At 38.6% G+C, this 72,089-nt stretch overlaps 4 protein-coding genes across 6 annotated transcripts in view; 2 read left to right on the top strand and 2 right to left on the bottom strand.

The window, feature by feature from the left end:
- Positions 1–14,179: 14,179 nt before the first annotated feature.
- On the bottom strand, positions 14,180–39,025 carry LOC106876790 (uncharacterized). 2 transcript variants are annotated; one of them, XM_014925499.3, is made up of 25 exons: positions 38,250–39,025; positions 36,891–36,946; positions 35,820–35,928; positions 35,063–35,125; positions 34,903–34,965; positions 33,464–33,511; positions 32,712–32,765; positions 30,177–30,233; positions 28,616–28,996; positions 27,492–27,573; positions 26,982–27,082; positions 26,244–26,299; positions 24,890–24,943; positions 24,599–24,663; positions 23,359–23,469; positions 22,242–22,383; positions 21,547–21,647; positions 20,825–20,912; positions 19,402–19,461; positions 18,667–18,737; positions 17,896–17,961; positions 16,769–16,876; positions 15,362–15,436; positions 15,037–15,124; positions 14,180–14,361 (listed from the first exon to the last, which is right to left on the bottom strand). In XM_014925499.3, exons 1-25 carry the CDS (start codon positions 38,305–38,307, stop codon positions 14,257–14,259), a joined length of 2,262 nt encoding a protein of 753 aa, XP_014780985.1. In that variant the 5' UTR covers positions 38,308–39,025; the 3' UTR covers positions 14,180–14,256. The 2 variants fall into 2 exon arrangements, with proteins under 2 accessions (XP_014780985.1, XP_014780986.1); XM_014925500.3 differs by lacking the exon at positions 33,464–33,511.
- Positions 39,026–43,960: 4,935 nt separating this feature from the next.
- On the top strand, positions 43,961–56,502 carry LOC106876789 (uncharacterized). Of its 2 annotated transcripts, XM_014925498.3 has the most exons (5): positions 43,981–45,010; positions 48,048–48,398; positions 50,182–50,395; positions 51,184–51,262; positions 52,582–55,859. In XM_014925498.3, exons 1-4 carry the CDS (start codon positions 44,923–44,925, stop codon positions 51,227–51,229), a joined length of 699 nt encoding a protein of 232 aa, XP_014780984.1. In that variant the 5' UTR covers positions 43,981–44,922; the 3' UTR covers positions 51,230–51,262; positions 52,582–55,859. The 2 variants fall into 2 exon arrangements, with proteins under 2 accessions (XP_014780983.1, XP_014780984.1); XM_014925497.3 differs by lacking the exon at positions 51,184–51,262 and having other exon boundaries at positions 43,961–45,010; positions 52,582–56,502.
- A 2,073-nt stretch (positions 56,503–58,575) lies between these two features.
- Positions 58,576–69,264, bottom strand: LOC106876791 (V-type proton ATPase 21 kDa proteolipid subunit c''). The gene is made up of 7 exons (XM_014925501.3): positions 69,003–69,264; positions 64,152–64,200; positions 62,980–63,063; positions 62,217–62,364; positions 61,928–61,982; positions 59,805–59,995; positions 58,576–58,886 (listed from the first exon to the last, which is right to left on the bottom strand). The coding sequence occupies exons 1-7, from the start codon at positions 69,094–69,096 to the stop codon at positions 58,857–58,859; spliced, it is 651 nt and encodes a 216-aa protein (XP_014780987.1). The 5' UTR covers positions 69,097–69,264; the 3' UTR covers positions 58,576–58,856.
- Positions 69,265–70,273: 1,009 nt separating this feature from the next.
- LOC106876785 (eukaryotic translation elongation factor 1 epsilon-1) overlaps positions 70,274–72,089 on the top strand; it is a 4,161-nt gene continuing 2,345 nt past the window's right edge. The window contains exons 1-2 of the mRNA XM_014925495.3: positions 70,274–70,431; positions 71,787–71,880. Of these exons, the coding sequence (XP_014780981.1) occupies positions 70,354–70,431; positions 71,787–71,880 (172 nt within the window). The 5' untranslated portion in view covers positions 70,274–70,353. The remainder of the gene's footprint in view (positions 70,432–71,786; positions 71,881–72,089) is intronic.

Raw genomic sequence — 72,089 nt, 5'->3', positions numbered from 1 at the left:
GAACAAAAGAACGAACGAACGAACCTACGTACGTACGTACGAATAAACGAACGAGCGAACAAACGAACGAACGAACTAACGTACGTTCAAACGAACGATCCAACGAAAGAATGAACGAACGAACTAACGAACTAAAGAACGAAATAACGAACGAACGATCGAAAGAACCTACGTGCGTACGTGCGAACGAACGAACAAACCAAAGAACGAACGAACGAACCAAAGAACGAATAAAAGAACGAACGAACGAACTTACATACGGAGGAACGAACGAAAGAACGAACGAATCAACAAACGAACGTACGTAAGTACGTAAGAATAAACGAACGAACGTACGAACTAACGTGCGTACGAACGAACGATACAATGAACGATCGAACGATAGAAAGAAAGAACGAACGAACGAACGAACGAGCGAACGAACGAATGAACGAACGAACGTACGTACGTACGAACGAACGTGCGTAAGTACGAACGAACGTACGTACTACGAACGAACGTACGTACGTAGTACGAATAAACGAATGAACGAACGAACGAATGAACGAACGAACGTACGATCTAACGAACGATCGAACGGAAGAATGAACGAACGAACGTACGAAAGAACGAACCAAAGAACCAAATAACGAACGTGAATAATTACGTGAATTATTACGTACGAACGAATGAACAAAAGAACGAAAGTACGAACGTACGTACGTACGAACGAAAGAACGAACGGACGTACGTGCGAATGAACGAACGAACGAACTAACGTACGTAACTACGTACGTAGGAACGTACGAACGAACGAAAGTACATACGAACGAAAGTACGAACGAACGAACATTCGAACGAGCCAAAGAACCCGACGAACGAACGAAGAACGAACAAATGAACGAACGAACGAAATTACGTACGAACGAACGAACGAACGAATGAACGAACGAACGTACGTACGTAGGAATAAACGAACTAACGAACGAACTAACGTACGTACAAACGAACAATCCAACGAACGATCGAACGAAAGAACGAATGTTCGTACGTAAGAACTAATGAACGAACAAACGTGCGAAGGAACGAATGAACGAACGAACGTACGTACGTGAAAACGAACGTACGTACGTACGAACGAACGTACGAATAAACGAACGAACGAACGATCCAATGACAGATCGAACGAACGAACGAACGAACGAACGAACGTACGTACGTACGTGCGAATGAACGAACGAACGAACGAACTAACTAACGTACGTAACTACGTACGTAGGAACGTACGAACGAACGAACGTCCATACGTAAGTACATACGAACGAAAGAACGAACGAACGTACGTACGAACGTGCGAACGAACGAACATTCGAACGAGCCAAAGAACCCGACGAACGAACGAAAAACGAACAAATGAACGAACGAACGAACGAACGAACGAATGAACGAACGAACGTACGTACGTAAGTACGTACGTAGGAATAAACGAACTAACGAACGAACTAACGTACGTACGAACGAACAATCCAACGAACGATCGAACGAAAGAACGAACGAACGAATGTTCGTACGTAAGAACTAATGAACGAACAAACGTGTGAAGGAACGAATGAACGAACGAACGTACGTACGAACGAACGAAAGAAAGAAAGAACGAACGAACGAACGAAGGTTCGTACGTAAGAACGAACGAACGAGCGAACGAAAGAATGAACGAAAGAACGTACGTACGAACGAACGTACGTACGAATGAACGAACGAACGAACGAACTAACGTGTGTACAAACGAATGATCCAACGACCGATCGAACGAATGAACGAACGAACGTAAGTACGTACGTATGTAAGAATAAACGAACGAACGATCGAACTAGCGTACGTACGAACGAACGATCCAACGAAAAAATGAACGACAGAACGTACGTACGAACGAACATACGTACGTATGAATAAACGAACGAACGAATGAAAGAACGAGCGAAACGGAAGAACGAACGTACAAACGAAAGAACGAACGAACGTACGTACGTCCGAACGAACTAACGTACGTACGTAAGTAAGAACGAGCAAGCGAACGAACGAACAATCCAAAGAGCCAAAGAACGAACGCACGAACGAAAAACGAACAAATGAATGAACGAACGAACGAACGAACGAATGAACGAAGGAACGTACGTACGTACGAACGTACGAATAAACGAACGAGCGAACGAACGAAAGACGAACAAAGCGACGAACGAACGAACATACGTACGAACGAATGAACAAACGAACCAATGAACGAACGAACTAACGAACTACGAACGAACGAAAGAATGAATGAACGAACGTACGAACGAACGAAACAAAGAACAAAATAACAAACGAACTAAAGAACGAAATAACGAAAGAAAGATCGAAGAAACGAACGAAAGAACGTACGTACGTACGTGCAAACGAACGTACAATCGAACGAACCAAAGAACGGACGAAAAACGAACGAACGTACGAACGAATGAACAAACGAACGTACGTACGTACTTACGAATAAACGAACGAACGATCTAACGTACGTACGAACGATCCAACGAACGATCGAACGAACGAATGAACGAACGAACAATCGAACTAACGTACGTACGAACGAACGATCCAACGAAATAACGAACGAAAGAAAGAACGAACGAACGTATGTACGAATAAACGAACGAACGACCGAACTAACGTACGTACGAACGAACGATCTAACGAACGATCGAACGAAAGAATGAACGAACGAACGTACGTACGAACGTGCGAACGAACGAACATACGAACGTGCGAACGAACGAACAATCGAACGAGCCGTAGAACGAACGAACGATCGAACGAAAACCTAACAAATAAACGAACGAACAAACTTACGTACAAACGAACGAACGAACGAATGAACGAACGAACGTACGTACGTACTAATAAACGAACGAACGAACAAACGTACGTACGAACGAACGATCTAACGAACGATCGAACGAAAGAATGAACGAACGAACGTACGTACGAACGTGCGAACGAACGAACGAACAATCGAACGAGCCGAAAAACGAACGAACGATCGAACGAAAACCTAACAAATAAACGAACGAACAAACTTACGTACAAACGAACGAACGAACGAATGAACGAACGAACGTACGTACGTACTAATAAACGAACGAACGAACAAACGTACGTACGAATGAACGATTGAACGAACGATCGAACGAAAGAATGAACGAACGAACGAACGAACGAAAGAACGAACGTTCGTACGTAAGAACGAACGAACGAACAAACGAGCGAACGAACGAACGTACGAATAAACAAACGAACAAAATAACGAATGAAAGAACGAACGAACGAAGAAACGAAAGAACGAATAAATGAACGAATGAACGAACAAACGAATTAAAGTACGAACGTACGTACGTACGTACGTACGAATAAACAAACGAACTAACAAACATACGTACGAACGAACGATCCAACGAACGATGGAACGAAAGAATGAACGATCGAACGTACGAACGAACGAACGAACCAAAGAACGAAATAAAAACGAAAGAACGAACGAATGAACGTTCGTACGTACGTGCGAACGAACGAACAATCGAACGAACCAAAGAACGAACGAACCAACCAAAGACGAACAAAAGAACGAACGAACCTACGTACGTACGTACGAATAAACGAACGAACGAACAAACTAACAGACGTACGAACGAACGATCCAACGAACGATGGAACGAAATAATGAATGAACGAACGTACGAACGAACCAACCAAAAAACGAATCAGCGAACGAAAGACAGAACGAACGATCGAGAGAATGAACGAACGTTCGTAGGTAAGAACGAACGTTCGTATGTAAGAACGAACGAGCGAACGAACGAATGAACGAACGAACGAATGAACGATCGAACGTACGAACGAACGAACGAACCAAAGAACGAAATAAAAACGAAAGAACGAACGAATGAACGTTCGTACGTACGTGCGAACGAACGAACAATCGAACGAACCAAAGAGCGAACGAACGAACGAAAGACGAACAAAAGAAAGAAACGAACGAACCTACGTACGTACGTACGAATAATCGAACGAGCGAACAAACGAACGAACGAACTAACGTACGTTCAAACGAACGATCCAACGAAAGAATGAACGAACGAACTAAAGAACGAAATAACGAACGAACGATCGAAAGAACCTACGTGCGTACGTGCGAACGAACGAACAAACCAAAGAACGAACGAACCAACCAAAGAACGAATAAAAGAACGAACGAACGAACTTACATACGGAGGAACGAACGAAAGAACGAACGAATCAACAAACGAACGTACGTAAGTACGTAAGAATAAACGAACGAACGTACGAACTAACGTGCGTACGAACGAACGATACAATGAACGATCGAACGATAGAAAGAAAGAACGAACGAACGAACGAACGAACGAGCGAACGAACGAATGAACGAACGAACGTACGTACGTACGAACGAACGTGCGTAAGTACGAACGAACGTACGTACTACGAACGAACGTACGTACGTAGTACGAATAAACGAATGAACGAACGAACGAATGAACGAACGAACGTACGATCTAACGAACGATCGAACGGAAGAATGAACGAACGAACGTACGAAAGAACGAACCAAAGAACCAAATAACGAACGTGAATAATTACGTGAATTATTACGTACGAACGAATGAACGAAAGAACGAAAGTACGAACGTACGTACGTACGAACGAAAGAACGAACGGACGTACGTGCGAATGAACGAACGAACGAACTAACGTACGTAACTACGTACGTAGGAACGTACGAACGAACGAAAGTACATACGAACGAAAGTACGAACGAACGAACATTCGAACGAGCCAAAGAACCCGACGAACGAACGAAGAACGAACAAATGAACGAACGAACGAAATTACGTACGAACGAACGAACGAACGAATGAACGAACGAACGTACGTACGTAGGAATAAACGAACTAACGAACGAACTAACGTACGTACGAACGAACAATCCAACGAACGATCGAACGAAAGAACGAATGTTCGTACGTAAGAACTAATGAACGAACAAACGTGCGAAGGAACGAATGAACGAACGAACGTACGTACGTGAAAACGAACGTACGTACGTACGAACGAACGTACGAATAAACGAACGAACGAACGATCCAATGACAGATCGAACGAACGAACGAACGAACGAACGAATGAACGAACGAACGTACGTACGTACGAATGAATGTACGTACTTACGTACGAATGAACGAACGTATGTACGAACGAAAGATCTAACGAACGGTCGAACGAAAGAATGAACGAACGAACTATCGTGTGTACGAACGAACGATCCAACGACCGATCGAACGAACGATCGAACGAACGAATGAACGAACGAATAAACGAACGATCCAACGAAATAACGAACGAAAGAAAGAAAGAACGAACGAACGTATGTATGAATAAACGAACGAACGACCGAACTAACGTACGTACGAACGAACGATCTAACGAACGATCGAACGAAAGAATGAACGAACGAACGTACGTACGAACGTGCGAACGAACGAACAACGAACGAACGATCGAACGAAAACCTAACAAATAAACGAACGAACAAACTTACGTACAAACGAACGAACGAACGAATGAACGAACGAACGTACGTACGTACTAATAAACGAACGAACGAACAAACGTACGTACGAATGAACGATTGAACGAACGATCGAACGAAAGAATGAACGAACGAACGAACGAAAGAACGAACGAACGAACAAACGAGCGAACGAACGAACGTACGAATAAACAAACGAACAAAATAACGAACGAAAGAACGAACGAACGAACGAAACGAAAGAACGAATAAATGAACGAATGAACGAACAAACGAATTAAAGTACGAACGTACGTACGTACGAACGTACGTACGTACGAATAAACAAACGAACTAACAAACATACGTACGAACGAACGATCCAACGAACGATGGAACGAAAGAATGAACGATCGAACGTACGAACGAACGAACGAACCAAAGAACGAAATAAAAACGAAAGAACGAACGAATGAACGTTCGTACGTACATGCAAACGAACGAACAATCGAACGAACCAAAGAACGAACGAACCAACCAAAGACGAACAAAAGAACGAACGAACCTACGTACGTACGTACGAATAAACGAACGAACGAACAAACTAACAGACGTACGAACGAACGATCCAACGAACGATGGAACGAAATAATGAATGAACGAACGTACGAACGAACCAACCAAAAAACGAATCAGCGAACGAAAGAAAGAACGAACGATCGAGAGAATGAACGAACGTTCGTAGGTAAGAACGAACGTTCGTATGTAAGAACGAACGAGCGAACGAACGAATGAACGAACGAACGAATGAACGATCGAACGTACGAACGAACGAACGAACCAAAGAACGAAATAAAAACGAAAGAACGAACGAATGAACGTTCGTACGTACGTGCGAACGAACGAACAATCGAACGAACCAAAGAGCGAACGAACGAACGAAAGACGAACAAAAGAACGAACGAACGAACCTACGTACGTACGTACGAATAAACGAACGAGCGAACAAACGAACGAACGAACTAACGTACGTTCAAACGAACGATCCAACGAAAGAACGAACTAACGAACTAAAGAACGAAATAACGAACGAACGATCGAAAGAACCTACGTGCGTACGTGCGAACGAACGAACAAACCAAAGAACGAACGAACGAACCAAAGAACGAATAAAAGAACGAACGAACGAACTTACATACGGAGGAACGAACGAAAGAACGAACGAATCAACAAACGAACGTACGTAAGTACGTAAGAATAAACGAACGAACGTACGAACTAACGTGCGTACGAACGAACGATACAATGAACGATCGAACGATAGAAAGAAAGAACGAACGAACGAACGAACGAGCGAACGAACGAACGAACGAACGTACGTACGTACGAACGAACGTGCGTAAGTACGAACGAACGTACGTACTACGAACGAACGTACGTACGTAGTACGAATAAACGAACGAACGAATGAACGAACGAACGTACGATCTAACGAACGATCGAACGGAAGAATGAACGAACGAACGTACGAAAGAACGAACCAAAGAACCAAATAACGAACGTGAATAATTACGTGAATTATTACGTACGAACGAATGAACGAAAGAACGAAGGTACGAACGTACGTACGGACGAACGAAAGAACGTACGGACGTACGTGCGAATGAACGAACGAACGAACTAACGTACGTAACTACGTACGTAGGAACGTACGAACGAACGAAAGTACATACGAACGAACGAACATTCGAACGAGCCAAAGAACCCGACGAACGAACGAAGAACGAACAAATGAACGAACGAACGAAAGAACGAATGAACGAACGAACGTACGTACGTAGGAATAAACGAACTAACGAACGAACTAACGTACGTACGAACGAACAATTCAACGAACGATCGAACGAAAGAACGAATGTTCGTACGTAAGAACTAATGAACGAACAAACGTGCGAAGGAACGAATGAACGAACGAACGTACGTACGTGAAAACGAACGTACGTACGTACGAACGAACGTACGAATAAACGAACGAACGAACGATCCAATGACAGATCGAACGAACGAACGAACGAACGAACGAACGAACGTACGTACGTACGAATGAATGTACGTACTTACGTACGAATGAACGAACGAAAGATCTAACGAACGGTCGAACGAAAGAATGAACGAACGAACTATCGTGTGTACGAACGAACGATCCAACGAACGAATGAACGAACGAACAATCGAACTAACGTACGTACGAACGAACGATCCAACGAAATAACGAACGAAAGAAAGAAAGAACGAACGAACGTATGTACGAATAAACGAACGAACGACCGAACTAACGTACGTACGAACGAACGATCTAACGAACGATCGAACGAAAGAATGAACGAACGAACGTACGTACGAACGTGCGAACGAACGAACAACGAACGAACGATCGAACGAAAACCTAACAAATAAACGAACGAACAAACTTACGTACAAACGAACGAACGAACGAATGAACGAACGAACGAACGAATGAACGAACGAACGTACGTACGTACTAATAAACGAACGAACGAACAAACGTACGTACGAAAGAATGAACGATTGAACGATAGAACGAACGAACAAACGAGCGAACGAACGAACGTACGAATAAACAAACGAACAAAATAACGAACGAAAGAACGAACGAACGAACGAAACGAAAGAACGAATAAATGAACGAATGAACAAACAAACGAATTAAAGTACGAACGTACGTACGTACGAACGTACGTACGTACGAATAAACAAACGAACTAACAAACATACGTACGAACGAACGATCCAACGAAAGAATGAACGATCGAACGTACGAACGAACGAACGAACCAAAGAACGAAATAAAAACGAAAGAACGAACGAATGAACGTTCGTACGTACATGCAAACGAACGAACAATCGAACGAACCAACCAAAGACGAACAAAAGAACGAACGAACCTACGTACGTACGTACGAATAAACGAACGAACGAACAAACTAACAGACGTACGAACGAACGATCCAACGAACGATGGAACGAAATAATGAATGAACGAACGTACGAACGAACCAACCAAAAAACGAATCAGCGAACGAAAGAAAGAACGAACGATCGAGAGAATGAACGAACGTTCGTAGGTAAGAACGAACGTTCGTATGTAAGAACGAACGAGCGAACGAACGAATGAACGAACGAACGAATGAACGATCGAACGTACGAACGAACGAACGAACCAAAGAACGAAATAAAAACGAAAGAACGAACGAATGAACGTTCGTACGTACGTGCGAACGAACGAACAATCGAACGAACCAAAGAGCGAACGAACGAACGAAAGACGAACAAAAGAACGAACGAACGAACCTACGTACGTACGTACGAATAAACGAACGAGCGAACAAACGAACGAACGAACTAACGTACGTTCAAACGAACGATCCAACGAAAGAATGAACGAACGAACTAACGAACTAAAGAACGAAATAACGAACGAACGATCGAAAGAACCTACGTGCGTACGTGCGAACGAACGAACAAACCAAAGAACGAACGAACGAACCAAAGAACGAACGAACGAACTTACATACGGAGGAACGAACGAAAGAACGAACGTACGTAAGTACGTAAGAATAAACGAACGAACGTACGAACTAACGTGCGTACGAACGAACGATACAATGAACGATCGAACGATAGAAAGAAAGAACGAACGAACGAACGAGCGAACGTACGTACGTACGAACGAACGTGCGTAAGTACGAACGAACGTACGTACTACGAACGAACGTACGTACGTAGTACGAATAAACGAATGAACGAACGAACGTACGATCTAACGAACGATCGAACGGAAGAATGAACGAACGAACGTACGAAAGAACGAACCAAATAACGAACGTGAATTATTACGTACGAACGAATGAACGAAAGTACGAACGTACGTACGTACGAACGAAAGAACGAACGGACGTACGTGCGAATGAACGAACTAACGTACGTAGGAACGAACGAAAGTACGAACGAACGAACATTCGAACGAGCCAAAGAACGAACGAAGAACGAACAAATGAACGAACGAACGAAATTACGTACGAACGAACGAACGAATGAACGAACGAACGTACGTACGTAGGAATAAACGAACTAACGAACGAACTAACGTACGTACGAACGAACAATCCAACGAACGATCGAACGAAAGAACGAATGTTCGTACGTAAGAACTAATGAACGAACAAACGTGCGAAGGAACGAATGAACGAACGAACGTACGTGAAAACGAACGAACGAACGAACCAAAGAACGAAATAAAAACGAAAGAACGAACGAATGAACGTTCGTACGTACATGCAAACGAACGAACAATCGAACGAACCAAAGAACGAACGAACCAACCAAAGACGAACAAAAGAACGAACGAACCTACGTACGTACGTACGAATAAACGAACGAACGAACAAACTAACAGACGTACGAACGAACGATCCAACGAACGATGGAACGAAATAATGAATGAACGAACGTACGAACGAACCAACCAAAAAACGAATCAGCGAACGAAAGAAAGAACGAACGATCGAGAGAATGAACGAACGTTCGTAGGTAAGAACGAACGTTCGTATGTAAGAACGTACGAACGTGCGAACGAACGAACGAACGAACGAATGAACGATCGAACGTACGAACGAACGAACGAACCAAAGAACGAAATAAAAACGAAAGAACGAACGAATGAACGTTCGTACGTACGTGCGAACGAACGAACAATCGAACGAACCAAAGAGCGAACGAACGAACGAAAGACGAACAAAAGAACGAACGAACGAACAACGAACGAACGATCGAACGAAAACCTAACAAATAAACGAACGAACAAACTTACGTACAAACGAACGAACGAACGAATGAACGAACGAACGAACGAATGAACGAACGAACGTACGTACGTACTAATAAACGAACGAACGAACAAACGTACGTACGAAAGAATGAACGATTGAACGATAGAACGAACGAACAAACGAGCGAACGAACGAACGTACGAATAAACAAACGAACAAAATAACGAACGAAAGAACGAACGAACGAACGAAACGAAAGAACGAATAAATGAACGAATGAACAAACAAACGAATTAAAGTACGAACGTACGTACGTACGAACGTACGTACGTACGAATAAACAAACGAACTAACAAACATACGTACGAACGAACGATCCAACGAAAGAATGAACGATCGAACGTACGAACGAACGAACGAACCAAAGAACGAAATAAAAACGAAAGAACGAACGAATGAACGTTCGTACGTACATGCAAACGAACGAACAATCGAACGAACCAACCAAAGACGAACAAAAGAACGAACGAACCTACGTACGTACGTACGAATAAACGAACGAACGAACAAACTAACAGACGTACGAACGAACGATCCAACGAACGATGGAACGAAATAATGAATGAACGAACGTACGAACGAACCAACCAAAAAACGAATCAGCGAACGAAAGAAAGAACGAACGATCGAGAGAATGAACGAACGTTCGTAGGTAAGAACGAACGTTCGTATGTAAGAACGAACGAGCGAACGAACGAATGAACGAACGAACGAATGAACGATCGAACGTACGAACGAACGAACGAACCAAAGAACGAAATAAAAACGAAAGAACGAACGAATGAACGTTCGTACGTACGTGCGAACGAACGAACAATCGAACGAACCAAAGAGCGAACGAACGAACGAAAGACGAACAAAAGAACGAACGAACGAACCTACGTACGTACGTACGAATAAACGAACGAGCGAACAAACGAACGAACGAACTAACGTACGTTCAAACGAACGATCCAACGAAAGAATGAACGAACGAACTAACGAACTAAAGAACGAAATAACGAACGAACGATCGAAAGAACCTACGTGCGTACGTGCGAACGAACGAACAAACCAAAGAACGAACGAACGAACCAAAGAACGAACGAACGAACTTACATACGGAGGAACGAACGAAAGAACGAACGTACGTAAGTACGTAAGAATAAACGAACGAACGTACGAACTAACGTGCGTACGAACGAACGATACAATGAACGATCGAACGATAGAAAGAAAGAACGAACGAACGAACGAGCGAACGTACGTACGTACGAACGAACGTGCGTAAGTACGAACGAACGTACGTACTACGAACGAACGTACGTACGTAGTACGAATAAACGAATGAACGAACGAACGTACGATCTAACGAACGATCGAACGGAAGAATGAACGAACGAACGTACGAAAGAACGAACCAAATAACGAACGTGAATTATTACGTACGAACGAATGAACGAAAGTACGAACGTACGTACGTACGAACGAAAGAACGAACGGACGTACGTGCGAATGAACGAACTAACGTACGTAGGAACGAACGAAAGTACGAACGAACGAACATTCGAACGAGCCAAAGAACGAACGAAGAACGAACAAATGAACGAACGAACGAAATTACGTACGAACGAACGAACGAATGAACGAACGAACGTACGTACGTAGGAATAAACGAACTAACGAACGAACTAACGTACGTACGAACGAACAATCCAACGAACGATCGAACGAAAGAACGAATGTTCGTACGTAAGAACTAATGAACGAACAAACGTGCGAAGGAACGAATGAACGAACGAACGTACGTGAAAACGAACGTACGTACGTACGAATAAACGAACGAACGAACGATCCAATGACAGATCGAACGAACGAACGTACGAATGAATGTACGTACTTATGTACGAATGAACGAACGTATGTACGAACGAAAGATCTAACGAACGGTCGAACGAAAGAATGAACGAACGAACTATCGTGTGTACGAACGAACGATCCAACGACCGAACGAACGAACGAACGTAAGTACGTACGTATGTAAGAATAAACGAACGAACGATCGAACTAATGTACGTACGAACGAACGATCCAACGAAAAAATGAACGACAGAACGTACGTACGAACGAACATACGTACGTATGAATAAACGAACGAACGAGTGAAAGAACGAACGAACGTACGTATGTACGAATAAACGAACGAACGACCGAACTAACGTACGTACGAACGAACCAAAGAACCAAATAACGAACGAAAGAACGAACTACGTATGAGCGAAAGAACGTACGTTCGTAAGTAAGAACGAACGAATGAACGAACGAGCGAAACGGAAGAACGAACGTACAAACGAAAGAACGAACGAACGTACGTCCGAATGAACGTACGTAAGTAAGAACGAAAGAACGAACGAACAATCCAAAAATGTTCTCGAAGACGCAAAAACGTTCCCGAAGTCGAAAGAACGTTCTCGAAGACGCAAAAACGTTCCCGAAGAAGCAAGAACGTTCCCGAAGATACAAAAACATACCCGAGAACGAAAAAACGGGAACGTTTTAGCATCTTCGGTTACGTATTTTTGTCTTTGGCTACGTTTTTGCATCTTCCGGAAAGTTCTTGCGTCTTGCGGAACGTTTTTGCATCTTCGGGAACATTCTTGCGTCTTTGCTTCTTCGGGAACCTGTTTTCCTCTCCGGGAACGTTTTTGCGACTTCGGTAACGTTCTTGCGTATTCGGAAAAGTTTTTGCATCTTCGGGAACGTTTCTGCCTCTTCCAGAACGTGCTTTCGTCTTTGGCTACGTTTTTGCATCTTCGGGAACATTCTTGCGTCTTTCTTTCTTGGGGAACGTTTTTGCGTCTTCTGGAACGTTCCCGCAGACGCAAAAACGTTCCCGAAGTCGCAAGAGCTGACCCGAAGAGACAAAAACCTTCCCGAAGACACAAAAACGTACCCGCCGTACGAAAAAACGGTAACGCTTTTGCGTTTTCGGGAACGGTGTTGCGTCCTCGGAAACTTCTTTGCGTCTTTGGTTACGTTTGTGCTTCTTCGGTAACGTATTTGCGCAAGAACGTTCCCGAAGGCGCAAAAATGTTCCTGTAATTGAAAGAACGTTCCCGAAGACGCAACATTCCCCAAGACAAAAAAAAAAAAAAAAACGCTCCCGAAGGCGCGCAAGAACTTCTTCCTTTTTTGGACCCTCTCCTTCTAGCTCATATAAGCTAGTTATGTTTATTTATCATCCACTCTATCCTGAATTGTGGCACAATATGGACAGATTTCGGAATACCGATGAACCTTTATGTAAATGTATCAACTTGAAGGATGAACATATCACAATGGATAATACCAAGTGGACTCCCCCTCTTCTGCTTTTTTCTTGGTGACTTCTTTGTGATATAATGGTTGGGAAAGAATATATTTGCGGCTGAAGATAGCTTTTTACCATCCTGTCTATCAATTAAATTATAATTACCATCCTGCTATAAAAGGCCAGCTGTTCTAGAGTCTCTTACAATACCAGAGATCTCTGCTATTTCATTTCCCAAACAATGTTATTTAGCACCAATGTCATCTACTATCATAGTCCTACAGTTTAAATCTGGGTAACTGAAAACCTTGACCAGAGACTGGCCTTATAGTTAGCAACCAATCATAAGGAGCCACATTCAATAAACAACAATAAACACCAACATTAATAAATGCATATTTATAGATTTATATACATTAAAAAAGAAAGTTCATGTTGACAGCTTGGGGACAACAATCTTGTCAATTCCGTCCATAACGATTCCTGAATTTCCCTCTCCAGCCTCGATTCTGTTGTTGGTACCGAGCATTGCGTTCGGCCAAACTGTACAGTTCATCAGGAATCACCTGAAACAATGGAAAACAGAATATAAAATTGTGACATCATTTAGTCAAGCTACGATTCAAAGACTCTACACTTGTGACCATACAGTGTGTGTGTGTGTGTGTGTATGACTTTATTATCCACTTTTATCCTGTCTTTTTAAAGATAGAAATAGCAGTCAAATGGCTCTATACTAACAAAATGAGTGACTACACACAAGTTCCCATGATTGGTACCAGTAGATGTTGCATAAGTTTCTCTTTTTTTTTTTACTGCTTTTAGTCACTGAACTGTGGCCCAATTGGGACACCATCTTAAAGGATCTCAGTACATATTTTATCAGTCTTAATTTTGATGAATTGCTGAGGTGGATTAGATTGACTAAGTTACAGAAACATATGAATACAAACATATAAATAAAACCCTGTGGACATAGAGGCAAAGCTCCAGAATAGCTGGCGACTGACTTGACCAAAATAAAAATCACACACAACAGGGTCCTGCAGCTTTTGGCCACCAAATTCACTTACAATGAATTGCTCAGCTGACCTGTACTCTAACAGAAGCTATCTCCCCAAGATTTTGCACAACTGGTCAAAGCCAAAAGTTTGTGGTTTCCAAGAGAACCTCTTAATTATGTCTGCAGCCGTTTCATGAAAAAGACTTGAACGAAGATCAATATGAAAAGGGCAACAAACCTGATTAGCTTCCAGCAAGATGTTGATGAGAGGTTGAGCTGATCCTCCATCGCTGTATGTCATTAAAGACAGAGCAATTCCAGTTTTACTAGAAAAATTCCAAAGAGAAATATATTTTAATTCACAAAAGATCAATTTAAAAATAAACATATCAAATAAAATAGTTTTACCATTATACTAATTAGTCACTCAACTTTTATCAATATTCCAAATCGTTAAAACCATAATTGCATCTAATTATCGAATGTCTAACCCACCTTCCCATCTGGCACAACTCACGCTATGTTTGCAGACAACAGAGGTAGCAGTAGCAATGGTCACTTACCCAGCTCGGCCAGTTCGTCCAATACGATGGACATATTCCTCTATATTCCTGGGAAAGTCATAGTTGAAGACATAACTGAAAAAGAATGAGGAGCAATGGTCGATCAGAGCACCAAACATCTGATGAGGTGGACAAGGTTCAGCAGCAGAAGGTAGAGATGGAGAATGAGAGGAAGTAGAAGGAAGGAGATGTCAGTAAGAGTAGAATTGTTAGAAAAATAGGGTTTAATTAGGAGGGATGGTGATAGTTGACTAATTAAAATCTTTGCCTCAGCGGTTTACAAGTTTGCTTCCCAAGAAGATAGTTCCCGGTTCAATCTCACTCTGTACTTTGAGAAATGGACTTCTACCCTAATCTCAAGTCTTACGGGAGACAGAAGATGCATGGAAGCAGGTTAGATCAGCAAATGGAAATACCTTTTGGTATTGCAATCCATCTCTTGATTCCTCTTTATTCCCAGCTGACTCGGTCTTTTGTCCTCCTCTGGAGTTCCTTAAAAATAAGTATCATACCAGACAGAGCATTGTAGTCGATATAATCAACACTAAAACCTCTATAAGATGTGCTCCAGCATGGTCAAAGTTCATCTACTGAAACCAGTAACAAACACTATCCAAAATGTCTTGATAATCGACAGAGTTCTTGGACTTGTGGAGATTTCCAGGGTCCGACTGCTTCCAGTCAAAATTGAATTCAAAACTGCAACATAAGAAAATGATTGCTCAATCGTCCTTTATTTGCAGTCTTCTGTGAAAACATGTCCAGCGAGTGGTGAGAGTTGATGGCAAGGATCTTTGGCTGTCAATCTGACTCATGGAAAAAATGGATGTCAAAAGCAGCTCGCCACCGACAATACGTTGTCGGCTGCAGGTGGTGACACTGTCAGGCCTCTCATGCATTACTGCCAGACACTCAACAGTTACCAACTTCATCTGCAGGACATAGTCACTCAATGAGGAAGTCTGTAGTGACTCCTCCACCCTAGAAATAGCAATCAAATCTCCCTCAAATGACTTATTTTTGAAGGTGATCAGTGGATCCTATCAGTCCTGATATACTGACAGAGTGCCTTAGTGAGGAGGTTCAGGGTTCTGTCCCAGTGAGTGACCTGTTGAGCAAGTATCTTCACCACAGCCTCAAGTAGAGCCAAAGTTTGGAAAAGATACTGTATGGAAGGCTACCCAATAGAATTTGAAAAGGTTCAACTGTGAATGCTGATCATGGATAGGAAATTTGTTGACAGCACATGTCTTTGGAATACTCAGTCACTTCAGGTGATCAAACATTAATGAATGTAAAAGAAGGAATCCATTAATTCTTCCTTGGTGAGAGAGAGAGAGATAGAAAGAGAGAGAGGGAGAGAGAGAGAGAGAAAGCAATAGAACAAAGAATAAAACCAAAACGTACGTAATGTCTTTGACATCAAGTCCTCTCGATGCCACATCCGTAGCAATGAGTATTCTACATTCCCCAGACTTCATCTCTTTCATACACTGCTCCCGGTCAGCCTGCTCCCTGCACGACAAATACAATCATCATCATCATCATCACCACAATAACAAACAATTCAACACACATCAATAACAATGTTACACCATGGGCCCTCAACTCTTCACAAAGTCTGTGTGATGGTCATATGTGGCTGGTCTTGGACCCACCTCAATCCTTCTCCAGTTTCTTTCAGAAAGAGACAACTGACTGACAGGTGGTAAGCAAAGAGATGAACTGACCCCCCAATACATGACTGGTACATGACTTTTTAACCCTAAAAAGATGAAAGGTAAAGTTGATTTTGGCAACATTTGAACTAAGTGCAGAAAGTTGCATCAAATACCACAAGGCATTGAATCTAACACCAGTTTCATACCTGACTAAGAGACAGGTGTTAAATAGCAGCAAAATCCATAATTGCGACCCTAATCACCAAAAGACTTCTACGGAGAGAGAAAACAAGAAAGGATTCAACAGAAGCCAGGACCAGATCCCCACAAGGAAAAGGACAGCCAAAGGTGGCCATCCCTCCGCAGAATAATAATAATAATCCTTTCTACTAAAAGCACAAGGCCTGGAAATTTTTTTGTGAAGGGGATTACATCACCCCCTGTCTCACTGGTATTTATCAACACTGAAAGGATGAAAGACAAAGTTGACCTCAGCAGAATTTGAACTCAAAACGTAAAGATGGATGAAATGTTGTTGTGAAGCATTTTGCCCAGAATGCTAATGTTTCTGCCAGCTCCCTGTCTTAACAATAATAATAATAATAATTCCTTCCCGGCCGCTTTTAATGCTTGTTTTGATTTCCATTGTAATCCAGTCAATTGAGATGATGTCCCCACAAAAAGTACAAAAGGCAAACCTGACCCCAGAACATTAACACCAAAGGACATTTTGTCCAACATTAACAGCAAAAAAAAAAAAAAAAAAAAAAAACACAGGTTAATAATAAAATAATCACAAGAATACAAAAAAGTTTTAGAAAATTCTGCAAGAAAACAGAACAGAATTGCACACACACACACAAAATTACATACCGATCTCCATGGATACAGCGACAATTTATTCCTTCAATAGCCAAATCACTGGCAATATCATCAGCCCTAGAAAGAAAGTTGAACATTAATTACTAATCAATGAGAAATATTCATTGGAAATCAATAACATTTGATAAATTTTATTTTAATCTTTACTCAGTAACTCAGATTATACGAGGTATATGTGTGTTTTTTAGGTTTCTTTAGTAGATGTCAACATTTATACACACACACACAATGTACCCCTCCCAGAATTCACTCTGGTCCCAAAGATTTCAACCAGATCCCCACCCGCAACTCGTTTTCTCTCTTCACTCTTTCAGCCTTCCCAGATGTTGAGGCCAAGGATCATCAGGATTAACTGAAATGTCAATGAGCTAACTAGGGAGTCTCTACACAAAAGGCCTTGGGTGCTGGAAGTAGCAGCTAAATCTCCCTCCAATTATGTAGTTCTTGATACACGGAGGATAACAGTTGAAATAGTTATAACACGATAACAAAACCAAGTAGTGACAACCTGCTAGAAATAGCTACTAAATCTCTCTAAAATCACACCATCTTTAAAAAAGAAAAAAGGGGATACTCCGGATAAGGTAGTCACAGATACACTTAGGCCTAAACGAAGGCAGATATGATGATGGCAGGAACATCTGAAACCATATGTTCGCTGCATCAGGACTAACCTGAGGCCAAACAACACTTGTGTTCCAACGAAACCAAAAACATACACATAATACAGATTCCAGAAGAAATAACAAACCCAGTACTTACGTCACTTTCCTGCCAACAAACACAATCACTTTGTCGTCCATGGTTATTTCTTCAAAAATAAAGTTAAAAAGCTAAAAAGAAAAAAACATTAAAATTCGAATAAATAAGGAATTTGGCTGATGTGTTTCAGTGACATTCAATCTGTTAGGAAGGCATGGAGGAAGTAGGTCTTATGCCTTTCTCACTCTGCTGTTAGTAGCAGCAAATTTTTAAAAGAGGGGAAAAGTACACCAGCCCCAGTGTGCAGCTGGTATGTTATTTGATTGACTTCAACAGCATTTTGATTAAGAATAACATCAGCTCCTCAAATTAAGACAAAACAACTAATTAGTAATATAATTATCTGAATTGATTAGTGGTACAAGAATGGGACATATTTAAACCCTCAAAAGAGAGAAAAACTGTTGTAAATAGAGCAAATGAAGTGGTGTCAATGAGGGAACCCCTATGTGGTTGTTTGGACTGGTAAAAATAGAAACCAAATTCCTCACATCACAGCCTTTTCTCTTTAAAATTTATAAAGGACAAGTGAAAGTATTTCTGAACAAACAGGATGGTCATGGATGGAATACTTGACCAGGGCAGCCTTGAGGATCTGTATACAAGCCACATGACCTAATGACAGCTTTTAGCTGTTCAGGCTTATCCAGACCAAAAGTTAAATGAAAAGCTTAATTAAAACGACAAAAAAAAAAAAAAAAGGTAATTATAATTTCAATTCGCTTCACCACTTACCCTGTCTTTCTTGTTGTATTCTTCAATAATCTCCACCCTTTGTTCCACTGTATGAACAGCCTGTGTAAAGACAGATGGCATTTAGAAAGGAGTAGATATTATATGCATTAATTAACCCATTCGATACTAACTCAGCCGTAGCTGGCAGAGAGCACCCTTTGTTATCTAAATGTGAATTGAAGCACAAATCTCGTTAGTACATTTATGAAAATATGTGATTTCACTTTGTAAATAGTTGAGTTATGGTATCCGACATTGCTTGATGTGATATCTGAACTTGGTGAATTTTGGGAGATTTTTCTTCCAACTTTGGAAATGGATAGGAGTTTCATGCTATCAAGCAGTGATTCTGAATTTAAAGGTTTTTCAACGGAAAATATGGAGATATCGAGAAAAAGAATGAATGAGGTACAAAAGCATGTGGTGTAAGAGAATGAATAGGATATTTCTGTATCTGAAACTGAAAGCAGTTCATTAATGAACAAGACATGCTGACCCCAGGACCATTGAGATACCTTTGTATCAGTGGGCTGTTGAAATGCTTGTGCCACCACCTGCAAATCCATCCCATTACTTTGGTACTTAATTGATCTGGTAGGTTATGGAAAGGTCAATATTGGTTACGTATAAAAAAAAAAGTTAACTGTGACAATGTAATTAAAACTATTTTTGTTCACCAATAACCACGTAGCCCACACAGAGGCTTGTTGCCAAGTGATTGTCTAAGGAACATTTGTAACTAAATTAGGGAAGATCTTCAATTCTGTACCTTACACTTCGTATAATCTCGAGCCCCAGGAGTTTTACATGTCAGTCACAATTTAGTCAAAAAAGGTTGTTGGTTTTATTTTATTTTTCTTACAATACTAACCAGAAAGAAGTACCAAAGGATAAGTGGCAAGCAGGAATCATCTACTATTGCTCTGGGCTGACCATTGTCTTTTGCGTGAATTCAGTCCATAAAAATTGTGCAAAAGTCCACCTTATATACATAAACATGTGTGTTTAAATGCTTACAGGACTCTCAGGCAATTTGTCGGGAGAGAAAGTTGACAAGGCTGTAAACATTTCAACATGTTTATGGAGATAAGGTGGCCTCTTCTGCACAGTGTCTATGTACTGAATTCACTCAAAAGATAATGGTTGGTCGAGAGCAATAGAAGGTACCAACCCCTTGCCCAAGGAAGGAATGTTTGTCTTTGAAAGCGAAGACAAGTAGAAAAGAAATGCCTTCACTTGAAATGCAAATAAGCATTAGCCAACAGGGAGGGAAGATGGCTGTAAAATCATTTAGCCCATAGTGGCAAGGAAATCGCATGCAGCAAACAAACAAATGTATTTACATGTATGCGTGTGCATATATATATATATATATATATATATATAACACACACACACATAAAAACAAAAAAAAGGTACTTACCGTTAGTTCAAGACTGCCAATGTTTATCTTTATTGGGTCCTTCATGTAACGATCAGCAAGCTCCTGAACATCAGCTGGCCACGTTGCACTTTAAGAGGGAAAGAGAGACTATTTTGGTCGATTTCAAATGCTAAAAGTTGAAGTTACTTGTAGATTGTCTTAACTTTAGAATTAGATTCCATTAACCTGACAAAAGTCCAGTTGACTGATGTATCAATGTGCGTGTGTGCATAGATATTGGGTTGTCCAGAAAGTTCTCTTCCTGTTCATTAATCTTTCCTCATAGCATTTACTTTACAAAGCTTTTAAGAGGACCTTTCATGCCATCAACTTCCACCAGCCTAGGAGAGTTTGTGAAGGCCAGATACTGCCCCCTTATTTCAGGCTCACTCAAGTAAAAATGAAAATAAGATACTTTCATACAGGCCATCTCATGGGAGATAAAGGTCAAGATAAACTTAGTAGAATGAGTTGAGGAGAGCAGATGACATTGTAGAAGCAGCAGAAGAGAACAGAGAGAGAACACAGCACAACTGTCACCCAATCATAGTGCATTAGTGAAAGAGCCTTTACTAGGCTGTCAAAACTAAAGAAGGATCTGGAAAAATGGACATTAAATGAACAAAACTGGTTTGGACAAATAACTGTCTTTATCGTCATTTGATCTGGCTTAACATTACAAAAAAGTTTAATGAGAGTAAATAACCACATTTGTAGTTTACCTGGTCATGACAGTCTGTCTGTCAGGTCGGATGTCAAGCATGAAAAGTCGTATCTGAGCTTCAAAACCAAGATCCAACATCCTATCTGCTTCATCCAGGACCTGTTCAACGAAGAGAAGTAATTAAGAAAGGATTCACACATGTCAACATAATGAGAAATATTTCACCAATCAATTAAAAGCTTAATTACCCTGTAACAAGAAACAAGAGAATTCAGCAAGGCACAAGTTTAAATTAGCCACTGGCTACAATGAAACTGCCATCAAATACTACAACTACTAGTCTGTAGGTCAAAGGTCAAACTCTGCTGTATACGTTTCGTTTTGTTGACTAAGGAAGCGACAATTAAAACTGATTGGTTAACGACAGAAACGAGATCTACCCAGCTGTAGGATTTCTTTGAAAGAAAATTAACCACTGCCCCTGCATGCAAGTCATTGATGTATAAGAGAGAAGTTGTTGAATAGGACTAATAAAGGTTGGTACCATCGTCATCACAGGAATTGATGTCAGAATTCAAAGAGTTAATTCTCTAACAGTTCTATCAAGCCACCACCTTTGATTGGTCTTGTAAAAGAAAACACAAAGATGACTTTGGCAGCAGCGTTTGAACTTGGAGCACAGAGAATCAAACAAACACTGGAGACAATCTGTCTGATACTGGTTAAACCTAAAAGAAGCCAGAGAACACTTACCAGGAAAGTTACATATTTCACTGAGATAATCTTACTATCGACGAGATCGTTCAAGCGTCCAGGCGTGGCCACAACAATATCCACGCCTTTCTTGACCACATCAATCTGGCGACGCCGACTTGCACCACCATAAAGACACACACTGGTCAGAAGAAAAATAAAAATTATACAGTAGTTTCTAGAATTTTAAAATTGAGTTGAGAAACACAAGAAATAGATATACATAGAGACACACATATATATAGACGTGTGTATCATCATGGACAGATTCAGTCGACAGATACCTCGGTTTTCAAAAGTTATCATTTACAGATGACCATCTCTGCTGATGGAGAGGCAGTCAATTATAAGGATTTTGATACATGGTATTCCTTTAATTGATTAGGTGTAAGCATAGCAGAATGGATAAGACGTTTGCTTTGCAACCATGTGATTCCAGGTTCAGTCCCTAAGTGCAGCACCTTGGGGAAGCATCTACAGTCATCAATCTTTGACTAATCAATGTCTTGTGAGTAGACTTGATTGACAGAAAACATGTAAGCTGCCAGTTGTACTTACACATGTGTGTGTGCACGTGCCTTCTGCACACCGACCCTGTATGACATGGGAAAGAACTTTACTTACACCTGCACAATATTAACCCAAACAGTCATTTGTTTACAATCTACCATGAAAACATGTCCAGCCATTGAAACATTTGCTGTCCAAGATGAGCAGAAACATTACTTCACTTGGATCCCAGCTAGATGGAGGGTATGGCAGTGTGTGGCTTGACCAGGGGTCACACAACAACCCTTCAGTTGTGCGACAGACTGCTTCAGTTACAAACAGTTCCCATGACAGCAAAGATGCTGACATTTGCTAAGAATAACTCCTATGAAAGATGACCTTTGCAGGTCACTGAGCAACACCAGAGGTATTAATACTGGCCAAGACCTGTTAACACCATCAACAGTTCCAGGAAGTGTAGGAACAACATTCTCATATCAAAATAATTATTCCTATGATATGTCATCCAAAACACACCATTCCATGCACATCAAGAGTTTCTGCCCTCAAGGGAGACAGGAATAAAGCCCTAACACCAAAATGACTCCTACTAAAAACTCATACTTACCAAGAAACGTTCTTATAACGAATCTTATTGACTTCTTCTTCAATCTGGAGTGCCAGTTCTCTTGTCGGACAAACTATTAGCACAGTAGGGCCACCTCGTTGCTCGCGAGGCCTGGACATCAATGGAAGGAAAAGAAAAATATAAGAAAGAAAGGAAAGAAAGAGGAAAGTTGCCTTCAAAGATTTATGGCAACTCCACCCCCACACACTCTACAGATTTATGTCCCCCACCACAATCCCAGCTAAATATTTGTTACATAAAACTATTTGATTGTAACCCAAAAGCTGGTGCTTCTTTAATCAACAACAACACATAATACTGATTTCAAATTTTGGCAAAAGACCAAGAATTGGGTCAGGGGTGGGGGGAACCAAGTCATTTACACTGACCCCCAACAGTTCAACAGGTACTTATTTTATCAACCTCAAAGCACAGAGATGGATGAAATGCTGCTAAGCCTGTTTGCCTGGCAACAATTCTGCCAGCTCGCTGCCCCACACATGGAGGCACATAGCTCAGTGGCTAGAGTGTTGTATTCATAATCATAAGATTACGGTTTCGATTCCTGGACCAGGTGATGTGTTGTGTTCTCGAGCAAAACACTTCATGTTGCTCCAGTTCACTCAGCTGGCAAAAAAAGGAGTCAATTCTGCGACAGACCAACGTCCTGTGCAGGTGGGGAATATTTACACCATGGAAACCGACCCTAAATGACATGGGAAAGAACTTTACTTACACCTGCACAATATTAACCATTTACAAGAAGGACTTTCGACATCTGGTACTCCAAGACCCACCTCATTTGGACATTTTGGCTTAGACAAAACAACAAAAACAATTTGGTTCATTTCTCGTCCTATTATTAGCTGTCTTAATTGCATTAATAGTTGTATTAGTTCCTGTTTGAAGCCTCATTGCAAATTTGAGATGTCAAAATTTATATGTGTAATGAAGTAGCATCATTGTTAAAATAGGGGCTCTCCTTGGGGCTTGTTATCAGAATTTTCCTCATAGTCCAACAATGGGTTAAGTCCTAAAGTTGGTAGAGCCTTTAACTTCCCCCAGTGTTTGAGGGAATGAGTGAGAGAAAGAGGAAGTAGACTTGTTACAGCTTTTAACTATGATATAAATGCTACTGATAATAATAATTAACATGTTGATGATGAGACAATAATAATAAAAGGTCATAATGGCCAGAAGAGAACAAGAAATGTGACGGAGGGGGAAAAAAAGAACTCACAGAGGTTGTCCGCAAATATGGATTAATGCCGGCAGTAAGAATGCTAGTGTCTTACCAGTTCCAGTCTAAAAGAAAAAAAAGTAATGATGAGTGTTCTTGTGGGTACAGTCTAAGAAAAACAGTGTCATAGTGAGAGTGTCTGAATCCTTTTAAAATCACAAATATTACGACAAACTTTCAATGAAATCTTTTCTCAGTATTTAGTGTCCCTTCCTTGAAGGGTATCATTGCTACTCAATGGAAGATTTCAGGGAATATAAATACATTAAAAAAAAGAATCCAGAAACTTACCTGTGCTATACCAATAAGATCTTTGCCCCGAAGAAGCACTGGCCATGCTTGGCACTAAAAGGAGAAAAAAAAATCTGATAATGATTCTCTTTTATATTAAGCCTAACAGACAATACAACACAACCATACGCAGAAACAATCTTACAAGAAAGTCACTACACAGTTAATAATAGAGCTGCTAGAAATAGCAGCAAAATCTCACAGTACTTTTTTTTTTAGGTGTCATGCTGCAACAATGTACCCTAGTATACAAAGAGAAGATGGTCACACGTTTAATAAAAGGTTACCTTGATCAGGAGTGACCTCGAACTAAACTATGGGTGTATTGCATCAAACAAGCTACATTACAGAAGTGTGGTATAGTTTTAAAGATTATAGCCACACACATACAATAATACATGGGTATACACACATACACACTGACATCATTTTCAGAAATTGCCAAAACTGACATCAGTATAAGGAAATCCTCAAACGGTTTTGGACAATTATCGTCCCTATCAGTATATATCTTTGCAATTATGTGCTTTGACTACAGTATTAGAGTATTTTAGCTCTTATTTCTTGCAAAGTAGATGCTTCTAACACCCTGGTCACATTTAATGACAATCATCATATATATATATATATATATACATACATACACACACATTATATATATATATCTGTAACCTCCTCACCAACATGGGAATGGAATATATATATACAGAGAGTTTTGTTTCATTTTTATATCCAACTTTCTTTTACTAGGCTGGCGTGAGTCAAGTGAGGCTTAACGTTGCCAGTTTTCCAAATAAGGTATTTTTATTCTACTGGTCTTGCCACCTTGAAACCAATGGGCAATAAGACATTATTTACAGAAGTAAACATCAACATTGCCCAAATACTGTCAAACAAAGACAAAAAGTATTTACACACACACACAAGTGACAGACTTCCAGACCATCTCTTCTGTCTGATTTCCCTCACAAGACATTGATTGGAACTGAGGCTAGAATAGAAGAGCCTTGCCTCAGGTGAGAATGAACCCATAACCACATGCTAACAAAATGAATTTCATTAACACAAACCCGTTTCCACAAACCTGATGTGACTGACTGAATGTATCCTCTTATCTTTTACCCTGCCTTGTCCTGGCATTACATAATGGTTGTATGTGAGCATGACTGTCATACAATAAGTGACGTTTGCTTCTGGTCTTCCAAGGGAAAATATTACGTTGCTTAGAAACAGGGGAGGGTTGGTGACAGCAAGGGCATCCAGCTGTGGGAAATCTCCTGCAACAAATCTGTCTGACTGATACAAGTATTGGAAAAGTGGGTGCTCAATGATTAAATGTACATGTGCTCCTTACCTGAATAGGGGATGGCTTTTTAAAGCCTTGCCTTCGAATTTGTTCCAATATTTCGTCTACAAAATTAAAATTTGAACATTAGATCACATGGTATTACTATGTGAAAGAGGCATGGACGATGTATCTAAATAAAGACGTTCTTATATATATATCTGTTAGCTTATGTGTGTGAGGTCTGGTGAATCTGAGACAGAGGTCCTCTTAGAGAAGGGTGACAACTGGTTATTAGGGGTCTTCAAGTGGTAGACTTGGTGCAATGTGGGCAATGAATGTCCTTAATGGAGTTTTCCTGATTCAGACCAGACCTCCACTTCTGCTCCTCTCTCTCTCAACCCAGTTTCCCATCAGATATTTTAATTGTCTCTTTAAAAGAAAGTCTTTATCTTGCCTTTGTTACCAGCATGGAGGAGAGAAGGGACCCCTCCACAAAGGTTAGAAATATTGATTCCTTACTTCAGACTAAAGAATTATTCCATTGTCAACAGTAGGATCATGCAGGTGTTGATGGGGGAAGGCAATATTATCATAAAGGGGACAATAGATTTTTCTATACATGGTAAGTTCTACGGAGGCCAGTTTTAGGACAGAGATGGTTCAATTCTCTGCTAAACAACAATTATATATATATATATATACATAGATCATATATATATATATATAATCTATCTTAAAAGCAGGATGGATGTGTTGATGGATCTAGAAGAAACATTAGAATGTAAGAAAAGAAAAGAAGGTTACCATCATTGTGGAAAGCTTCGTAGAACGTCCTCACAGGATTCGGGATGTTGTCAGAATCATTCACAGCCAGATTGATTATCTGTATATCATTGTTGAGCTTCCTAATAACAAATAAAACAATTTTTTTACATTGGAACAAGGTCAGAAATAGGTTGAGCCCAGCACGGCTATAGCTGACTGGCTGAGTCTCAGCCAACCCATGCAGGCAGGGCGAAGCAGGACACAAAACTCGTCACACACTTGACACAAGCAAAACCATGTTATTAAGGAATTTGATTTGCAATCAGGTGGATTTAGGGCTCAATTTCATTAATAAAAGACAGTGCTGGTAAGTGTCCTCTACCAATTCAATGGCCAAGAACATATGGTAGCCCCATTTGCCCAGTCCCTTGCAGGCATTCAAACCAAGTCTTGTTTCATCTCCCTATTTGTTGTGGGGGCTGCCCTCCTTCTTCTCACCACTAACAAAAAAATATATATATAAAAAGACCCAGCAATTGTAATAAATACCTAAATTCAGCAACTTCCATTTCACTCATGTTTGCAACATCAGAATGTTCCTTGTAAAAGTTCTTCACAACTGGTGGTAACCCTGCAAAGGTAAAGAGAATGTACCAACATCAATAATGCTAGAAATAACAGCTACATTGTCTTCAAACCACATCCTACCAACTGAAAAAGGGAAGAATACATTAAATGTTGTAATCCTAGAAGTATTTGTGTGAGGTTGGGGGGGGGGGGACTGGATTGAACAAAAAAGATTTGGTTCCCACGGTTATCATTTCTGGTGACAGGATGGGAATCCAGGCCTTTGCAGAACAATATGTCCCATGCTCACCATTCTGCCAATCGATGACCTTCAGCAGAGTCAATACAAATCTACCAATTCCAGATACACCCCTTTCATAAAAAAAAAAAAATGGAATGGTCATGGTAGAAATGTCTATTCCATGAAGATTAGGGGCTAATCCCTTCCAACCACCCCAATCAGTAAATTATTCAATCTCCACAACCCTTCCAACAATCACAAATATTCTTCAGGTTCTCATCCTCCTGCCCCTTCCATTTCCCTTTCCCCAGAGTCTTCCCCTGCCATGATATTGCAACTTCCCCAAAACAAGCCATTACTGTGCAACTGCACTTCATCAAAAAAAGTCACTCATATGCTTGATTAGCGAACTTCTAATCCCTGACACACCAACTCCCATCCCATTTGGCCCTGATATCCTAACCCAATCCTTCCTTTCCCTGCCCCACCACCACCTACAGTCAAACACCCCACAAGTGAGATTTTAATTCTTTTCAATATGGCCCTGGTTACAGAATCCTGGGAATATCAACCCCTCCCCACCACCAACCCAATGAACTGGAAATGGTCTGTGAAGAATAAATTCTCAGAACAACTAAAAGACATCTAACAAGTTCCACATCCAATTTCTAACAACAAAATCTTTGTATTTAGTCAACCAGCTACAAATAACAATCAAATTCCACCCTACTGTCTTAAGAAAGGGTCATCTAGATAATGTTTGGAATCCTACAAAGAAAAAGGTGGAATTGTCAGTCAGATGGGTTTTGACCAAAACTAGAAAAAAAAAAAACAAAACAAAGGACAGAAATTGTGTTGTGCAAACCTTCAAACTTTTGGCGATCATATTCCTCTTGTAATCTCCGCATCTCTGCAAAATCTACTGGTTTTGACTCCATTACTGGAATGTTTTCTTCTTCCTCTTGCTGGCGGGACTGCATGGCCCATATCAGGGTCCCTTCCAAGGACTTTTTGGAATCCCGTTGTCGACCAGGCCCTCGGCCACCAGAGTAATCTGGCTTTATGCTGCGACACTGGCCAAGGTCTGCTGGTTGCTGCCAATTACGACCACCACCTCTACCTCTTCCTCTTCGAGCTGGTCGTTCATCATCCTCATCATCGAGACTCAACATCTGGAATGAATCTGGATCAGCCATAAACACAGGCTGCGGGTCTTCAGCAGCTTCAGCCTCCCAATCCTCCTCATCTGCAATTATCAGTTTTTGTTTTTCATTAACTGGAAACAGCAAATAAGGATGGTGACTAAACAACATAAGCATTCAAGCTGCTAGAAATAACAACCAGATCTCCTTCAAATCACACTCTGTCATCTTAATGTGATCTTGATCTCTCTGCAAAACCATATTGATGGTCATGATTAGAATGTCTCCGATCCTTGCTAAACAACTTTGATAGTCAATGGTTTGCCAACCCCTGTCCCCACCACATTATCAAATATAGGGAAGAGTACAGAACCAAAACAAGTATGTTAGTAATTTCTTAATATCTAAATACGTTTGTAGATTTCAGAAGATTTGCAGATATGGACAATGACAAGCCATATTGGAATTAACGCTAATGGTCAAACTGTGGCTGCAGAAGACAGCAGCTGTCAGCGTCATCAATTCGTAGAGGATGAAACCTAGTTTCTTTATACATGGCCATCGTTCATTTTTACATGATTTGGATGTGTATGCTGAGGCAATGCTATACGGGTCAGACGCCCTTCCTGATCCTTAATTTTCAAATAAGGGATCAACTTGGGATACCTGAAGGATTTGTTGACAAGAGACACTGACAACAAGACTGCCTGCTGCACTTTTATACATGTGATTGCAGAGCTAAACACACCCACACACCAAATCCACTGGTTGGCTGGGGGATCTATCTATAGTGCAAGACATCTGACAAAGGTGCCATGCAATGGGATGGAACCCAAGACTACATGGTTGGGAATTAACTTCTCAACCATACAGCTGTGCTAGTAGTACCTACCCACACACAACAGGGGTGGTTCTTTGAAATTTGTTTACCCAAACCTCATAAAATATTGATCAACCCAAGGAGACAATAAGACATTTAAAAGTTCCACCGTGAGTTGAAACCCTGAATATTATATTCAGACATTTACCTACATATATGTATATCACACACAAATATATCTACTCATACAGCAGGCTTGTGGAACAATTCCTGCCTGCCATTTTCCACTCACAAGACATCGGTCAACTCAAGGCTATGTTAGTAGCCTTGGCCCAAAATGCCAAGCAGGGGAATTGAACTTGAAACCACTCAGTTGAAAAACAAACCTCTCTACCACAACCTTACTTACACTCCTCAGGTTAACCACACCAGAATAGCAGTAGGGAAATAAGAAAACCTCTTACCATTTCCATTCACTGAAATCCGATGTGATTCCCTGGTCTGTGACTGATTCCAATCTTCTGCAAAAGATCAGGACAACAATTATTATTATTATTATTGCTATTTTGACTGAGCACAAATTCAACAATAAATCGGAGGGCCTTAAAATTATATTGTAGTAGTAAAACCCAAGAAATCTGTGAATGCTTTCGGTAGACACTAATTCGATGTTAAATGGATGAATGCTTAGCAGAGGAAGTGACTCAGACATTAAATCTGGGATTTATTTCCAAGCAGTAAAAGTTGAACTCAAGAAGTGAGCAGAGTTAACCCTTTCGTTACCAAACTGCCCAAAGCCGCCCGAAAAAAATTTTGGTTCATGTGACCAAGCCACCCAAAACCGCACGTAATCACCTATTCATATTTAAATGAGACTATCTGAGCAAATCTCGTTAGTACATTCGTGAAAACACGTGATTATTTGTGTAAACAGTTCAGCAATAGTTTTGTACGACGATCAACATGTTTTTTTAATTTTGTGAATTTTGGGAGATTTTTTTCCAAATTTGTTCCTGTTGTGTTTTCAAAATTTGTAATCCTGACAAAAAAATGGATACGAATTTTATTCTGTCAAGCAGCGAGTCAGAATTCGAAGGATTTTCCGTTGAAGACCTTGATAAATCTAACTCTGTAACCGAAAAAATAAAAGCACGTGGTATTTGATAATGAATCTGAGGTTTCATTTTCCGAAAATGAAAGCAGTGAATCCGAGAGCTCCGATGATAGCGATAAAGAGAATGAATTAGTACCTGAATGGAGTGAAAATTAAAAACTCCTCTGAAGAAAATTAAAAACTCCTCTGAAGAAACTGGACCAAGTCACAGTCTTACCCAGGAGAGTAAAGCTTTAGACTATTTCTTTTTGCTTTTTCCGATGTGCCTATTTGAATTGATTAGGGCGGAAACAAACCGTTACGCTAAATGTAAACAAAGCGTAAAAAAGGATAGTTTGTGGTTTCCCATAAACTTGAATGAAATTAAAGCATATTTTGCCATAAATATTATTATGGGCATTAGAAAGTTACCTAGAATAACAAATTACTGGAGTAGTGATGAACCCTTTGGAGACGAATATGTCTCAAGTATAATGACGAGGATACGGTTTTTAAAATTGACTCAATATCTACATGTAAGAGACACGAGCAGTACACCAGTTCGTGGAAAACCAGACTTTGATCCCTTATTTAAAATAAGACCCCTCATTGACTGTGTTCAAAGCACATATAAAACAGTTTATAGATAAGGATATGGTGGGCTATAAAGGCCGAGTGCGTTTTCAACAGTATATGCCAGGAAAGCGCACAAAATGAGGGATCAAAGTTTGGAAAAGATTTGTGAATCAAATACTGGGTACTGCTCTGGATTTTAATTTTATACTGGCAAAAGAGACAGTAATGTGCACAACTCTTCTATAATAATATTTTGTTGTATACCCAATTGAATATTAGCTAATAACCCATTTTCTATAGCGATGTTTGAACAAAAATTTTAATAATTTTATATTTTGTTGAATTTACCTGTAATTAAAGTCACTTTGTGACAAAAATTTTGGTATAGAATTGGTTGAGAACCTTTCGTTAATTTATCTTCCAAAAATCACATTAATATGTTGATAAATAAAAAAGTTAGAGTTGTTTAATGAAACCAGCCTAAATTTATGATTATGTTAGAAATTAATTGAAACACATAAGGGGTGTAATTTGGTTAGAAATATGGTAATGAAAGGGTTAAGTGCCCTGCCCCACATCAGGAGGAAATTGAGATGGGGATGAAGAGAGAGAGAGAGGTCAGCAGCAAATTGACAAAGTTGGTGGAGCATCAGACTAAATACCTGGCAGCAGTATTTCTTGTATTCCAAGTTCAAATCCCACCAATGCCTACCTGAGTGGTTGTTTGATTTAACACCACCCCCTTTGACCTTGGCTATTGTTAATATTCAGGTCTGATGTCCACTTTGAAGGGTCCTGTAAAGAATGAACACTTCCCTTCCCCTCCGTCTCATATAAAAGAAAAAAAATCTCTGAATATGACATCAATCTCTCTCAACATTCCATTAAGGGCATATTCTAGCAAGATGCATGGCTACATAAGGACTCCCTCAACTCAAAAGTTAGCATAGTTATACATCCATTTTCTGCATTACAGAAGGATTGCCTTCACGGGAATCTTATTGTAACAGGTAGCTCCATGACATGAAACATTTTCCCCACTGACCTCAATCTCTTATAAAAATTAATGGCAAAAAGGCTTTGTTGGCACTCAATGTTGAAGCTATGCATTCACAAGTGCAATGCTTCTATCACGCAATGATGTCTATGTGCTAGACACAGGAGTACACACTGTTATAGAGTTGCCAGCAGCCATATCATGTGAAACAGAATGCACAAACAGCCATTATAGTTATCTGTAACTATAAAAGCAGATCAATTCCCAGTAACCACCAACACAAATCCTACACAGATCACAGAAAAAACACTGAAATTAAGGGGTTCTTCTCACCAGTTCCATATACTGAACATTGAAATTCCTGTGCCTTCGGGTCACCCCACAGTTCTGAAAAAGGTGAAACATTTATCAACATTTTATCTTGACAAAAGGGTCAACAAACAAACAGTATTAGCTTGTAACATTTGTCATAACAAGTTAATATAAATTGCAATACTACTGATATACAAAGCTAATTGCAAACATTATCATGTAATATAACAGAGACAATCTACACACTATTAGCACCAAACAGGATTGTTCATAACACTACTTACATACAAGTATTTTACATACTAACAATACAAGTTCAAGTTATTACAAAAATTATACAGTAGCAGCAACAGTAGTAGTAGTAGTAGTAGTAATAGTTGCAGTAGCAGCTATTACACAGGTTAGTTTGGTTTTACAGATTAGTTTAGTAGTAGCGACTACACAAAACTGTATACGAGAAGAGGTCAACTCACTGACAACAAAGTTTACAGTTAGAATAAGTTGTATGAATGAAGCAGTTGTGTTAGTAATTGTAGCAGCAGTTTACAAGAAATAAAGTAAATTTGACAAATTTACAATTAGAATAGAAAAATGCAGCATGATAATTAGCTAAATCTAGCACACTACTAATTAAGCTAAAAATGCAGCAGAACAATCAACTGAAATGCAGCACAATAATCAACCATTCTACAAATTGAGAGAATCTTTAGGGGTTATTGAAACGAGAAGTGAAGAAGAAAAAAAGAAATGTTCCATTAATTGAAGTTCCTTACCAGTTCCTGTCAAGGATAGACCATTTCTGATTGCATTACTGCAGTCTCCTAGAAAACGGTAAATGTTTCCTTAAGTTACTTCATAGATATCACAGTTCTTGAAACTGATACAGAATCAACAGGTCTGGTTTCACAAACTGGCCCAACACAACACACACACACCAATAATTCCAGCATAACACACACACATGTAGATAGGTCTAACTTAACGAGAGCTCTCCACTCCATTTCAAGTGTGACCATCCTCTGATTTCTTTTAATCTATTTTAGGATTCTTGAATGTCAAGGTGAGCCCTCAAACCTGCCAACAAATGGCACTCTTTATTGAGTTCAAGGTCATGTACGAGTGAAGTTTTAACTGCATACTCCCAGCCTCTTTGCATGTCACAAAAATCTTCAAAGAACTTGAAATTAATCACAAGGGAATGACAATACCAAAAGACAATGCTCTGTATAAGTTTTTATAAGGTGATCCTGAGTTTACCCTGTATGCAAACCACTTTTGATTACTGCAAATAGTTTCTGATGATGCAAACAGATGAAACAACTAGAGACCACATCAAACTGTCATTGTACTTATATTTTTTCTGGCACACAAGTCAACATAGTAGAAACATTCAATCATTGTCACAATCTTTCCAAATCCAGCTGCATTTCACTTGGAACTTTTGGTCCTCCAAAGTCATCTTGGTGTGTGAGTCAACCTACCTTTTTTGGGCAATAAATTATAGTCTGAAAAATTTGACTTGTATTCTGGAAAACACAGTATTCCATCTTAGTCCATCTCAAATTAAAGGACCAACAGAACAGCAGGTTTTTTTTTTTATCCTCACTACTGCTAAGTGGGCCCTTTCTAACTCTCTCTCCTCCAAGACATGATTTGGTTATGAATTAAGGGCCTATCACTCTTTAAGTGGTCTTACTTCAACCGAAATCATTGGAGACCCTATGCAGGGTTCATTCATCCTTTTTTTAACAAGGGCCTTATTTTTGTCCCACTGAGGGTGGGTATTGTTCTAATCATCAACTATGTAACAAATTCTACTGGTAGCAGCACTCAAAGCAACTTGGTTGGAGTCAGATGACAAAATGTTTGTAAACTTATTACAATACTCCAAGTACATTTTGGATTATTTTAGAGGAGATACACAAGGAAATGCAAAGTCCGCAACACAAAATTAAGTTCACCTCATTGTGCTGTTTTGTCCAAAGTTTAAATAACTAAAATAAAGCCACCCAAGCAAGCATAGAAGAGAAAAAAAATCAAAAAACTATATATATATATATATATATATCAAAGCAAGATGGTGTCCTGCTGCTAAGGACACTATAAAAGCTTGAGATAGACTTAAACTTAATTCCTAAGCAAGAAGCCCAATACCTTAAGTGTTGTGCCAAAAACAAAACCACCATAAAACCCTTTGAAAAAAATTTCTTACCTGGATCTTGATCACAGTTTCTGGATATATGACCATTTTTACCACAATTGTAGCACTTCTGGTCTGTTAAGATGAGAAAGATATGGTAGATGAGAAAAAGCAAGGATGGGAGATGGAAAGAGGAGACTAAAGACCCCCACTGGACATTATTAATACTTACGAGAGTTCTCCAAATTCTCTTTATTTCGTAATCTATTCTGGTAACTACGATTCTGATATTCAGCTGAAAACAAATAGACATACTAGAATTAGAAACTGGTCACAATATAACTAACACTTACAGATATGCATACACATCCAAGCTGATACCCACATTTGACTACCACCTGTGAACATCTCACATAACCTTTTGTAGGAGTCTTTACATGGTCACTCAACCAGCTGGAAACAACAGCTATATTCTCAACTAAAAAAAAAAAAAAGTATGATCACAGATGTAATGTCTTTGACCACAGGTCTATTGATCTGACCTAATCTTAGGGGTTAATAACATTCCATAACACAATTATCAAAAATCGTTATCATCATACGAACTTCTGTCATGCCACTGAAGATTGTTTGCTGCTTTTCCATATCAATTTCCATTATAATCTATAAGAGTTCTTTTAGCATTTCACACTACAACCATCTCACATCACCATTTAACATTCGCCTTCCATGTTAGCCAGGCAGAAAACTGCACCAGACTTGCGTGTCCGTTTTGGCAGGATTTTTACAGCTGAATGCCCTTCGTAACACCAATCACCCTGCAGTTCTACCATAATTATGACCATGCTACCTTACTTACAACATTACAGACATCAGCACCATACATAACCACAGCAACTACCACACTGAAACAAAACCACAAGACCACCACTCCATACCACATCACTGGCATGCCAGCCAGTGCAATAAGTCTCATACATAGTTCTTACCAGGCTCGTCTCCATCAATTACTTGCTGTATTAGAGCCTTTGCTCTCACGACGTCTCTTTGGTCGCCTCTAATCTCAACATTTGTGACATCAGAGTTAGAGTTACTCACCTGAAACATAAATTAGACATGTCAATAATTGTTTAATACCAGTAATTAACGTGTTAGATAGTATACCTCTCTATATTCTACCCAGCACTTTAAGGACCTTGTACATCAAATTAACTAGCAAAGAATTCAGCAAAATTAACACTTTCTGTCACGGCTACATTTGCAACAAACCTCTATCCTTGCATGTTTATATTTACATCTATACAATATTTCATTTTGCTTGGACGTGATCGTTACCAGCATCGCCTTACTGGCACATGAAAAAACATTCAAGCGAGGTCGTTGCCAGTGCCACTGGACTGGCTCCCATGCAGGTGGCACATAAAAAAACACCATTTGAGCGTGGCTGTTGCCAGTACTGTGTGACTTGCCCTCGTGCCAGTGGCACGTAAAAGCACCCACTACACTCTCGGAGTGGTTGGCGTTAGGAAGGGCATCCAGCTGTAGAAACTCTGCCAGATCAGATTGGAGCCTGGTGTAGCCATCTGGTTTGCCAGTCCTCAGTCAAATCGTCCAACCCATGCTAGCATGGAAAGCACCAGACTAGATTTGATCTTCAAAACATTTATCTCCAATCAACTGGGCCAGTGTTTCTTCCTCACAAAAATTAAGAGAAAAATGTTTTTGATCGATTTTCCTTTCATTCACCATCTCATTAAAATTAAAATCACAGAGGTTGCTGTTAAAACATTGAGTTGGGTTGAGAATTTGGGAAAAATTGTGAACGAGCTGTTAACGACTGAAGTTAGTTTAAGAACAGCTGCACAAAGCCAACTGATGACGAGGGTGCTTCTTCATAAAATGCCACAACTTGATCCCTTTTGCTACCAACCCGTCCAACACCATTCTAAAGACTCATTTTAAAATGTTAACCTCCCCTTAATAAAAGGTAATTTATTTCAAAAATCGTTGTTTACAAAATAATCAGTAGGGTCATAAAAAGAAACAACACAAGAACTTACTATGATGCGTGTTCTGGTGTCTTGCTGTAATTCTCGAATTTTTGAGCCCTTTTTACCTGGAAACATCAGAAAATAGAATATGGTAAATATGGGAGAATTGGCCCGAGTTTTATCAATCATCACCCCCACCCGGCTCCTGTACCGTTTAGTGAATTGTGTGTAGGATAAAATACCTTGTGTTGTATGACTAAATGTCGCCCAGTCACACCAGGTCCACGAGCCAAAGTAAGGATGAGTGAAGAAACTATACTTACGATTAGGACACATTTATTTTTATGACGGGCGACTTTTGATTTTTAGAGTATGTCCCCTAACGCAATTTCTCAGGTATGATCAGCAACAAGTCAGTCAAAAATCGCATTTTCAAAATTTCATTGTTATCGCAGTTTTGTGAGATTTAGCTGTTATTTCTAGCATGTGGATAGCCTGCTTGAAGGCATGGGTACTACTAAAGCAGCACGGTCCCGAACGCGCAGTCGCGCGTCCGCGCTAGCTAGTCGTGAGTGGTCGATCCTAACCCTATCCCTAACCCGCGTGTGCAGATGAATACGTGTTTACGGTGAGGGTTAGGATCGACCACTCACGACTAGCTAGCCCGGACGCGCGACTGCGCGTTCGGGACCGTGCTGCTTTAGCAGTACCCACATATTATAGTTTGACCCCCGATTCTTTTAGAAATGTTGGTTAATAAAGGAAGAAAAAAAAAATCCTCAGACGAAGTTGTTGATAAACAGAACTGAAAATAATCAGGGTATAAAACCGATTTTACAAAACATATAATTCCTCTGTCAGTCATGTCAAGGAATGCCTTCAGGGATTTTAGGTAAATAGCCTGCTTGGTGTTTGGGGGGGGGGTTGAATTGAAATTTTTCAAAAATTTTTTTTCAGAATCGGAATCTCCATAGCCTAAAACGTGGGATTCCGTAAAAAAATTTAATAAATATGGGGGGGGGGGAAAGGTTCAGATTACATATAGTCCGTCTCTACCTTGAGTCGGCGCACACTATTGTGTGTGTGTGTGTGTTAGAGTTAGTGAGTAAATCTGCCTAACACAGGAGATATTCATGCCTTGAGACATTCTCATCGTGACCACTGAAATAAAAGTTTAATAGGAATCTAACTTCTTTACTGAGAACTGCAGATGGTGAATTGAGGTAAACTTAAAGTTCCTGAAACTAAGCCCAAAACAGTTTGACCACAGGTTGCTAGGGAGAAAGAAAAACAAAGGTTATTTATTTACCCACGTGTAGTGTTATTGAGGATAAAATATAAAGAGAAACATGGTTAAAATATCTCAATAAAATGATTTCGTCAGAGAAATGGTAGAGAAAATAATAAAACTTTTAAGTAAAAACTTACCAATAATTCGACCAACTTTGGAAGATGGAACCATAAAATTATGAGAGTCAGAAGGCATCTTTATGTCTTTACACTATATTGTATATTATGTATGTGTACAGAAATAAATATTTACATGTATGTATATTGTGTTGTATATATTATTACAGGTGGTGGTGTTTTAGAAGATGAAAGTTTAAAAATTATTATTATACACAAGTGATGTTTAAATATAACTTCAGGTCCTTTTAGTAATTAGTAAACATAAAAAAGGGGACTGTATACAATGTGTTGGAATCCAAACACTAGTTATATATACACACACACAGATGTTTGTATATATGTTTATATATACACATATATATACACACACATATATATGTATGTTTATATATCACTGTGTATATATGTATATGTATCTACCTATATATCAATAGGTCTTATTGATCGATATCTCGGTGCTGTTAGGTTCACTATAGTTCTAGCAATCAGTAAAGTCTACCTAGGTATATCTATCTGTGTGTGTATCTAGATTATTATCCTCTTCCTCCTCATCATTATATCCAAGTCATTTTAAATGAAAGAACCGGAAGGAAAAACAAATGTGTTTCTATGAATATACAAACATGCAGCATTTGTATCTCTGCCAATACAAGTAATTAAGTGTGTCTTAAATTAATTACGGGGATCTACCCCCATCTAATTGATAAACAAATGTAATGAATAATAAATCTGCGATATTGTGAAGTGTTATACGAAGCGGCGGCGTTGAGATATCTTCTGACATGGCGCTCTTCACCGGTTTATATAGGATAGCGCCATGGTAGGAGGGGGAAATACATGTAATAGAGAGGGGGTAATATGGCAACGAGAAGAGGAAGGGGAGGAAAAAAAAGACTTTTGAGTTATCTCCCTTATTGTCACTCCATATTTTCTTAGACAACAGGGTAACACCGTTAGTAGGAGAAGTAAGGAAGGAGGAGGAGGAGGTTGAAATACAGTAACGGAATAAATTAAAAGTTAGGAAGACGGGGAAACTTTTTTTTAGAAAATTCTATCAACAAGGCTATCTACAGATTACAAGCAACTTATAGGTTCTATCTATCTATCTATCTATCTGTCTGTCTGTCTATCTACCTCTCTCTCTCTCTCTCTCTCTCTCTCTATCTATCTGTCTATCTATCTATCTATCTATCTATCTATCTATCTATCTAACCATCTATCTATCTGTCTGTCTCTCTATCTGTCTATCTCTCTATTTGTCTGTCTATCTATCTGTCTCTCTGTCTGTCTCCCCATTTATCTCTTATCTCCACGAACTTTTCAAAGCCTCTGAAATTTTCAAATTTTAAAACTTTTCTAACTTTGAAACTTTTAAAGCTTTAAAACTCCCAACTCAGAAACTTTTGAAATTTTTTTGAGCTTTTGTGAGTTGTTCTAGAAAAAATTCTTTCAAGGTTTTTGAAGTTTATTAAGTTTTAAAAAAAATGTTAATTGATTCTTGAGATTTCTTTAAAAAACATTTTCTAAAAAGATTTTCTTTAAAAATAGTAGAACACACACACACACACACACACACACACACACACACACACATCATTGTCGTCGTTTAATCAAAAAGTGATTGATGCCAGGGCCACCTGACTGGCTCCCATGCCGATGGCACATAAAAAGCACCCACTAAACTCTCAGAGTGGTTGTCATTAGGAGAGGCTTGGATCAGAATGGAGCCTGGTGCAGCAGCTGGCTTTCCAGACCTCAGTCAAACCGCCCCACCCATACTAGCATAGAAAACGGATGTTAAACGATGATGATGATGATGATATATATGAGACAAGGTAGAAGTAATGGTCATTGCATATTTTTTCCTTTAATGGAGTAAATTAGGTTTACACAATTGGTCTATTGATCAGTTGAGAAAAATTGAACAACCAAAACAATTAATTTTTTAAAAAAATTACCTAAAAATTAATTTAGGTTGTTCAATAGCTGATCAATAGTCCAATTGAGATAACCTATCAGTAATGTACCTGTAATAATTACTGGAAACAGCTGTAAGCTTGATTTACTCCATTAAAAGAAAAATATATAATGACCATTATTTATACTTTGTTTTATATATCACTGGGTGTAAAAACCAGTTTAATTGGAACACAACCACAGATTTACAACACAGAATGTTGTTGAACTAACCTCTGACACCGAAATAAGAATGCTTAGAGTTCTTTACAAATCTAAACAGTATTGTAAGCCAGATGTGTGAAGTACTTTGACCGGATTAATAATCCCTCACTAATAATTCTGTCTGTCTATCTGTCTGTCTGTCTGTCTGTTTGTCTGTCTATCTGTCTTCTGTCTGTCTGTCTGCTTGCCTGTATGTATGTATGTATGTATGTATAGGGTGTTTGAAGCAATGTACAGATATTGTAAATTGAGAAAAATTAGGCATTCAGTATTCAGGACAATCAAGAAAAAGGAGAAAACACAATAATAATAAAGGATGGGGAAAGGATAGATAGATAAGATAGATAGATAGACAAGGAGATAGATAGATAGATGGATAGATAGATAGACAGACAGATAGATAAGTCCTCCTTCAGAGCTCCGGAAAGGAGATACATAACATTGCTAGCCAGTGACATCTGGCAGCTAAGAGACGATGGGATCCCATACTTAATTTCATGGAAAATCTTGGAAAACCCAGACCCCTACATCAATGGGATGAAACGTTGCAAGTTATGCATAGCTGAACACATGAGAATCTTAAAAGACTCACTTGAACCAGGGAGTATCCTTAACTCCAGAATGGAGATTTTCGGGCCATGTTTACATTTTTGGAAATTTCTGTTAGTGTTTTGGAATCCGTGAAATGGTGGCACAGTCGGAAGTCGATAGCCAACGGCAAAGCGAGATTATCCCCTTTTGCTTACTTCCATAGCAAGGTTTTTTTCCATCCCCATATTTTGAATAGGTCTTATCCAACAGGTTTTGGGGGTCTGACGATCTGCCATGAAGCTAAACCCTTTATGGATGGGAAACCCAGGGTAACCCCATAAAACAGCCTTCTCCATTAAATATACACTGTTCTACTTCTTAGAGTCTGCTTCTTCTCCGGATTTATATTTTCTACAAATGATATATTTATACGTATATATATAATTATGTCAAGGACCTTTGCATCCTGGTTCTCCGGTTTATACCACCAGTGTTCAGTGTTCAGTGAAAAACCAAATACTTCAGTTTTGTGTTAATGTATTTTTAAATATTTATGAATGAGAAAAACTGTCAAACAACACAATGGAATGTCACTCCTTTCTGGAAATTCTCTCCAATTAACTAGTTTCAATTTTAAAATTTTAAACTAATTAAATTTAATTTCTCTATTTGAACTAATTGGGTATGGAAACGGCTGTAGTGATAAAAATTTCATTTTACATTGATTTGAATATCTTTGAATAAACTGACGCATTTACGTCAATTGCTCCATTTTCTTCATTTTTCTTATTCATATATATATATATATATATATATATATTATATTATATTTATCTTATGATATTTACTTTACTTTATATTATACTCATTTATTGTGCTTTTAATTATTAATTTTTCTATATGTGATAGTGGATTTTCATCGATGAGTTCTTGAAACTTGGTTATTTTCCCTGAAACTATATATTTTATATATATATATATATATATATACATATATATATATATATATATATATATATATATATATATATATATATATATATATACACACACATATACATATATATGCATGCGCACATACTTACTTATATGTGTAATACAACTTGTTCAGCTGTGTAGATATATTCATTTGTATAATTTTTCCTCGTGTATGCCTCTCATTCACTCCCACATATATCCTCTATCACACTCATTCACATAGCCCCCCTCCCTCATCACTACAGATTTTTCTCCTGTTTACTCATAAAGCTAACATTTCTCACCTATTGAAGCATAAAAAAACCCACTTTGACACAAGGTGTACTTCACTCACAACCCCTCCCCTCTTCAATCACATTTATTTTCTTCCTCAACTTTCTCTAAACATCACACAATTGATTCTCTTACACTTCCACTTTCCTCCTCTCTCACCGATTTCCTTTCTTCACTTCCTTACACATACAACACCCCCTCTCTCTCTTTCTCCCTCTATTATATATATATATATTCTTTTATTCTTTTACTTGTTTCAATCATTAGACCGTGGCCATTCTGGGGCACCGCCTTGAGGAATTTTAGTTGAACTAATCGACCCCAATACTTATTTTGTTTAATGCCGGGTACTGATTCTATCAGTCTCTTTTGCCTAACTGCTAGTTTAAGGGGACGTAAAACACACCAACACCGATTGTCAAGCAGTGGTGGTGGTGGGGGGGGGTACACACTGTCACTCACGCGCACACACAACGAGCTTCTTTCAGTTTTCACCTACCAAATCCACTTGCAAGACCTTGGTCGGTCTGAAGCTGTAGTAAATGACACCCAAGGGGTTATGCGGTGAGACTGAATCTGGAATCGTGTGGTTGGGAATCAAGCTTCTTACCACACAGCTATGCAATCCTTCGGTTTTAGTAGACGACACCAGTCGCCCTCTTTGAGCCTCGCCTCTTTATTTCTCACAGGGGAACATTGTGGGTGAATGACGCCGTCTGCTGATATCAAAGGATTGCAATACCTACCTACCTAACCAACCCACCTACCTACCTACTTACCTGTCTGTCTGTCCATCCGTCCGTCCGTCCGTCCATCCATCCATCTATCTATCTATCTATCTATCTTCTATCTATCTATCTATCTATCTAAGTATGGGCAAACTTTTTTCGAGATGGGGGGTTGCATGTCACATGACTGATCATCAGGTGGGTCACGTGATAAAATACCGAAAGTATTTGTTCGTTAGGGGTGCCATCATGAAAGCTCCGCAGTCCGCAAGTTGCCCGTTACTGATCTGGAAGTGTGGCCAGTCGCAGTCTCTCTCTCTCTCTCTCTGTATATATATATATATATATATATATATATATATATATATATAGAGAGAGAGAGAGAGAGAGGAAATAGTGGCACAAGGTACCATTTTTTGCTGGAAATAGCAGTCGATAACAGTTCGACGCTACTGAATGTATAGAGGCAAAGATGTATGCGAGCGGTGAAGATAAAAAAAAATTCGCTGGCAAATAATACTATTGTATTGTAATAATATTTATAATTATATATATACTTTATTTAAAAGCAGCAGAAATATAACAAAAAAACCGTTACTCTGAGTTTCACGTTCCCGTTCATCGGACAGTTTTTACTCCGGTGTAATTATATATATATACTTACACATATATATATATATATATATATATATATATATATATATATATATATATATATATAACACGGTTTGCCGTAAATAAATAATGCTGTCGTCCCAGTATACTGTTTTACTGAGGCCCTTAAATGCTCTTAAGATAGTCCCCTGCTTAATATAATCTACTTCTTACGGTTCCCCCCATCTATTGTTTATATCACACACACACACAACTTTCTTTCTCTCTCTCTCTCTCGTTTTCTCTTTCACTCACGGATCCTCTCACATTATTTCTTTCTCACAAACTGTCATCACTCCACTTCTTTCACTCTCACTCCTCTCTTATTCACTCTACTTTCTCTCTCCCTCACACTCATTAAACATTTCCCCTCCCTCTCTCACTGATACACTGTCTCTCTCTTTACTATACACACACACATACAAACAGATGCTTCATCCGTCGCCAGTTCAGATCTTCCGCTGCCATAATGCCTCTCTCCTGGACTCGCACCAGGCTGGCATCAACCCCTATTTACGATGATTATTACAAATAATTACTCTCCTCCACTAATCTCCCGCCAACTACCTCCACTTTACAATTAATCCATCCCATTTAAAGTCCACTTATTCAATCAGACGTTCCTCTCTCGCTAATTACAAGGATTATGAGGAATCGACTGGAAATATTACGGAACAAGGAAAACTGCTGCCCCAGACTTTGGACATTTTAATGATTGAAACAACAAAAAACCAACAAACCGGCTAACAAAACTAATCTATCATTTAGTCGCAGACTAAGACAAGATAAGCCAAACACCATCACCAGCTTCCTCATCATCATCCTTCCTTCCTTCCTTCGTCTCGCCTTGGCATTCTTCGTCTCAATTCCATCTTCGATCTTTCTTTATTTATCCATCCATCTTCCTCCTGTTACCTCTCACATTCCGTCTAGAGATTGTTTTTAATATTTCGATCATTATTAACCATTTATTAAACCATCATTAACATCATCTCTCCCTTCCGTCCTATTTTTACTGTTGTCTCTTAAAGAACCTGGAATTGGTTGGGGAAGAAAATTCTTGCAAAAAAAGAAGAGAAGACGAAATCAGGAAGAAAAAAAGAAAAAAAAAACAGGAAACCAAAAATATTGAAATATCGATCAACCAAAGATTGATTTTGTTTTTAGTTTTTGCATCTTAAAAATATTCCAACGTGAAAATTTGGTCAAGCTTCACCTCTGGACATTATTGGAGAAAAGATTATTGTTATTACTACTATACCACCAGCGATACACCTCGCTCTATCCCTATCTGTCAATTCCCTCTCTCTCCATATATATATATCTATATATATACATATATATATATGCACTACACCATGGCTATATTTGCCCATCTCCACAGTTTCCCCATAATTCTACTGCTCTGCTGTGGTATGGTCTTGTTTACGGACGGTACGTTGACGTTTTTAACTATCATTATACACACACACACACCTACATAGGTAGATATCGTTACTCGTTTCTATTAAGTACTCAATTGAATATCGATTTTACCAGCTTCTTGGCTGGTAATCGCCACCCCAGTCACATAATGTGTGTATATATATATATATATATATATATATATACACACACACACACGTCTATGTTGTGTGTACACACACCCCCACCCATCTTGTGATTCCCGATTTCCAATTCCTACGGTTAATATTATTATTATTATTTATTGTTGTTGTGTCATTTAATCTTTGTTTTGCAGAATCGCTGGGGCACCGGACTAAAACGTTTTGCAATAATTGCGTCTCTTTTCGGTTAGAGTTCATATTCTGCCAAGTTTAACTTTGCTATGCATTCTCCTCGGGGGTCCACAAAATAAAATATCAGTGATATATTGTGGTCGATGAAATCAATTAAACTCTCCACAAAACTGATGGTTTTGCGTTCGAATTACAGGCAATTATTATTATGATTTAATTATTATTTTGCTGTGCCCAGGTAGAATCATTAACACGGGCACTGGTTCACATTTAAATCAAACTGTTACACACACACACATCCCCAAATATGCCTGTTTCTCAAATATTTTGGTGATCTTTAAGGGTCCACTTCTACTTGATCAAATTGTAGCTGCTATCACCGATTTCCTTTCGTGACCAGTGACCTAGGGTTAAATAGCTGCTATTTGTTTTTTTATTTGATTCGAACAAAACTTAAATAAGCAACAACAACGACCTGTTGTTGTTTTATAATTTATGGTGATTTCTTTTTTTTGTCTCGCCGAATTAAATACGCAAATACCCACGAGTAAGGGTTTGTGTATTAGTTGTAAGGCCCGGGCATTGGACAGGAAGCCCCACTCCACCTGAGGGGATGCCACGAGATTAGGGGCCCAATGCTTAATGTTTGCCGTTGATAAATTCAAAGTTCCAGTGTATTGTGTTTAGAACCCAGCTCCCCGACCGACAGACGAATATCGAATTAGCTGCAGTATTACAGTCACCCCCAGATTCAATAACAACACAATTTACTGGCGATCATATTATCAAGCGATCACACATTTTCGACACTGGGACATGTTGCTACTTCACACACACACTGGTTGTATTTCGATTTAAAGCAATCAATCACTCGCCTATTATTAATTGCATCAAAGGTGAACCATTATTACTAGCGTGTGTCTCCATGAGTAGACATCAACTATTGTCGTCTTTCAACCCACGCACGTTATAGAGACCTTCAATTAATGCCACTAGAATAAGAATATCGATCGCTGCTGTCATACCATCACGCGCACCAACTGGTGTCGGCTGCACCTTTATACACGAGGCAGCTGCTATGTCTGGTTATAGCCTGGCCCACTACTTACCTTCGTCCCCATCTCCCTACTACTTACATATCTAGCCATTCTCAATCCGATACCAACATCCCCACCAACCAATATTAGTGTTATTTATTACTCACTTCCTTATTTTACTAACAAGGTTACAAATTATGACTATTGCTGCATCAATTCAATTCTTCTGTCCTCACCGTTTTCTTGATCAGATTTAAAAAGTTTAAACTTGATTTTATCAAACCTAGCAATTTCTCTTTTTTTCTTTCGCCCCCAATCTTTACAGGTCAGTACCAAAGATGGGGGAGGAAGGCTGGTCCCCTCCTCTGAGAGATTTAATTTATCTCATGAGCTAGTTGTCTCTATAGCCTTCCTTCTCGTTTTCCATCCATTCTTTTCTGTCTGTCTATCTTTTAATCTGTAGTAAGTCGACCGCTTCTACATTATTCCAATATGGATTGTCTCTGTAAATGAGGGGCTCAGCCTTCTCTCACACACACTGCATCACATTGATTCTCTTTGAGGATTATATTAAAGGTAGTAGACTATTATGGAATACGCAGCCACTTTCACTAGGTTGTTCTGTTGATTAAACAACTGAAATAGTTCATTAAAACCAAAGCGACGGTCATCATCATCATCAACAATTTCTCACTTAAAGACCACAAATGCTGGGACAAAGTGGAGAGTAGAGTCGGTTCAGTTGTCTCCAGCACTTGTTTATTTTAAAAGAGTTGTGGGACCAGGAGCAGCAGGTTGGCTAATATAATCGAAATGGCTTTGTGGCTTGTAGTGTACCAGATATATAAACTGAGTCAGTCCTTTTGTTGAAGACAAAAGTGCTGTGCAAGGGGATCGAGCTTGATACCACATGGTAATGAGTTAGATTTCTTACCCACCCGGTCATATCTGTGACTCAAAACAGTTTACAACATAATTTCATCTAAGAACCTTTTTGAAAAGTTTCTAACCCCGAACTGGTAGTAATAGATGCTGGAGACAACTGAACCGACTCTACTCTCCACTTTGTCCCAGCATTTGTGGTCTTTAAGTGAGAAATTGTTGATGATGATGATGAACGTCGCTTTGGTTTTAATGAACTATTTCAGTTGTTTAATCAACAGAACAACCTAGTGAAAGTGGCTGCGTATTCCATAATAGTCTACTACCTTTAATATAATCCTCAAAGAGAATCAATGTGATGCAGTGTGTGTGAGAAGGCTGAGCCCCTCATTTACAGAGACAATCCATTGGAACCCATTAAATACATCATCGAAACCGTCTGGGTGGAGACATGGCTGTTTGGTTTAGAGGTTTGCTTCACAACTGTTTGGTTCCAGGTTCAATCCCACCTGAGCCATATGTTATCTCTCATAGCATCAAACTGACCATTGCCTTCTCAGCAAAATCTGGCAGCTAAAAACTGTATGTGTGTGTGTGTGTATTTATATACCAAAACTGCCAAGCATTTTGCCAACTGACCACCTTCGTTGGTTAAATACTAAGAGCTGGTTGATTAATTCTATAGAAATTCCTGTTGCTTTGATAATGATGGTAGGTTTCAGTTCTGAGAGGTGTGTGTGTGAGGGGTTTATTGATGTGCTTTATTCTATAATCACCTTAAGTCTGTTTTTTTTCTCTTTATTTCATTTGAAGGTCATCGTGATGGTCGAAAATTTGGTGCTGAGGAAGAAGATTCAGATGAGGATGGGGACCCTTCAACAACTGATGGATTGCTGCAATTGAAAATCGTCAATGTCAAACAAAACTCTGCCCTGTTCAGTTGGTTTTCTACAATTCCATCCAGGTCGGGATTAGTGAAATGTGAAGTTGTGTCCACTCCAGAAAATAAACAGGGGAAAGTGACAGAAATAATGAACAGCCTTCCCACTAACTGGACAGACCTCCAACTTACTGAACTGACCAATTCAACACAATATACAGTCTTCATCATTTGTTCAGTCGATACAGATGTCTATAATTCAAACAGTATTCAGTTTATTACAGGTATTTTAACTGCCATTTATTTATATTGCATGTCCAAACCCTTTGGCTATTGCAAATTCTCCACATTTACAGCTCATATTTCACTATTGTACCCCATAGCACGTCCTCTACATTTACTGTCCATGCTTCAATCCCCTTACACCACCAAACCTCTTACACACACTCCCCACATTATATAATCCTCTATATTCACTTTTTTAAGGGTTTAGTTTCTGAGGTTAGGACAGTACCCATAATTTATTTTAGGGGCTCCCAAGAATAGTGGAAAGAAAGAATATCCTGAAATGGTGTGCCTGACCTCAGTGTTTGTATTAAAGGCACCCAAAGACCAGCTCATCATCGGAATGTACCACAGGCCTGCACTGATGACACTACAGCAAAAGTTCTCCTTGTTAAGCACCACCTCTCCAGCTGCTTTCTCCACTTTTGCCGAACCACTTGTGATATTGTCCATCTATTATTGCATTCTTTGCCCGCCTCTTAATCTAATGCCTTCTACTCTTTCCATTATAATGTTTCCCAAACCTTTACTTCTTCGAATCTGGCCATAAGAGAAGAGCTTTTTTTTTGGTTCTTCCTCAGAATGTTCAGGAATGGTAATGTTTCACCTACTTTTTGTAACAGCCATTCATTGTCTGATGATCCTTGAAAGAGACTTGTAACATTCTCCTATATACTCACATTTCAAATGCATTATGTTCTTTCCAAATTTGTTCAGAGTCCATGCTTAGTAGCCATAAATGCCTCTGCGCCAAACAACTAGTTTTGTTTTTAACTTGGGACAGTTTTTCTGGTGACAGGATTGTCCAAGTATCTTGGGTTCCAATTCAACCTGTTTGAGCTGTTCAGGGCCCAGTTTCAGGTTAATGTTCACTTTCTCTTTTCTTATGGTTGAGATAAAGACTATACATATTTGATACTTCCTTCACTCCATCATTTCTTGTTGTCTAGCTTCAGTCTTGGCAAGTAGAACGGCTTTGTCTGCCTACTTTATATTAGAAATATACAAGTGATGTATTTTGATGGCCATCTTCTTCCTGTATTGCCTCTCTTACTATCCATGTTGAACAAGCATGAAGAAAGAATACAGCCCTGATGAACTCCATCATTTACTCGGATGCAAGATTTTTGCTGAATGTAAAGTTATTTGATGAGTCTAATGAAGACCAGGTGAAGGTGTTAAAGTAGGGCTAAGTCCACAATAAACTTTGGTCAACCCAAAGTGACATGTAGTGAGATCAAAATCAAAGCAATACAGTTTTGAAGCAAACTCTTTGACCACACAGCCATCCTGTGCATCACCATACTTGTCTACCTTATAACACGAAACAAATAGAATCCGTTATGTTTAGAGCTGTTGCCCTTATCATCTTTTGTAACACAGAAGCCAACCAACCATAACAATGTGACAAATGCTTTATTCAGCCCACACATGTCACAGTTCTCTAACCCCACTCCCCTCTGCTATTATTTTACATTGTTAGCCACACAATACTCTCGTTATTCCTTCCATGCCACTCCAGCAGTAATTATCTTCTGCCTTGAAAACAGAACTCATTTGCAACAAAGTAGCCACGAAAATTGCTGAGATTCAGAATGTTTGGAAGATTTAAAAAGGGATTATCAAAAGAATAAACATTTTGATAATCTCATCAATATATGGGATTTCTTTGAAAAGTAAAGGATGAGAAAGAATTTTGTATGTTTATGTGTAGAGGGAGTGATTAAAGTTTGTGTAATTAAAGTTAATTATTGGTTGTTTTTTTTTCTTTTTTGTTTCTAGGGGTTCCACTGACGACCACAGTCAAACCAAAACCCATAACTTCAACTCCAACTCCCCACACTGGTCCGTATTTGGAAACAGCAAATGAAAGTCAGGTTACTGATGTGGTGCTAGGGGTTCTGTTTGCTGTAATAGGGGCCGTCGTCATTTCTACTAGTGCCTTTTATTTGTGTAAGAAATACCAAAGGAATCAACGTATACTTCGGTTTTATAGGTCAGTGTGTTTTATCTTTTACAATGATCTATTTTTTTTATTCTGGGTAGGGCTGGTACTTGTTTTATCAATCCTGAAAGGCAAAGTCGACCTGGGTGGAGTTTGAACTCAGAATGTAAAGACAGATGAAACGCTGCTAAACATTCTGCCCAGCTCGATGCCTTGATGATGATGATGATGATGGTGATGGTGATGGTGATGATGATGATGGTGATGGTGGTGGTGGTGGCCAGGGATGCTTCACCAGATGGTAAATGTCAGTTGTTTATATATGGAATGGAAGAGTGAGGGAAGGGACGTATTAGCATTTTCTGATTGTGGGAATGAAGAAGAAAAATCAGTCAAGCATTACATTGCAAGTTGATGATGATGATAATGATAATAACAATTTCTTTCTAATTTTGGCATAAAGCCAACAGTTTTGAGGGGAGGGGGCAAAAGGCTAAGCATTTTGTCTAACATGCTTGTGACTCTGCCAGCTCTAATAATAATAATAACAATAATTTCTTACATAAGCAACAGGTCATAAATTTATTGGGGGGGGGGGGGCTTAAGTCAGTCCTTTTCTCAACCATGCTTTTGCTGTTAATGGAAACAATTTTAAATAATTGTCATCATCATGATGTGTTTAATAATTCTAAGACTTTCTTATGTCAGGTCAAACTTTCTATTTCTAGATGTGAATGTATGTGAAGCTGTGATGTTCATCTGTTTCTCTGAAAAGTGCATTAGCAACACAAGTTGTTAATTTTTCTTTATGTTTTTTTCTTATATATTTTTTTCTTTAGTGTGAGGAGGAGAGAGAGTACCAATAGTCTATTCTGGTCGGCCTAGTGTAGGGGATAGTGGTAGCGGTGTGAGGAGGAGGTTAGTCGAGCACATTTTCAGCTTGTATTGTTTACCTGTCCATGTGTGTGGATCCTGTATACATGTAGATGTGCGTTTGTTTTTCTGTAAGAAGTATGTGTGACTGTGTGTCTCATTTGTTCATTTTTATGCTTCGCCCTGACATGGTGGAGATGGAGGTCTTCTCACACAGTTCTTGTTGTGGTCCTTTGTCTGATCTTACACAACAGAGAAAACTTCCAATCTTTGTTTTGGTGCATAACTGTATTATTTTTGGGATAGTGTTGATGGTTGGAAGTCTTTCATATCACCAGCTACGGATTAAGTATATTTTAATGTCACTGGCAGTAGAGAGGTACTGGGACCAAATTATTCCATATACCAGCAATTCTTCAACTTATTTTGTCATGGAATCCTTTTCCGAAATCCCGGAACCTCTGCCTACATTTTCTGGACAATAGCTGTGACACAACTTTTAATAAGACACCAAACTGTTGTTCAGAGAGAATCTATTCTGATAAACAATATAAAATAATTTATTTTGAAAATGGTGAAGGGCCTTTTTTATCAAAAGATCCTTTATCTTGTGGAACCCCCTGGTTTCTAAGAACTCACTTTGTGAAACATTACATTATATCTTGTATTCATTTATAGTCTGAATTACTAACTCCATGATATAGGGGTGAGTGGGTCATGGATTCAACTACCACAAAAACTGTCAGTGAAAGATCACTGGGAATAAAAGGTCACAAAGCTAGCGAGAGAGTGTGTTGACCGTGAGTAGTGGCTACCTAGAAGGGAACTTTGAGGGAACAAACTCCGAGATGGTGCAGTTATAAAGAATATTCATACAAAATGGTGCAGTATGTGTTTTACTAAGAAATATCCCATAATACACCATCCTGTGCCAACAATGAACAGAAAAGCAGTGTTGATGCATATTAATTAAATTAAGTATATGTGTGTGTGTGTGAGCAGGGTATAGACTGGAGGAATATGCATATAAATTTCTGTTGTGTGTCTGGTATTCTGTGGCCATGTTTTTTTGTACAAATTTCCTATTAAAGCAAGGATAGGAAGCATTCGTGTTTATCAATCTCTCCAAGTCCGGTGATAAGGAAGGAGGAATGAAGTTGGTCCCATTTAAAGATATCTAAGGACCAGGTGGTAGTGTTAAAAGGGGCTGACAAATTAAGTCCATCGCTTATCAGCTCACAACTCTGGGCTGTACTGCAGCATTGGGTGGTGACTGTGTTGGTTTGTGTTATAGTATTGTTGAGTGTGTAGAGTATGTACTATGCGAATTATTATTATTTTTTTTTTCTCTCTCTCTCTTTCAGGGAAGCTGCTGAAGTTGATACAAATCCTTTTGGCGTGATATATGTTTACTTTGATGATTCCACAACCAATTCCAATATTGGTTCAGATTAAACATTCTTCCCGTCTTGGCTCTACTGATATTTGTCCATGTCCCATCTAAATATCTCACACATGCTGACTCCGTTTAGAATTCCTTCTTTGCTCATCTCAACCTGGCTCCCAGTCGTTCCGCTCCCCTACATCCTGTACAGCATGGCCTCTGGTCAAACTTGTCCACAGCCAACACACACTACACTACACAGCAAGGTGCTACAATATATTTGCTCCGATGAAACGTCCTAAATGTAGCTACCGGGTAACTTCCAGCCGCCAGCTACTGTACAACCTTGTCTTTAATGAATGTCCTTGTACATGTTCCACACATCTAAAGAACAATCAGTACATCATTGGTTTGGGTAAATACCCCTTATTATTCTTACCTACCCCACAGCAACCAGTGACTCTAAATAATGTTGGTATAAACCATTCCACCTGACCTCCACTGCTGGTCAAGAGAACCACACTAATGTGTTAACATAGGTACACATTAATATGTTAATGCAAACACACTGTGATAATAGAAACACAGCCACATTAATGTGTTAACACAAACACTAATTTAATAACACACAGAGAAAAAGAACAAAAAAAAACAATCCAATATTGACACAGACTTCAAAATCAATTCCTTCCAGGGTAAGTGGACATTTGGAAACCACACAAATCCAATTTTCATAAATATTTCCTTGATGTTGTGATGACAATTGAGCAATAGAATTTGGTGGAGTTCCCCAAGCAAATGGCGTTCAGTATTTGGTTTTGAACACTTTCCTTCCTGTGTTCAAGTTCTTCCACACTCATCTTTCCAGACTCGAGATATCAGTACCAGTTATATACTGGGGTACAGGATGATAGATTTATTTGGCTGTTCAGGCTACCTTGTCCTCCACTCCAAGTGTGTGAGGGTCATGTACACAGTTTAGTAGAAATTAATGTTGTCTTCAGTTTTGGAACTTGGACTCCAGTGTTTACTTTCCTTCCTTTACATTCCGAGTTCAAATCCTGGCTGGAAATGATAGACATCAGTTTGTTGGTAAATGCGACCACTTATTTAATGAGCTGCAAAGCAAAGCTGAGTTGTTGGCCCAGTTGGTAACATCCTTTGCAACAATGGTTACAGAGATGTCTCTCCTCAGTTAAATGCACTGCAGAATCATGATACTAGGCATTGTGTAGACATGCGTCTCTTCAGACCCTCAACAGCAAGACGTTTGTGTGATTAGCAGGCGTATGTTCTTTAAATTGACAAAGATTTATTGCTTTGGTTCATGTATCCACATGTAGCTAACAAAATCAGCTCCAGATCGACAAACTCAGTTACAAGTTGAATATTTGAAGAGATTATTGATAACTAAATGGTTTCTTGTTTTAGTGTTGCATGTTTGATGCAGTTCTCTTCAAAATGCATAGGATATACACACCTGTATTACATGTAGACAGGCATTTATTTTTTCCTTCACCAGGGTGATAATGGCCAATACCTTTGATGTGATTGATCACACAAACATACACCTCCATCATCAGGAGTTTTGTTCACCCTGGTGAATCTGGAATGGGGTGGTGATGGTATCAGAGAAAACAACGAAATACCTGTGCAAGAATAGTGGATCAGTAGACTCATTAGAATATCAAACAAAATGAATTGCAATATTTAAGTTAACCTTTTATCATTCAGAGTTGAAACTCTGTTAAGGTCAATTTTGCATTTCGTCCTTTGAGGGTTGAGAAAATGAAGTACAAGTCAAATACTTGGAATTGATTAAATTACACGTTACTTGTTCCTCCTCCTCCTCCTTTGGCTATTAATAGGGCAGTGAAATGGCAGAGTAGTTGGTAGAACATTGAATGAATTCTGTTGCTGTATTTATTCTAGCTTTCCAAGTTCAATTCTCATTGATGCCAACTTTGTCTTTCATCTTACCGAGGTCAGTAAACTAAAAAGTAGTCTAGGGTGGCAAACTGGCAGAATCGTTAGAACACCAGACTGGATATTTTGTGTTCTAAGTTCAAATCCTGGTAAGAGATAGACTTAATCCATCACCCAGGGTAACACCACACTAGCTGTTACCTCAGGCACCTTTAGTCCACTCTGTTATACCTATTTGAGTCAAGTCTTCAGTTTTGAGGGCACCCCTCCTCCTAAGTGAAAGAACATGTCCCAGTCTAAGCACCATAATTGCATTTTCTTTCATAACATCAACATTCTAAGTTCAATCCAGTCCAGGATTATTTATTTTCTATTAAAGGTGGATCCTCTGAGGAGGGGCTGGAGTGGTGGTGCTAAACAATCCAGCCAGTCATTAATTAGCCCCAGGTCAGCTCTGATTCAGTTAATGTGTGATCAGAGACATTCCAAGCATGACCATCCAGTCTTGTTTCTATGTTCAGAGTATCCTTCTGTGTGCTACGAGGGAGATTTGACTGCTCTTTTATAAGAAGTCGGAAGGGATCCCCTGTTGCCTTCCAAAGACATTACTTGGTATAGGGTGGGGTTGTTAAGTTTCTCTCCTTTTCTCCACAAGGATGTGCTTGTTTAGCCCCTAGTAAGTCCTTATTCAGCAGACCTTGCCATCAAAGGCAATCCAACCATGACTATTTGTTTTCTTTTCTATTTAGGAACTATGTTATCTAATTTTACTCTCTACGTCAACAGACTATGATCTAAGGAAAGTTTAGCTGCTGTTTCTATCGGGCCAAACTGACATGAAGAAGCTTCCCTTGGCAGTGGAATACTGGAAGGAGCTTCGTTCCAATAAACTTTTGGCTTTTATAACCACATCAACATTTTAGGTTCAAAGTTTAAGTTTTCAGCAATATTAGTCTTTCTCTCAATTAAAAAAGACCAGCCACAGATTAAATTAATTAATTACTGCTCTTAGTGTTGTGTTAGCAATCATTATTGGTTGTGAAAACAAATGTCAATAAGTAGCTGGGTTGTGTGTAGGGGGGGGTCAGAAATATAACAAATAACATTAAGACCAATAACAACAACCACAAAAATAAATATAAAAAAGAATAATCTATCTCATGTTTGGAGGAAAGAATTATCTTCTCTTCCCCTTCGTCTACTGTCACCATCACCACCATCATCATCATCATCAATACCTCAACTAATGCCATCCAAATATCTTATTCTTTCTCTCTCCATGGCTAAACTGTTTTTTTTTTTGTCATAAACTACATTTCAAAGATGACAAAATATTGCTTGTCTTAATTTAAAGAAAAATTTGAAATTTCCTAATTGCAAAAAAAGAAAAGAAAAAAAAACAAAAAGAACCATACGTCTTTCGTGTTTCTGTGTTCTCTGCTATTATTGCATTAATCCATTCCTTCAGTTGTCTTGAAATATCTCATTCCTGCATAAAAATGACAAAAACAGGGATAATCTTTTAATCCTTTTTATGAATATTCAGGCTACACAGAGGGGCAACATGCTGAATTCCATGTTTTCTCTGTAGTGTTTAGCAGGATATTGGAAAGGAAAACTAAGCTTTGCTAATCAATTCTCTTATCTCCTGGATGGAATGACAACCAACCAGAAGTGACTTTCCCTTATGGGTGAAAATGGAAGTTGAATGCAAAACAAGAAACCAGAGGAAACACTTGTCAAGCTTTTCATTTTAATTTTTCAGTGGGTTTCTGTAAGTAGTTGAAGCCCCTGTGTAATTACTGCTATAAACCAACGGTTCACAAATGGTGTGCCATGGAGTTTTAAGATTAAAATTTGAATCTTTAGAAAGTCCATTCTAATGCTTGAATGTCTTGAAAAATGTGTTCTTCAGAATTTGGTTAGAGACAAAAATTAATAAAACAATGTAAACAAAAATTGGTTTTATTCAAAACATTTTTTGTTATAGTTTTCTCTTTAACTTAAAAGTTTGTTTGAAAATGTCCATGTCGGAAAAGGATTGAGAAGTGCTGCCATTTACTTTCTTGCCTCCAATAAAGCTGAGTTGCTAGTATGGAACACAGTACCTGGTGGTATTCACTTTGGATTCCCGAGGCCAAGTTTGCTTTTCATCTTTCTTGGGTTGATTTAGTTCTATCTCTGGAAGAAAACTATAATCACACCTGGCTAGGAATGAATTCCAACAGGTTTAAAATGTTCAAGACATGCTGGTATGTCTTGACGATGCCCTTACAATTACATGAGAAGCTATGGACCCAAAAAAGGTCAGTAAGGATGATATAGTCTCCATCCACTGGTCAGTAACAATTAAATGGATTGAGTTGTTGAGTGCTGTATCTCTTGTTTGCTCTGGAGACAGAAGACATAACGTAGACCAGCATTCTGTTCTGTCCCCTAGAATCTCTTGGATAAAAAAAAACACAACACATCCTTAACATAAGACTTCATCTCTAACACTGGCCCTTCTCTTCAGGGTCAGAAAACATTTTGGACCCTAATAATTACAGATCCTCAATAAAGTTCCTTCTTTAACCCTGTCTTTTCTGTTGACAAAACAGCAAAATATTAACAGGGATCTCACTAATCTTGAAGGAGTTCTGAAGACGGTAGTTACATCCCGCTTTCCTTTATCTTAATAATAACAGCTTCAAATTTTGACTCAAAACCAGCGATTTTAGGGAGCAAGGGGTAAGTTGATTACACCAACCGCAATATGCAACTGGTACTTATTTTATTGACTTCAAAAGAATGAAAGGCAAAGTTCACCATGGCAGCATTTCTTCCAGCTCTTCACATTGTAAGCCTTTTGTCCAAGGCGTCAACCATTCAGACAGCTTGCCGCTTTCTTAAAAATAACAACAACAACAACAGTAATTAAAACAACATTTTATTTCTTTTTCTTTTTTTTTGCACTTTAAATTTTTCTGCTTTATCCAAAATGAAAAACAAAACAATCCAAAAAACTAAAATAAAATCCAACAAACAAAAGACATCAACTGATTCCAATGAAATCAAGTTTGGAATGTCAAAAATGGTCTTTGAACTGGAAAAACTCACTGGAAAGGAATTTCTTTGTGTAACAAGTCTTCAGAAAATGTTTAAACAGGTTTTCAAACTTTCACAAATCTATAATTTCACACACACAAAATGGGAGAGAGAAAGAAAAAAAATCTCCAGCAGTCAAATTAACTTGGAGAAATACAAGAATCACTCTTAAGTTATTTTACTTAGTAGTGTGTGACTATGCTGTGTGTGTGTGTGTGTGTGTGTGTGTGTGTGTGTGTGTGTGTGTGTGTGTGTGTGTGTGTGTGTGTGTACATACACATATATATATATATATATATATACATATATATATATATAGAGAGAGAGAGATATGTATGTTGCTATGTATATGCAAGGCTATGCTCTGTGTGTATATATATATATATATATATATATATATATATATATATATTTATATATATATATATCTGTGTATATATATATATATATATATGGCTATGCTGCATACATACGTATGTGTGTATGTATGTGCAACTGTCTTGCGGATGGTCTGCAGTATGTAATTGTTTTCTGAAGGTGTGAGTACAAGACTAGACATATTAAGAGAAATTACATTAAACTAATTAAAATGTAATCAGGTCACAGTTGAGCCAAGTAAATTTGACTGGAAAACCAACTTAAACAGACTCACATGATAGAGAGACACCCCACCCATCCACACACATGGCCATTCGTTTCCACAGTTTGTCAACATTATTATTACTATTATTATTATTATTATTATTGATCATGTTTAGTCTGGAAGTTCTGACCAGGTTTATAGAACTACCAACACCATAGCAACTGTAAGACTACTCGAAACAAGAAAAAAGACGAAGGATGTTTGCCAACCAAGGGAAACTACATGAATTTCTGTATCTGAATTGTTTTGTGTTTTGTTGGGCTGCAAAACCTTGACGGAATCTAGCCTGTGATATTGAGAAGTTGACAGCAGTTAAGAAGAATCTGAAGAATAAGGGAGTGGGGGTGGGTAGGAAACAACTCCATCGAAGCTGAAGTGAAGGTGGGGATGGGGGAGATAGGATGTATTGAAAGAAGAGACTTGGAAAGCCTAAGAACAGCAATGATTGATGGAAGAACTGACAACAACAAAAACCAAAAACACATACACACTTACAAACTCCTTAACAAAATTATGATGTTGGCAGCGTCTATTAGTAAGACTGGATGTAAAATCTGACCAAAAATGACATGGTCAACTGTTTTAAGTCAACAACAGACTTAAGTAGTGGTCATCTTCGCTCTGGAGGTCTGCAACAAACAAAACAACAAAAAAATTACACATTAACGAAATGATTAATCTAACTTTCCAAGCAAAATTAAATATTTTATGTTAACTGCACGACTAATTGAGGCAAAACTTACGACAGATAAAAGGAGACACAAAGTCTCTGATGAAAGAGGTGATGGGATAGGCATGCCTTACCACAAGATAAAACAAAAGTGATTTTAACAAAGAAATGAAACTGGCTCACAGGCTTAACAATATTACAAGCTTGCTTCCTGTCCTAAAGAAACAACAGTCAAATCTCCCTCAAATCCCTTGTTAAAAAATGGAACAATATTTTGTGTAGTTTCCAATATAAAGTATTTCAACAACAGACAGGGTGAAACGTCTTTGATCCCAGGTCTCCTGGATCAGGGCAGACCAGGGGCTAAATAACATGCTAAACATAGCAGCCAAATAGCTTTCTAGTTGTATCCTACTGTAGTTGGGAAATTAGATAATTTAGTCCAATTTTAGTATGTGTGGAAATAAGAGAGGCCAGTCAGAGCTGAAATACTCTTTATAACAGGGTCAGCTTGTTTAGAATTGACTCGGGGCCAAGGAACACAAATACTGATGGGGGGGGGGGGTGACGTTAATGACATTGATTAAGGCCCTTCCTTGTCTTGTGTCTTTATTAGAAACAACTATTGAAAGGGCAGAATCAATGGAGAATCAAACAAGTTGATGGTAACGATCCCCAGAGTATTACTGGTATGCATAAAGTTGTTAAGTTGATTGTATCACCCCCCCCCCCCCCAGTGTGTTACATGTTATTTTTCAACCTTTTATAACAGGGTAAAGGAACTGTGAAGAAGAAGAAGCAAAGATTGGGGCTAGAAGCTCCCTACATACCAAAGTATGCTGGGGGTAGAATATATAAAAAACAAAGTCTTACTGACCTGTAAAATTCCGACAATGACTCCAAACAAACCAATGGCACTACCAAAAATCTCGACAATGAGAATCTTGACAAAGAGGCTGGCATCTTGAGCATCTGCTAAGGCAGCTCCAGACCCAACGATACCCACGCACATCCCACAGGCAAGGTTGCACAGCCCCACTGTTAACCCAGCGCCAAACATCATGTAACCTGAAAAACAGAAACAAATATACAGATGCAAGCAGGGCTATGTGATCTAAACAGTCACTTTGCAACCATGTAGTCCAGGGTTCAATCCTAGTGTATGCCACCCCTTGGTAACATGTTTTATTTTATAGTAAAACAGGTTAAACTGAGAAATTTTAATTCCTTGCATTACTCCATCAACTGTCACTTAACTGTATACTTCTCATGCAGCAGACGTAGCCTTTGCTTGATCGATACTTTTTGGAGAATTTGGGAGATGGAAACTATGCAGAAACTCATTTATTCACATACATACAAACATACATAAATATCTATCTACATTATATAAATACGTAAATGTCAAACAATGAGAATGTGTAATCAATACCACAACAGTGGATAAAATTTCTTTTTTTGTGTATAAAGGCTACCATTAGTTTCATATTAATAAAATATCTTAATATTGTAACAAATTTTCAAGCCGATCACATTATATATATTTACAGGGTGTGATGGATAAATTATCACCATTTTATGTTTTTAATTTCATGCATGTGGATTGTTTGTTTTTGATTTTGTCGACTACAGGGTATGGTAGGGCCAGTTGGGCATTGCCTGTGAGAAAAACAGCATCATCAGGCAAATCACTCAGCCAGAAATTTGGAAACAACATGCTGTACTACTTGGCATTCATGTCAGAAACTCCAATATGAACAAATGGTAAACATACAGAACACTTGTTGGCTTGCCGTGTCCCCAAAACATGTATAAAGGGTGATAAAAATCAAATAACCAGGCAGCATCATGGTATTTGGAGTGATCACTAGTCATGTGATGTTATGCTTCCATTCATCTTCCCACATGGCCTCAGATTCAATATGAAGGCCTACATCATGTGTCTAGAGGAGGTAGTGCTGCTCTGGGTGAAGAGGGTGGCTGCTGGAAGACCCCGTGTCCGGCACCAGGACTCTGCACCGTGCCACACAAGCAGGCGAACCCAGTCATGGCTGTCAGACAATTTCTGTGACCATGTCTGGCTACCCAACTCCCCAGACTGCAGCCCCCTTGAGCGGGGGACCAACAAAACTCCTTGTAACACCAAAGATGAACTGAAGGCAAGGATTATGGCAGCCTTCACCAACTTAAACAAGGAGACCGACCAGAAGAGTTGCAGGAGATTCCGAAGTCTTCTAAAGGCCATGGTTGGAGCCAACGGCAATTTAATTGCATAAATTTACTCTTTAGTATTTGAAGATATTTTTATGTAATTTTGGTAAAGATATCTGTTAAAATGAGACGTCAGTGATATTTTCATTTTTGCGTAACTTAGACGACAATTTATTCACTGCACCCTGTATATATAAGTATGTGTATATATATGTATGTGTGTATATATATATATATAAATAGACATACAAACCGTTATTTGCAACAAAGAATGGCACAGTAGCATGTGCCAAACTTTCATAAGTTATTTTAGGTGCCTATGTAGTCACAAGCAGATTGAGACACAATGAGTGAGGGTCTGGACAACTTTAATAAACAGAGGTGTGTTTGTGTGTGGAAAGGGAAGAGAGAGATGGGGACTTGAAGGATACCTCTCGGAATACTATGTTGCCCCCTCCTATCGTTAGTAAGCCTCACCTTACTGACAACATCTTAGTGCAAAGATTTTTCAAATATTTTATCTCTTGGGAGGAGGTTAACCACCATCATCATCATCATTTAGCATCTACTTTCCATGCTGGCATGGGTTGGATGGTTTGGCAAGAGCTGACAAGGCAGAGGGCTAAGCTGAGCTCTATTGTCTGTTAGTAGTTTCCAAAATGATCCTATTAAATGATAACTCATTGGAGATATTTATTCTCAAAGTTTATCTTTTTGAAGGGTGAGGAGAAAAAAAAAGACTAACAAAAGAAAGGAAGGCAAACAGGTAAATCTCTAAACATTACAAACCTGACATAAAATTATTTCTTAAGACATCAGTGGAGACCTCATTGATGCTGAAATCCTAAAAATAAATATGAAATAGAAATAGTGATGAGAAACTAGCTTTAATGTCAAAACGAAAGATTAAACGGTTTCATCATCATCATCATTATCATCAATAATATTAATACGCTTATTTTTCTTGTTTTTGTATGTACCTGTGGTGTGTGTCACACTTCAAAGGAAGAGATGAAAAGGTTGAAGGGAGAGGGACAAAGAAAAAGTGAAACAAAAAGGCAAATTGTTAGAATCTTACATTGGCTTGGTTCCCAATCACAATTGCCATAATGATGCCATAAATAGCTACAGCTTCACAGAAGATGATGCTGATGAGATTTTTGGTGCGGATTCTTGGAGCTTTGACACCGGCACCGAGAATACTGGAACCTGTTGTGTATATTCCCCTAAAAATAGAAAATTAAGGAAGAAACTGGATGAGACAACATTTTCATGTCACAAGGTAAAAAGAAAAAAAAAAAATTATATTTAAAATTTTTGACAGAAATTTTTATGATAATTGAATAATTTTCTCAACATTTTATTAAACCATTTTTTGAATTGAATCTAAAACTTAAGGACATTTTGTCTTTAGAAACCAGAATTATTTCCACTAAATCTTTCTCCATTGAAGACCTTAAATCTGATTTGATTACTTTCGGTGCAGAGAACTATCAAATTAAGATTTGTAAAATTGGTAATTTTAATCCATTATATTACAATTCACTTTTAGTTAGTGATAGAGTCTCTACATCAATACATTTTTAGCAATTCCAATTGTAGTAACCTAATAACTGCTTCTATCTGAAGACTTCCCAGGCCAGTTTTATAAAATAAGTACCAGTCATGTACTGGAGATCAATGTAATCAATGAATTATTATTAGAATTATGTAACTTGATCAAAATACCAAAATTTAAAAAAAAGGGCTTAAAAAAATGGAAATAATAAAAAAAAAAAAACCCAAAATAAAGTTAGACGAGAGGAGAGGGAAGAGAATGTGGATGGTGAGGTTTCACTTACCAAGCAGCTCCAACAACAGACAGAGATATTGCCAAACCAATTCCAACCATGCACCACATAAAAGGGGAAGAATCTGACAAAAGCCTGGAAATAGAAACACAGACATTATTTTCTTGAAGATATTCTTCTTTTCATACAAAATATCAAGTTGGGTTTTAAAAAATATCTTTACAAAGCACAATGATTCATATATGTATGTATGTGTGTGTGTTTCTTACTAAGAAGTTGTAAGGTGGTGGGAGCTGGCAGAAACATTAGCATGCTGGGCAAAATACTTAGCGGTATTTCGGCTGTCTTTACGTTCCGAGTTCAAATTCCGCTGAGGTCAACTTTGCTTTTCATCCTTTCAGGGGTTGATAAATTAAGTACCAGTTGCATACTGGGGTCGATCTAATTGACTGGACCCTTCCCCAAAATTTCAGGCTTTGTGCCTAGAGTAGAAAAGAATTATTAAGAAGTTGAAATTTCAAATCTTCACTTGGGCAGGAGGCTAGTCTGCTACAAGTGAACTCTGTGATGTGAAACATTTGTTGCTGGTTTAATTCACAAGAATTTTTATGCTGCCCATCCAATGTCTTACATATGTGTATATATATACATATATATATATATACATATATATATATATATATCAGTGTTGATTAAGACAGATTCATCTGACTCCAACCAGTGGATCTATAAACATTGCAATCATCAACAGACCTTGCTTGAGGATATTCCCTCATGTCTGATGCAGAAATCACCAACCAGTCACAAGACCAGTGTCAGACATCATGTAAGTTTTGCCAGTACCTCTGAGCCCATGGCTGGTTGTTGCCTCAAACAGGGGAGACATCCACTCTGTTAGTAATATTCAGACCAGGTCTCTGGTTGAAGATAGCTTCTTTCATCCCTCCCACCAGTCTCATAGGCCCCGAGTAGAGCTAAGGGCCACAACCCGTCTTCCTCACTCACCAATAAAACCATCAGAGAATATTTTATCAGACATATAGCTATAAAAGTGTTAAATGACCCTTTTTTTAAATGTCTGTGAATAGCAACAACATCATCACATAATACTTACAAGTGCAATATTCATAAGTAATTATACAGGATTGAGAGAGAAAAAAAACAAAGTGAAACAGTTTTAACAGACAGGGACAAACCCTTCTCCAGACAGAGGTACTACTTACCATGCTATTGAAAAGCGTTCACCTTGACCAGCAAGACAATAATATAAACCTAAAGAATAAAAAAAATCAAAATTTAGATACATTTTAAAAAATACAAACATAAAAAGGTACTCAATATAATTGTTCAATTTTAAATTCAAAACTTGGTAAACAAACAAAATAATTATTATAATTGAAGATGTGTTGTTAATAAAGGAAGCAGAGAAACTACTCTCCAGAAGTTTTCCTGCTGACCATATACACGTGTGTGCGTGTATACATACATACATACGTATATACACACACAAATATATGTACACGGCACTGAAGGTCAGTGAAGGGGTGGACTTCACATTTATTCCATTCTTCTCTGCAGAATCTGTTCCTCTCAAGTCTGCGAGACAGGCAGAGGCTACTCCACAACCCATACATAAACAAATTGGCTGACTGATGATTTTTTTTGAGATTTGTTCAAACTCTGAAGCTTTTGTCCAAATCTTGGAGAGGTCAACTTTGCCTTTCATTCTTTCAAGGTCAATAAAAAGCACTGATGCAAGAGAACAGATTGGCAGAACTGTTTGGAGTAGCAGTTCTGGTATTCTGATAGTAACTGGTGAAAGTAAACTATTTCTCTGAATTTCTTTTATTAATCTGTACACTACTATAGATACCATAAACAGAGAGAGAGAGAGAGAGAGAGAGAGAGAGAGAAAGAGAGAGAGAGAGAGAGGGAGAGGGAAAGAGAGAGAGCCATGATGAATGTTACAATCAAAACGCTTTGTCAGTGACCCACTGTTTCTCTCTCTCACTTATCATTCATTATGTCATCATTCTTTCTTCCCAATATAAAAGACAACAGAACTGGATGCATTTGTTGCACTCCCCCCTACCCTCCACCAGAGATGAGGGAATCTTTAAACTAGCAAGGGCATATTCTCACACCTGCTAGAAATAGCAACCAAATCTTTGAAATATACTCCACTGTCTGGATAATGCAGTCATAAAAGCCATGCACACAAAACAGAATGGTCATGGCTGGATTGCCTTTGCTTAATCAAGTCTGGTTTGAGGATAACTAACAACAATGAATGAGCCTCTACTGAGATTGTTCGTTCTGCTAGAAAAAGTAAACAAATCTCCTTCAAATCCCAACCTGCCATCTTGAAAAACAAAGGATCATGGATACATTCAATAATGTAGTCCAAGATACACAATGCCTACTCAGCTGGCGAGCCTTCATAACAAACCTGCTCAATCAAAGTGAAACCACAGAAACAACACTGAGCCACACAGTAGATTGCATGGTGGTGGTCTCTGTCTGTCTGTTTGTCTCTTATAAAACATCAAGTGGTGGTAGTCTCCAAAACACTGAAGACAACGTCATGGTGGTGGTGGAGAATGAAAATGCCGAGGACAGTTGTTGGCTAATGGAATGACATGCAAGCATAATTTCAAATTCCAGCCGTAGACAGACACACAGACAGACCTAATTAAATATTGGTAGATTCTTTAATGGAAGATTCATATCTTGAAAGGAAGACAAGAATCGGAAGAACAATGAGAAGATGGGAACCGAGTTCTGTAGAGGGTGGGGGGAGCAGTGTGGTGTGTGGGAGAAAGTATCAATGGAACAGCTGAACCAGCAGGAGTTGTTGTTTAACCCCAGGTCAACCACGAGATGGTCACAGACATTTCAAACAGTTTTACATTATCCAATGTGCTCATCAAGTTTTTAAGACATACAGGTTCGATTTGAGGGAGACTTCGTTGTTATTTCTAACATGTTGAGCAATTATATAGAGACTGTCATTGGTTCATCATTTCAGAAGGAGTTACATCTCAGTTCCATCACAACTAACTGACCCCCCCCCATCTCCCAACATTGCAAAATACATTGGTCTGTCTCTGGCCTACAAAATGCCTTCTTGGATGTTTTCTGTAACTAGTGATTTTGTGACCCTTAGCTTGTGACCCTTCAGGTGAAAAAGTTATAAATAACTACGATGATAATATTGCTTCGACACAAGTCAAGCTTGAAACAACAAAACCACAATCTAGAACATTCCAATCCAAGACTATATTATTTTAAAGACAGATCTAAGGAAATTTTGGCTGCCATTTCTAGCAAGTCTCGCAATCACACGTGAGCAGGAAACAATCGTTGAATTCGATTACCGTATTTTACTGATACTTTTCTAAACAGAGAAAACTGGCTGTCAAAGTTGACCTTTGCAAGATTCGAACTCTGGGACAGAAATAAACTGAGCTCATATTGTCCAGTCTATGGAACTGGAACGAGAGAATTGTAGAAATCAATTAAATCTACTTCAGTATAATGATTGGTGGGTGTTTTATCGACCCTGGAGGTGAATAAAGGTCGGCCTGTTATGGATTTGAACAGGAGTCGCATACGCACACACACAACAAATACAATAAAAACTTTTAGTCCGACCCAAAGCACAAACTTTAATTTTCCTCTGAAAATGTTAAAAATAAAATCCACTTATTATGATAAAGGCGGCGGTGAGCTGGCAGAACCGTTAGCACACCGGGCGAAATGCCTAGCGGTATTTCGTCTGCCGCTACATGCCAAGTTCAAATCCTGCCGAGGTCGACTTTGCCTCTCATCCTTTCGGGATCAATAAATTATGTACCAGTGAAATACTGGGTCGATATAATCGACTAGTCCCCTCCCCCAAAGTTTCAGGCCTGGTGCTTTTAGTAGAAAAGATCATTATTATTATTGGTTAGTATTCGACTGGTCCCTTCCTGCAAATTCTAGAACTTGGGCCTATAGAAGTAGAAAGGATTGTCCGTATTACATGGAGGAATTCCCAGACCAATCTGCCAGTCTTGGAAGAATTTAATGGAAACAGCAAGACGAAGATAAATGTAATGATTCGGTGCAATCCGAAGAAAGAGTGGAGTTGTAAATAGAATAATATTTTGGAAAATCTAGGAGAGGAAGGGCGACCAATGAAAGATTGGGTTCAACGATCTTGAGAAGGATATTGGAATGATTAAAGAAATCCCAACTGACGGGGGACGGGGGAAAAAAACTCGAGTATCCTGCAAAAGCAGAAATGTTATGAGAAAAACTTGGCTTTGAGATGAAATTCACAAAAATTCAATGAGAGGGATGGAACCCCACCCCACGTGATAACATAATTGTTTTTATGTTATTTGACTAATTTATACATACACTGGCCTGCCTACATATATATATACTGTAGATTATTTATTTACCTAATCATCTATTTATTTTAACCACTCCTTCTTGACTACAAATATATTACGAAAACATTATGAAGCTTTCAATATATATCCGTGTCAACTAATTTTGTTTTCAAGAAAGGAACCTCTCTGAGGTCGCATGATCTGCGGGAAACTGAAATAGCAGCCAAATTTCCTTTTCGTTTGAGGAAAATGGAATGAAGAGCGCATTCGATAATGTGTATTTAGATTTACTTTGATTGAATAAAAGACAAGAAGGTCACGACTGTAACGGCCTGGATTATAAGTCTAATGAGGCTAAACAACAAGGAAGATTTATAACGGATAATGTAGCGCGAGATATACAATTATTATGTATTAATTATATCTGACAACTACTACTAAAGTAATAATAATAACTATAATAATAATAATAATGGTTTTAAAAACAAAAATTTAGGTACAGGCGAGCAACACTGAAGAGGAGTAATCGATAGTATCGATCTCTCGTATTTGATTGGTATTTTAACGGACTCGGGAAAATAAAAGGTAAAGTTGAGTTTAAATGGAATCGAACTCAGAACATAAAAAGTCGGAACAAATTCCGTAAGAAGATACCTCGACCGACGGAATGGTTGCTGCAATATTTTTGGTCAAAGATCTGTTTGATCAAGTCTGATATTCTAAATAATGCCTTGAGGTATAAAGTTACGGTCGTTTACTTTCTGAGTTGAAATCCTGCCCAGATCAGATTTAGCTTTCATCGTTCCGGAGGGGTTAATAAAAAAAATAAATAAATAAAAGGTCCGTCAAATTTCTGGGGTAGAATAAATATTTTTGTACTGAGTTCCAGATGTGAATGAGACTAATATCAAAGGGTGATTCCGATACACTATTATTATGAATTAAAGACGAGACAGACACACAGCTGTAATAATGAGGACAGATTGGGAGGGGGGACACACAACGGACCTACATAAACAACCTGCCAATAACCGTGTGCGAGGATCAACATGTGGGATGAGAAGTTAGTGAGGGTTTGTGCTTTTTTTTTATAATTTAGAAGTAAACATGTAGGAAGTGAATTAAAAGATGGAGAGAGAGAAGGAGGGAGGGATAAGAAAATATATTATCTTGATTAACAAGATACATTATGCGTCAAAGGTGGAATGATCATATACTTGGTGTTAGAGGTGTCCTTCGACGAGGACAGAGCTGGGGACTTAAACAAACAACCCCTAAATCCGTGTCTCTGTCTCTAAGAAGTGAGAATCACCAACGAGTGATAGGAGTGGGTGGGATTTTGTTTTTAATTTAAAACAAATCCACAGCAAATACATTAAAAGACGAAAAGGGAGAAATGGCGAGAGGGGGGACATCGACATATCGATATTTATGTGTGATTTAAAGACGGAATGGTCATTCGTGTAGATATTTGGTGTTGGAGGTGTCAGATGAAGACAAGTGGTGGGGACTTCAAACAATTACTACCAAAATTCTATATGTTCGTATCAGAGGTGACAATGACTGACATGTGCTGTAAATGAGAAAGTTCTTGTTTGAAAATTCAATTGATACAAAATAGAAACACAGCAAATAGATTAAAAGACCAAAGAAGAAGAAGAAGAGGGTCGGGCAAACATTGCCAGAAATACTTACAGACCATGATCAATATTGAGATTGCAATAGCAACAAGAATTCTGTAGATTATGCCATAACTGTAAGACATTGTCTTCTTCGATGAACGATCCATGATGGAAAGGAATTCAATAAATACACAACGACAATAAAAGTCAGACCAAAGTGAATCGGTGAAGGAACCGACTTTGGATTTCTTTCTGGTCGACCCCTAAAAATGTCAATCTCACTTTGGAGGAGGAACCTCTTATAATAATCATATGATAAAATATCGTAACTTCTCGTTCTGGTTTTCTCGTCACTACGTTATGTCACTCATCGGTAACGTCGCAATATAAATATCGGATTTTGAACTTAGTGTCAACATATTTAATAAAAAAATTACTATTAATGAAAAAAAAAAGAAAACTAAACCAGAAATAAATATAGGAATAATAATAATAATTAAAAAATGTGAATGCTGATTAAATATCAATGTTCCGAATGCTAAGCAAGCACGGGACACAACTCCAGACATTTTGTTTTACGTATTAGGTGTCATGTCACCAGCTTTATTCTGACCTTCTTAGCGAATCGTTTCCCCCTCTCACCACCGTTGTAATAACAGAAACAGTGATAAACGAATCACTGAATATACAAGAATGTTTATTAAATTATATGAAAAATTTTATAACGAGTTGATGACAGAATCGGTAGGGCATCAGGCGAAATAGCTTTTGTTATTCAATTATGTTCCTTTATGTCCTAAGTTTAAACGTTGTCCAGGTCCACTAATTGCTGTAAAATATCTATTGAATCCCTTTAACATAAAAAGCAGAAAGTTACATGGATAATCAGTGTAATGAACAAAAAAAAAAAGATCTGTAACTACATTCCCGATGAGTGTTTAAAGCATCACAAATAAGTTATTAATATCTTGTCCCATTTTTATTTATAATTCAGGTATTTTGACGGCATTTGATCAAGCCGCTGATGTCCAAGAGAAACAAACAGTCATATTTCGCTATCAAAAACAAAAAACAAAATTAAAATAATGAATATACTTTATTTTCGACAGATTTATAGTAAAACAACAGAAACTTATAAAGGAAAAATACTACCAAATTCTGAGGTTTTTACATTCTCTACGCTGTGGTGATTTCTAAAGACATAAGCAGTCCGTTCGAATTCTGAATGCTGTCAGATAAAATTTGAACTTATCTTGGTTGAAATCTATATTTCACTCAACTAAAAATTCAAAGTTAAAAAAGACGACAAAAACTGAAAGGAGAATATGTGGAAAATTTAATTAAAAAAAAAAAATTAAAGCGTGTAATTCCTGTTTGTGCGAGTCTGTCGTTATTTCTTTTGTCCGTTCCTTACTTCCGGCGGCATGGCCGAACAAAAACACTTGGATGCTCTCGCCAAGTTTTTACGACGTCCCCAGAAAATCTTGGTTCAAGAAAACAATGTAGGAGCACTTATTTTCACCCTTTACTTCCTCAGGAATCCCATATATACACACATACACACATGAGAATGGATGTTAGACATGGATGGGATCTTAATCTCTCATCTTCCGACTAAAATCATTGCATCATGTCAGAGGAATTAAAAAACAGCAATAGATTCTCAGTTTTTTAAACCTTTACTGTATTTAGTGTTATTATTATTATTATTATTATTATTATTATTATTCAGTAGTTTTATTTTTATAACGTGCTTTCACTTCACTACCGAGCGCAGCTTATTATTATTATCATTATTATTATTATTATTATTATTATTATTGCTGCGAGTTGACAGTGTTATTAAGCACGCCGCCGGAGAAAATGCTGAGCGGCATTTCGTCCGACTTTGTTTCGAGTTCAAATTGTGCCGATGGTAACTTTGCTTTTCATCCCTTTTGAGGTCGGTGAAATAAGTACTTGTCAAGCACTGGGGGGTCAATATAACCGACTTGCCCCCTTCCTCCAAAATTTCAGGCCTTGTGCCTGTTGTAGAAAGGGTTACTATTCTTATTCTGTGTGTTAGTGCGATCCAGAAATTAAACTCCTGACTGATCGTTAGGCCAACACCCTAACTACTAATTTGTGTGTGTGTGCTGCTATTTTTGTCTGAAATAGTTATTGAGGATTACATCACCTGATGCGTTGCTCCTTTTCTAAAACAAGAGTGTGTGATTTGATGGAGATTTGGCTGCCATTTCTAGCAAGTCATGCGACCACACAGATGCTTGTATAGCAGCCCAGACACTCGTACATCGTATGGAATGCAAATAAAGCATCTGTTGCATTCTGACTAATGCAACCTTCCCTTCTACTATAGCCATCACCATCAATGATTAAGTGTAGGGCTGTTACACTTGGAGCAAGTGCACCTTGTGTGACTTCACTGCAGCCACAATTGCAGTAAATGCAGAGGGTTGACTGTGGCTGTTATGCTTTGACCAAGTCAACCTTTGTTATAGTTACTGACGTCACAGAAAAAAGGTAGACAATGGAGTGAATGCATGTTGAGAGTGCAAGGTTGCAAACCCTACAAATAATCACTACAACCCATAATCCCAGAATCGCAGACGAATGAGAGACAAACGCTGACCTCAGTGGTATTTGAACTCTGAATGCAGAGAGCTAGAGTAAATAGCACAAGTCATTTTATCCTGTGTTCTACCGATTTAGCTAGAGTTTCAAAACTGTTCTACATCTTCATCTGATTGCTGATATACTGATGCATCTGTCCTTGGTTATCTTGGTTTTTGTATTTTTATTTTAAATGTTTTTACTAATTGCAGGAATTGATTATTGTTCTCCTTTCTATCTCTAGGTTCTTGTTCTGAAGGAGAATGGTCTGAATGTGCAAGGCTTTCTCTCTATAGCCAAACATTTGACGAGGACATCAAACCAGCAGGTTTTGTTGGGTATGTGTGTAGACATTGCCATCACCTCTCTTTACGATCTCCATTTTAATAGAACCTATCGCATAGTTTTACCTCCAAGATAGCAGAACTTGTAGAAAAAGAAGACCAAAGGAGACTTGGAATGAAACGGTTAAGCCTGCCATTGATTCTCATCGTGGATGTGACAAAGGAGTAAACTGTTTGGTGATGCAAGTGTTTGGAGGCTGAGA

Source organism: Octopus bimaculoides, chromosome 25, assembly GCF_046866305.1.
Source record: "Octopus bimaculoides isolate indiv1 chromosome 25, ASM4686630v1, whole genome shotgun sequence".
NCBI classification, from domain to species: domain Eukaryota; kingdom Metazoa; phylum Mollusca; class Cephalopoda; order Octopoda; family Octopodidae; genus Octopus; species Octopus bimaculoides.
Note: the sequence above shows the minus strand (reverse complement) of the source record. Positions and strands in the feature narration are given on the sequence as shown.

Bases quoted from the DNA above. Each gene is read 5' to 3' on its own strand.
- LOC106876790 (XM_014925499.3), bottom strand. From the start codon at position 38,307: ATGCCTTCTGACTCTCATAATTTTATGGTTCCATCTTCCAAAGTTGGT. The intron at 24,664-24,889 runs GTAAGTTTCTGG...TTTTTCTTTTAG, and splicing joins ATCTTATTGGTATAGCACAG to ACTGGAACTGGTAAGACACT. The intron at 21,648-22,241 runs GTAAGTGTTCTC...TTCGTTGAACAG, and splicing joins TGAAATATGTAACTTTCCTG to GTCCTGGATGAAGCAGATAG.
- LOC106876789 (XM_014925497.3), top strand. From the start codon at position 44,923: ATGCACTACACCATGGCTATATTTGCCCATCTCCACAGTTTCCCCATA. The intron at 45,011-48,047 runs GTACGTTGACGT...TTTCATTTGAAG, and splicing joins TATGGTCTTGTTTACGGACG to GTCATCGTGATGGTCGAAAA. The intron at 48,399-50,181 runs GTATTTTAACTG...TTTTGTTTCTAG, and splicing joins CAGTATTCAGTTTATTACAG to GGGTTCCACTGACGACCACA.
- LOC106876791 (XM_014925501.3), bottom strand. From the start codon at position 69,096: ATGGATCGTTCATCGAAGAAGACAATGTCTTACAGTTATGGCATAATC. The intron at 64,201-69,002 runs GTAAGTATTTCT...TTTATTCTTTAG, and splicing joins CTCAATATTGATCATGGTCT to GTTTATATTATTGTCTTGCT. The intron at 58,887-59,804 runs GTCAGTAAGACT...TGTTTGTTGCAG, and splicing joins TCATTGTCGGAATTTTACAG to ACCTCCAGAGCGAAGATGAC.